Source organism: Schistocerca nitens, chromosome 6 (assembly GCF_023898315.1).
Source record: "Schistocerca nitens isolate TAMUIC-IGC-003100 chromosome 6, iqSchNite1.1, whole genome shotgun sequence".
Lineage (NCBI taxonomy): Eukaryota > Metazoa > Arthropoda > Insecta > Orthoptera > Acrididae > Schistocerca > Schistocerca nitens.
The window spans coordinates 505,186,857-505,258,945 of record NC_064619.1 but is presented as its reverse complement, the minus strand read 5'-3'; positions in this window follow the sequence as shown (position 1 = coordinate 505,258,945).

The window sequence follows — 72,089 nt, the reverse complement described above, 5'->3', positions numbered from 1 at the left end:
GGAGTACAATATCCACCAACAAAATCTTTGAGCATTTTCGGAATAACATGAAATGTCTGACATGTAGCAGAACAAGTTTTAAATCTAACTTAAAATCATTTCCCCTGGTCAGCTCCGATTATTCAATTGACGAATTTCTATTTAAAATATTGGTAGCGTGTAAAAACATTAGTTCTTAAATGTAGTTGCATGAGTGGAGCTAAAAAATAACGTGTTCAACGATGTTAACACCAATCATGAATACTTATCCAGTAAACTGACTGACTCTATGTTGTTGTCTTCAGTCCTGAGACTGGTTTGATGCAGCTCTCCATGCTACTCTATCCTGTGCAAGCTTCTTCATCTCCCAGTACCTACTGCAACCTACATCCTTATGAATCAACTTAGTGTATTCATCTCTTGGTCTCCCTCTACGATTTTTACCCTCCACGCTGCCCTCCTATGCTAAATTTGTGATTCCTTGATGCCTCAGAACATGTTCTACCAACCGGTCCCTTCTTCTTGTCAAGTTGTGCCATAAACTCCTCTTCTCCCCAATTCTATTCAATACCTCCTCATTAGTTATGTGATCTGCCCATCTAATCTTCAGCATTCTTCTGTAACACCACACTTCGAAATCTTCTATTCTCTTCTTGTCCAAACTATTTATCGCCCATGTTTCACTTCCATACACGAGTACACTCCATACAAATACTTTCAGAAACGACTTCCTAACACTTAAATCTATACTCGATGTTGACAAATTTCTCTTCTTCAGAAACGCTTTCCTTGCCATTGCCAGTCTACATTTTATATCCTCTCTACTTCGACCATCATCAGTTATGTTGCTCACCAAGTAGCAAAACTCTTTTACTACTTTCAGTGTCTCATTTACTAATCTAATTCCCTCAGCATCACCCGACTTAATTCGACTACATTCCATTATCCTCGTTTGCTTTTGTTGATGTTCATCTTATACTCTCCTTTCAAGACACTGTCCATTCCGTTAAACTGCTCTTCCAAGTCCTTTGCTGTCTCTGACAGAATTACAATGTCATCGGCGAACCTCAACTTTTTTATTTCTTCTCCATTGACTTTAATACCTGCTCCGAAATTTTCTTTTGTTTCCTTTACTGCTTGCTCAATATACAGATTGAATAACATCGGGGAGAGGCTACAACCCTGTCTCATTCCCTTCTCAACCGCTGCTTCCCTTTCATGCCCCTCGACTCTTATAACTGCCATCTGGTTTCTGTACAAATTGAAAATAGCCTTTCACTCCCTGTATTTTACCCCTGCCACCTTTAGAATTTGATAGAGAGTATTCCAGTCAACATTGTCAAAAGCTTTCTCTAAGTCTACAAATGCTAGAAATGTAGGTTTGCCTTTCCTTAATCTATTTTCTAAGATAAGTCGTAAGGACAGTATTGCCTCACGTGTCCAACATTTCTGCGAAATCCAAACTGATCTTCGCCGAGGTCGGCTTCTACCAGTTTTTCCATTCGTCTGTAAAGAATTCGCGTTAGTATTTTGCAGCAGTGACTTATTAAACTGATAGTTCGATAATTTTCATATCTGTCAACACCTGCTTTCTTTGGGATTGGAATTATTATATTGTTCTTGAAGTCTGAGGGTATTTCGCCTGTCTCATACATCTTGCTCACCAGATGGTAGAGTTTAGTCAGGACTGGCTCTCCCAAGGCCGTCAGTAGTTCCAATGGAATGTTGTCTACTCGCGGGGCCTTGTTTCGACTCAGGTCTTCAGTGCTTTGTCAAACTCTTCACGCAGTATCGTATCTCCCATTTCATCTTCATCTACATCCTCTTCCATTTCCATATTGTCTTCAAGTACATCGCCCTTCTATAGATCCTCTATATACTCCTTCCACCTTTCTGCTTTCCCTTCTTTGCTTAGAACTGGGTTTCCATCTGAGCTCTTGATATTCATACAAGTGGCTCTATTTTCTCCAAAGGTCTCTGTAATTTTCCTGTAGGCAGTATCTATCTTACCCTTAGTGAGATAAGGCTCTACATCCTTACATTTGTCGTCTAGCCGTCCCTGCTTAGCCATTTAGCACTTCCTGTCGATCTCATTTTTGAGACGTTTGTATTCCCTTTTGCCTGCTTCATTTACTGTGTTTTTATACTTTCTCCTTTCATCAATTAAATTCAATATTTCTTCTGTTACCCAAGGATTTCTACTAGCCCTCGTCTTTTTACCTACTTGATCCTCTGCTGCCTTCACTACTTCATCCCTCAGAGCTATCCATTCTTCTTCTACTGTATTTCTTTCCCCCATTCCTGTCGATTGTTCCCTTATGCTCTCCCTGAAACTCTGTACAACCTCTGGTTTAGTCAGTTTATCCAGGTCCGATCTCCTTAAATTCCCACCTTTTTGCAAAAAAATTGCTCTGAGCACTATGGGACTCAACTTCTGAGGTCATCAGTCCCCTAGAACTTAGAACTACTTAAACCTAACTAACCTAAGGACATCACACACATCCATGCCCGAGGCAGGATTCGAACCTGCGACCGCAGCGATCGCACGGTTCCAGACTGTAGCGCCTAGAACTGCTCGGCCACTTCGGCCGGCTCACCTTTTTGCAGTTTCTTCAGTTTTAATTTACAGTTCATAACCAATAGATTGTGGTCAGAGTCCACATCTGCCCCTGGAAATGTGTTACAATTTAAAACCTGGCTCCTAAATCTCTGTCCTACCATTATATGGTCTATCTGAAACCTTCTAGTATCTCCAGGATTATTCCATGTATACAACCTTCTTTCATGATTCTTGAACCAAGTGTTAGCTATGATTAAGTTATGCTCTGTGCAAAATTCTACCAGGCGGCTTCCTCTTTTATTTCTGTCCCCCAATCCATATTCACCCACTATGTTTCCTTCTCTCCCTTTTCCTACTCTCGAATTCCAGTCACCCATGACTATTAAATTTTCGTCTCCAATCTCTATATCATTTCTATAAAGTAATCCTTCAACTGATCAATTGGATATGTAACTAACTAACTGTTATTTAAACTGTTGGAGAAAAATTTGTGAATCATTCCAAGCAGCTGCCGTCTTTTCGTTTCTACTATATTACCAGACGGCTATTGTGGACGAACAGGTGTAGCACCTGGAAGCCGCAACACCATCGTATCTTGAAGATACACATTGTAACTGCAGTACCTCAAGTAAATACCTAGTAATTCCCGAGACTTTACTATAAATTTTTCCAAATAACCCCTAATTTTGGAAGGAGATTTAAACAGTGAAGAGTAAATTTATGAAATGACAATCATTCACTCACACTCACCTCACTCATGTACGCAAACACAATCGCTCTACCTCACACATCTCAAGACTGGAGAAAAGTGACATGTGCCATAACTGAGATGAAAACAGAAGATCTAAAACAAGGGCAGAGGAAAATGTGACTGGCTAACACTTTACAATAAATGTGGGTGGTCCCGTTATCCCATTAACCTCATAATATCACTAAAAAATATCAAGAAACAGGTTGGACAAATCACTAAACCTTGAAACTCTCATCTCCTTTGTTTCAACATAACTTAAAATAGAGGACACGTCTGACAGCAAACCTGCCCTCTAGTATTAAAATAAAACACAGTGTAATAAAATGTGGTGAATAGTGATCTGTACGCCAGAAAGCACCACGCATTGGAGGGTCCTGCCGCCAGATCAAGAAGGCTTACATCAACACAGCTGCTTTGTGCGCTTTACTATATGGAGCTTATTGTCTCTGAATTCAAGCCTCTCATCTTCCCATTGATGCATGACCAACAGCAAAAGAGAGCATGCAGGGCCAATGAACTAACCAAGGAACACGACACACCTCCTCGGCTACAACATCTGTCTTTTGTTCCTGGCTGTATCTATGTTCCGTGGCACCCAACAGAAGTACATCTCCTTCCCCAGGTTTTCTAGTATGAGGAGGGACTCCTGGTTATTTTGGACTACTTTAAGAGTTGGACGAAAGCTTTGGAGAGACTGAAGGGCATTCAGGGAGTCGGAAAAGACGAAGAATTTAGCAGGCATGGCGTATCACATCTGTTGTTACGCCCTCAAATATCGCGTGTAATTGGTCGGCGAATAGAATGAAATCTGGAGGGAACGAAATATTGAGCACACGATCTGGGAAAACCACACAGCAACCAAAGGAGTCCCTTTAATTAGACCCATCCATGAATGCAGGAACATAGTTGCGGTGCTAATTTAAAATGTCCGATAATATCGTATGAAAATAGATGGATGAGGAAATATCTCTTGTTTTTTTTTTATCATTTGTCTTCTGAATAGTTTATGCGGCCCTCCACGAATTCCTCTCTTGCGCAAGCCTCTTCATCTCAGAGTAGCACTTCCAATCTACGTCGTCTATTATTTGCTGGATGTATTCCAGTCTCTGTCTTCCTCTACAGTTTTTGCCTTCCACACCTCCGTCTAGTGGCATGGACGTCATTCCCTCATGTCTAAACAGATGTCCTATCATCCTGTCCCTTCTCATTATCAATGTTTTTCAGATGCTTCAATTCTCTTCTGTTCCGGTTATCGCACAATCCATGTTTCACTACCATAAAATGTTGTAATCCAGACGTACATTCTCAGAAATTACTTCCTCAAATTAAGGCCGATATTTGATATTAGAAGACTTCTCTTGGCCAGGAATGCCCTTGTTGCCATTGCTAGTCTGATTTAATGGCCTCCTTGGTCCGTCCGTCACTCGCTATTTTACTGCCTAGGTAGCAGAATTCCTTAACTTTAGCTACTTCTTGAACATTGATCCTGATATCAAGATCCTCGCTGTTCTCATTTCTACTAATTCTCATTACAATCGTCCTTATCCGGTTTACTCTTAATCCATACTCTGTACTCATTAGACTGTTCATTCCATTCAGCAGATCATGTAATTCTTCTTCACTTTCAGTTAAAACAGTAATGTCATCAGCGAATCTTATCATTAATATCCTTTCACCTTGAATTTTAATTCCAGTCCTGAAACTTTCTTTTATATCCGTCTTTGCTTCTTCGGAGTACAGAATGAACAGTAGGGAGGAAAGAAATGGTTCAAATGGGTCTGAGCACTATGGGACTTAACTTCTAATGTCACCAGTCCCCTAGAACTCAGAATTACTTGAACCTAACTAACCTAAGGATATCACACACATCCATGCCCGAGGCAGGATTCGAACCTGAGACCGTAGCGGTCGCGCGGTTCCAGACTGTATCGCCTAGAACCTCTCGGCCACCCTAGCGGGCTAGGGAGGAAAGACTACATCCCTTTTTAATCCGAGCTCTTGATTGTTGGTCGTCCACTCTTATTATTCCCTCTTGGCTGTCGTACATATTGTATTTGTACCTTCTCTCCTAATAGCTTGCCCCTATTTTTCTCAGAATTTCGAACATCTTCCACCATTTTACATTGCCGAACGCTTTTTCCAGGTCCACAAATCCTATGGACGCCTTGATTTTTCTTTAGTCTTATTTCCATTACCAACCGCAACGTAAGAATTGCCTCTCTCGTGCCTTTATCTTTTCTAAAACAAAATTGATCGTCATCTAGCTCATCCTCAATTTTCTTTTCGATTCTCCTGTATATTATTCTTGTAAGCAGCTAGGATGCATGAGCTGTTAAGCCGATTGTGCGATAATTCTCTCACGTTTGTTCGTGAACTCTTCAGAATTTTGTGCATGATATTTTACCGAAAGTCAGATGTTATGTCGCCAGACATACATTCTACACACCAACGTGAACAGTCGTTTTGTTGCCTCTTCCCCCAACTATTTTAGAAATTCTGATGGAATTTTGTCTATCCCTTCCGCCTTATTTGACCTTAAGTCCTCCGAAGTTCTTTTAAACTCTGCTTCTAATACCGGGTCCCCTATCTCTTCCACATCGACTCCTGTATCCTCTTGTATCACATCTGACAAATCTTTCCCCTCATAGAGGCTTTCAATGTATTCTTTCCACCTATTCGCTATCTCCTCTGCATCTGGCAGTGCAGTTGCCGTTACACTCTGATTGATGTCACCCCTGCTTCTAATGTCAGCGAAGGTTGTTGTGACTTTCCTGTATGCTGAGTCAGTTCTTTTTCGATTTCTTCACATTTTTCGTGCAACCATTTCGTCTTAGCTTCCCTGCACTTCCTATTTATTTAACTCCTCAGCGACTTGTATTTCTGTGTTCCTGAATCACCCGGGACATTTTTGTACTTCCTCCTTTCATCGATCAATTGAAGTATTTCTTCTGTTACCCATGGTTTCTTCGCAGTTACCTTCTTTGTAGCTGTTTTCCCTCCAAACTTCTGTGATGGCCTTTTTTAGAGATGTCCATTCCTCTTCAACTGTACTGCCTACTGACCTATTTCTTATTGCTGTATCAATAGCGTTAGAGAACTTCAAGCGTATCTCGTCATTACTTAGTACTTGCGTATCACACTTATTTGTGTACTGCTGCTTCCTAACTAACGTCTTTAACCAGTATGCTGTGATCTGAGTCTATTATTGTTCCTGGGTACGCCTTACAATCCAGTATCTGATTTCGGAATCTCTGTATGACCATGGTGTAATCTAACTGAAATCTTCCCATATCACCGGGCCTTTTCCAAGTATACCTCCTCCTTTCGTGATTCTTGTACAGAGAATTCTTTATTACTAGGTGAAGCTTATTACAGAACTCGATTAATCTTTCTCCTCTCTCATTTCTGTTCCCGAGCCCATATTCTCCTGTAACCTTTTCTTCTATTCCTTCCCCTATAACTGCATTCCAGTCTCAGTTTACACACTGTATTACCGTTTCAATATCCTCATACACTTCCCCTAACTCTTCATCTTCAGCCTGCGACGTCGGGATGTATACCTGAACTATCGTTGTCGGTGTTGGTTTGCCGCCGGATCTGATACGAATAACCCAACCACTGAATTGTTCACAGCAACACTCACTCTGCCCTGTCTTCCTATTCATGGCGAATCCTACTCCCGTTATACCATTCTCTTCTACAGTTGGTATTATCCCACACTCATCTGACCAGAAACCATTGTCTTGTTTCCACTTCAATTCAGTGATCCCTGCTGTATCTAAACTGAGCCTTCGCATTTCACTTTTCAGATTTTCTAGTTTCCCTACCACGTTTAAGCTTGTGACATTCCACGCCCCGACTGGTAGAATGTTATTATTTCGTTGGTTATTCTTTACTGCCCTAAATTTGAAATTATTCTGGGTCCGTGCAGTAAGGCGGCAGCCACTTAAGACACCAGATTTGAGCTCCTACGTGCCCCCCCTTTAGGAACCCCAGCACACGCTTCACACGGATCCCAAATAGCCTCATTTTCCGAAGACGATTCGTAAAGAGGCGAGCATTTGTTTGGTATGGTGGGTAAGTTGGAGTAGCGAGGAAATGAGACGCCTGACCACAACGAGTATCTGCAGCTGGATAGTGACTGGCGGTTCACCAGCCTCAGCACAAACTCTGAGTGTGGCGCTGGTGCTGGAAGTGTCCACGAGCAGTCTCATTCTCTCATGGTGTACAGCGTGAATGGTTTTTAGGTATGAAGGCCTCGATGAACCGTACACCGTGCACCCATTTCCACCCATGGCTGAACGAAAGCCATATAAAACTGGAGCAGGTGTGCCCTGTTCGCTATCCAAGAGCTGTCGTTAAGACACTTCAAAACGTTCAGTACCTTCGGGTCCCTTGCCTTGATGTCCTTCAGGTGTGGTAACCACGACAGTTTGAAGATAAAAATTAGGCCTAAAAATCGCAAATCCCTTAAAAGAGAGAACAGAATGTGGAATTCAAGTAAGTTAAAAGTATGACGAGAACGATTTTAATGAAAGCACACACATTCCTCTCCAGGAAACTGAAGACCTGTCTTTGCAGCTCACTCCCGCAGCCTCTTCACTGTAATTTGCTACTGACGAATACCTGTTGCTATACTGGAGGAGGAAGAGGAAGCCGCAAAATCGTTCAAAAACAAGGAACATTGGGTAGGACTCCTTAGCGTTTATGGGTATGATAAAGAAGGTAACGCTTAAATCACTGTCCTGAGGAACACCATTTTCCTGCTAGAAACTATTTTACAAGACCTAAACAACACGGTACCAGAAAATGCGATTTGATGTTAGGGACCAAACGAAGGTTAATAGATGGGCACAGAAGACTCGTTCGTGGAGCAACCCTAGAATACTGTGTCTCCAAGGAATGTTTTACACCTTACAGATATCACAGAATACTATTATACAATACTATTTACGTAGGAAAGCCTACTGGATAGCCGCTGCCAGCAGAGACAGGTTGTCAACAGTGGATGGATCGAGACTGACTGCCTGGTCTCTAACATTCAGACCAGATGATGGTTAATCGGTCACTCTAGGGCTAGCTACACAGCTCGTTAAGGCGACACTCCAGTAACTGATGCGACATGTATGGCCCTTCCCTAGTTTGAGTAGAGGTATCAAGACTGCCTCTCTCCATGATTTGGGAGAGTGACGTGTCTGCCATATGGAATTAAAGCAATTGATGACGATTTCCTTCGACACTACTGGGAAATGTTGAAGCATGCAGTGCCAGATTTGGTCATGAATGGGTGCAGAGTAAGGAACATCAGACAGACCAAATCCAGGTCCCAGATAAAGGATGGTCTCCAAAGTAGTGGTTTTTGAAGTCCAGCTCACATCTTTTCATTGTGGCACAGTAACGACAGAACGCTGGATTAAGGCTGGCAATAGCAACAGGCATTGTAAAATACTCTGCCGCTGTCTGCACAATGTCTCCATGTGTTGTTTGTAGACACACCTGATTCAACAACGCTGCTGCAGTTTACACATTGTCCTTATCAGAAGTTCTCTTCATGGCTTCCTGTATTGTAGCGGAGCATTTGATAAAGTCCTGTAATGCTTTCCATGACCTTTTCTCGCTCTCCTTTACGATGCGTCAAGCCTTTACCAATCCCAAACGATACGCTACGAGATTTTGCATCGTTGGGCGGCACTTAAACCTTTGCGGAGCTGTACAAAATTACTCAACCGCATTCGTCAGTTCATCAAGTGACAGGTGGCCTCCTAGGAAGACAATAGGATTTCAGGATGGAGACGTCAGGGAATGGCGAATCACTTTACGTAGACCTCCGAAAAGCAATCGTGTTCAAACACAGCCAGCTGACCAAACAGCGCCACTTGGACCAGCTGATGATCCTTCTTGGTTGCGTCCTTCCAGGGAGTGCACCATCCAGAAGGTGAGTCCCGAGCAGGAAGTGATCACTGGAATGAAGTTCGTCACCGACTTCCCACTAGGGCTGAAGTGAGAGCGCCTATATGGTAGGTGTGCAGCTTATAAGACGACTTGGGGCTTTCCAGATCCAACCTTGAGGGCAAGGAGAGGTCGAGTACTACAGTACGTAATGGGCATTGAAGTCTCCCAGTAAGAGACATTGATGGGGATTTGATCTATGAGACCAAAATCACACCTTGTGGATGTAGATATAGCGAGCAATTTGTGATCATCTGACACACATGAACTTCAACACTACGTGCATGCAGTTCAACAGCCAAGGGAACAGCAGACGACTGGTGTACGTTATTGACAAACCTCAGTTTGCCATTTCCCATCAGGTCGTCCTGGCGATGGAGAGTGTATTCCCATAGTACAGTGGTATCAGGTGCTTTAAATGTCTTTCCTGGAAACTCCAATACATGGACCGTTAAGGTGTTAAGAGTTTCAGATCCTCCACTTCAGTCCTGAACGCATTAAGTCTCCATTGTAGAACGGCAGCCATTAATCATAGGTTGGCACATTATCCTGACTTTCCGCTGGGGCTGGGAACTCGCAATGGCTGGAGGCTCAGTGTTGGGGCCAGATGATTGCACCAGTCCAACATCGAGGTCCATCTCCTGTGAAGGAGATTTGAGAGAGAAAGACGTCAGAAAGGATGACGCCAATACCTCGGATTTCTGCATCAGTAGGCGCTCATTCGGCTTTAACCTTAACTATTGGGCCTGAGGATGCTTCAGAGCCACAGCTGCAGAAGTGGTAGTTTCTGCGCTAAACAGTGGACCAAGGTGAATCTTTGGAAGTGCGAAGTGCAGGGAGTTCCGCAACGTCAGCGACCACGGTTCTTGTGAAGTACTTGGGCGGGTGTGTGTGTGTGTCGGGGATTGGGGGGGGGGGGGGGAGGGAGAGACGGTGTACGGACAAGCTTCGAAATAATTGTAGCAGCACGAGTGCGTTGACAGATGAAGGTACTAGTGCTGACAATGAAAACCTCCATTTGTATATTATCTGTTTTCTGGACTAGCTGTTTGAGAACGGAAGCAAAGGGGGCAACGAACATGGATTACAGCATGACCTTCTATATTTTTTTGGGTTCATCATACAGGATGCTCTTTGTCACTTTTATATCCTGGATCTCCTGTTCTTCAAGGCAGACACTGCAGTCCGTTCCACAGACAGTGTGATGCCAAGAGCAGTTGACACACTTCGAAAGAGAGGAACAACCAACTCCGTCATGGGAGGTTTTACCGCATTTGCCAGACGTGACTTCTCCCTTAAAAAGTGCTGTCATTTAAAACAGTGAATTGGTCTGAGAAAATAAGGCTACACTCTTAGATGAAGGAAATCTCCCTTGACAATTTTTTGGAAAATTGTTGTTGTTAAATCTAAGTGAAAAACCGTCTGATTTGATAAGATCATCATCCATCCTTTTCACGGTGGTTCGCACATCAACAATGCCTATTTTGAACCAGACTGATTTTAGTTCGTCTTTGGGAATATCGACCACATGTTTACAAGTCACGACATGTTTTCTGTGTTCGAATGTGTCATGTAGTTAAGTTTCGATTGCATACTCCGCAAACATTGAGCTTTCTGCAAATTCTTCACCTATTGAGAACTAGACGTTTCAACCAAAAGGTTCCCATTACGCAAGTTCTTGACAGATTTTAAGGTTCCAGCAATGCTCTCTAAACCTTTTAGGATGTAGAACGATGAAATCTTACCGAAGTTGCACTCTTTTTATTTAACTATTAGACGGCCTTGGGAGAGCCAGTCCTGACAAAACTCTACCATCTGGTAAGCAAGATGTATGAGACAGACGAAATACCCTCAGACTTCAAGAACAATATAATAATTCCAATCCCAAAGAAAGCAGGTGTTGACAGATGCGAAAATTACCGAAGTATCAGTTCAATAAGTCACTGCTGCAAAATACTAATACGAATTCTTTACAGACGAATGGAAAAACTGGTAGAAGCCGACCTCGGCGAAGATCAGTTTGGATTCCGCAGAAATGTTGGAACACGTGAGAAAATACTGACCTTACGACTTATCTTAGAAGAAAGATTGAGGAAAGGCAAACCTACGTTTCTAGCATTTGTAGACTAACACGTATGTTGGAATACTCTCTTTCAAATTCTAAAGGTGGCAGGGGTAAAATACAGGGAGTGAAAGGCTATTTAAAATTTGTACAGAAACCAGATGGTAGTTATAAGAGTCGAGGGGCACGAAAGGGAAGCAGTGGTTGGGAAAGGAGTGAGACAGGGTTGTAGCCTCTCCCCGATGCTATTCAATCTGTATATTGAGCAAGCAGTAAAGGAAACAAAAGAAAAGTTCGGAGTAGGCATTAAAATCCATGGAGAAGAAATAAAAACTTTGAGGTTCGCCGATGACATTGTAATTCTGTCAGAGACAGCAAAGGACTTAGAAGAGCAGTTGAATGGAATGGACAGTGTCTTGAAAGGAGGGTACAAGATGAACATCAACAAAAGCAAAACGAGGATAATGGAATGTAGTCGAATTAAGTCGGGTGATGCTGAGGGAATTAGATTAGTAAATGAGACCCTTAAAGTAGTAAAGGAGTTTTGCTATTTGGGGAGCAAAATAACTGATGATGGTGTCGAAGTAGAGAGGATATAAAATGTATACTGGCAATGGCAAGGAAAGCGTTTCTGAAGAAGAGTAATTTGTTAACATCGAGTATAGATTTAAATGTCAGGAATTCGTTTCTGATAGTGTTTGTATGGAGTGTAGCCATGTAGGGAAGTGAAACATGGACGATAAATAGTTTAGACAAGAAGAGAATAGAAGCTTTCGAAATGTGGTGTTACAGAAGAATGCTGAAGATTAGATGGGTAGATCACATAACTAATGAGGAGGTATTGAATAGAATTGGGGAGAAGAGGAGTTTGTGGCACAACTTGACAAGAAGAAGGGATCGGTTGGTAGGACATGTTCTGAGGCATCAGTGGATCACAAATTTAACATTGGATGGCAGTGTGGAGGGTAAAAATCGTAGAGGGAGACCAATAGATATAAACACTAAGCAGATTCAGAAGGATGTAGTTTGCAGTAAGTACTGGGAGATGTAGAAGCTTGCACAGGATAGAGAAGCATGGAGAGCTGCATCAAACCAGTCTCAGCACTGAAGACCACAACAAGAACAACATTAGAAATGCAGCATGAGTTCTGTTACTATTAACTGAGTCTGGATGACTGGTTACCCGAGCCCTCTTGTTAGTCTGCGTGTTGATACGCATCAGCGGTCCACTCATTCCGCCGAGAGAAGGAAGAGAAACTTGTAAGGGTTGCATCTCGGCCCACGATCCACTGGGGAAAGAAAAGTCTACCTAGAGAGAGCCCTGCGTGCACGGGTAAGCCTTATACAGATGAGCTTCGACAAATACCTTAGAGGTTGCCCGCTAACGACTGTTCCACCTCAACAGCCATGCATCTCATCAGCGGGCAGCACGTGTTATGACTGAGGGTTTTTAATAGAGGTTTTTACCAACCTCGAGATATGGGTGATCAGGCCATGATCCCTCTTCCCTGTGACACACAACGTTCCACCGCATGGTAGTCGATGAAGCATGCCCACAACTTGTGGTGAAAGAAGACAGGCGGTGGTTACTGCTCCCTAGCTCAGCAACCCATAGGTCGCCAAAACAGTACACAGCATACGAATGCTGAGCCACTGGGGGCTGCCCTACTGAAGATAGATTCAGTTGTAAGAGAGCTAGCATTTTAACTAGTTCTGTTTCGTTAATACCTCATTTTATCTGCGCTACTGGTATTTTTTTCTAGGTTTACATATCTATAACATCGATCATTGTCATTCAACTTTACATATGCGGCTCAAATAGTCTCAATTAACATCGCTGGGTTTCCTCAGTCAGGACTGAAAGGCATACGGGTAAGTTTAATTTCGTTATGTAACTTTTACTCTAGTAATGTGAAGTACTTACGGTTCAAATGGACTGAGTGTCTGCCCTGATTTTTTCCATCATGGCTGGAGGCCAGAGTGTTTTTGCCATTAAATTATTATGTAAATCTTCTGTATGCTCTATGAGTGTGTCTTAGAATCTGTACTGAATCGAGTAATCGTTTATAGCATGGGCCGAAATAAGCAAGCATTTTGATATTTGTGAACTTCCTCCTTTACAAAAAGTAATCAAGCAATTTCCTGCAGTCAATGGCCAGATGTTCCCTAGGATGGGCGAGATTCGCGTCAGTTTAGGGATTCGTGGCCTATCATTGCCGCTAAGCCTTAGTGTTGTGAAGGATCTGAAAGATTCATGGTTCCGCTGCAATTTTTTTAAAAGAAGAGGGTAAGAATTTCAGATTACACAAGAGAAGCGTTTCTTTTAAGTTTCAGCCTTACCAAAGGTATTTGCTGTGTAACCACAACTATATTCAATGGATGTGCAATGTTAAAGGCAAAGTTTTCCCTTTTAATGTAGCTCATCTGAGTGAAATTGAGGCTCTGCAATTGCTTGAAGTACAGTGGGAATTTCCCGATATTCTTACTGATAAACTAGAGTACAAAATTCACCTCACTGATCAAATCGCTATCCGCCAATCCCCCAATCACTAGTCTCATCTTAAAATGAAGGAGCTACTTAAGATTATATATTTGTATCATCAACCTTTGGCAGACAGCGTGATTACGCCATGTGCCTCAGTTATTTTTTTTAGCTCCTAAGCACATTGGCGACAGTTATCTTAAAACTTCGTATTGGAACAGAATCTGCCAGGCAATCACTTGAAGCTTCAACACCTTTCAGAAGATTTTCTCGAAGTTTCCATTACCCCTCCAAAATTCCTAGCAATCTGCCAATCACAAACACGTCTCTGCTTTTCGGCGGAAGTGTGGCTCGATGCTTTCTGTGAAAAGATTCCTCAGAGGTCGGCTCGCGAACATCGTCTGTGACCCCACGCTTTCCTCCACACTAAAAGAATGTCTTCTCGCCTTGTTCTGCCCCCCTGCAGCCCCAAGCATTGTAAACCATCGCCTCTGCTCTCTCTCTCTCTCTCTCTCTCTCTCTCTCTCTCTCTCTGTTTCTCAGGGCAGTAAATGTCCATCGCTGCAGAGCACAGTAAGTCTCTTCCGACCTCCTCTTTAGCCAATAGAGGATCCTGAGGAAACTGTGGCTCACTTCATCGCTTTTGCTCTGCTCAGCTCAAAGTAACTTCTGGACATGCATTACTAGAGAAATTGTTAGTACAATCGTACATGGTGCTAGCCAAAATCAGTCATTGAAATGATTAATGATCAGATTGTTCACTGTAAACAGTGGTGTAATACATATCTAAAACAACATTAAATATATGGTGGCATGATGTTGCCACCTTAAGAACCTGTCAATGGAGTTAAAGACCCAACCAGAAATCACAGATTTAGAAAATTATATACGAGCTCCAGTTCCCTCGCCTAAGTACGTAGGAACTAAAGTGAGCTAGAAGTGTGAATTCAGTTAAGCGGAATCATTCTCGAAATGACCAAGTTCGCGGTCACCTCTAGACTATGCATGCAACTGCTTCATACTCTTACCAATCTGCGGTAGTGAGTGACGGTAATTGTGGCTGCAGACTAAGTGTGGCGACAGCATCTGCATTCGTTTTGAGACAGAGGCGAATTTGGTTTCTGGGTTCCCACAGTCGATGAAGTGATCTCTACTCGCTATAATAGAAACTGTGCTGGCTCTCCCATCGTCAGAAACTGCCTAGACATTTTCGGTAAAGACTGTGGGTACCATCCAATGATAAATTCCCGCAAATGTTACAGAAATCCCTTACCTTAGGTGCTCTGACTTGCTTAACCAGTGATGTTAGTTGTCTCTGAAAGTGGGGATTCAAATTTCTGAGTTCTCTTGCCCCAAAAGCGTGATTTTCCATCCTGACAAATTAGAGGGAAAGTACCTACACACATCCAAACCTTTCCTCTGGTTACCAGTCAGAGAGCGTTTTACAAGTTTGGTTAAAAACACCTGGATGCCTCTTTTCTCACTACGGTATCTTCCTTCGCTTTCAAAGAAACTCGTTTCTTTCCCACGCAGATCCATATCTGTCCAAAAAGCATTCTTGAGGCTCTTCACGGTCCAGAAGTTTTACAGTCTCTTAGTTTCGCCAGGCCGCCTCCTTGGCCCCCAGCCACTAAAGCCTTAACATGTCCTTTGGTTCAAATGGCTCTGAGCACTATGGGACTTAACATCTTAGGTCATCAGTCCCCTAGAACTTAGAACTACTTAAACCTAACTAACCTAAGGACATCACACATTTAGAACTACTTAAACCTAACTAACCTAAGGACTTCACACACATCCATGCCCGAGGCAGGATTCGTACTTGCGACCGTAGCAGCCCCGCGGTTCCGGACTGCAGCGCCTAGAACCGCACGGCCACCTCGGCCGGCAACATGTCCTTTAGTGAATCTCATTGAATCACTGAGCCTTCTATACTGACTCTAAATTCAATAATTAAATCCATGTTCATTAGCGAACCATTACTTTACTTTTTTAAATAAATTTAACAATTTAACTTGACCTTTAGTACCCTCCACCCCCCCCCCCTAAACCCTACTTCCCTTTAACAGCGGCCGGCGGGTGGGGGGGGGGGGGTCGTGAGAACTGGGCATTGTGCGTGCACTACTGTCGATTCCTTCGGACCTGGAACTTCCTTAGATTCAGTTACCTAGTTATGGCTTCTCTCTCGTCTCAGTAAGTGGCGTCCATGAGGTGCCTCAGCCGGGACTCAAGCGTACATGCAGGTCATCGTAGAGGTCTGAATCTCAGCCTGAGCCTGCTAGCCTTGCAGATGTTTATTTTGGGCAGTGTGCATACGACTGCTGAAGAGTCACCACTTACCTTTGCCTTTTCGGTAGCGATCACACTTTTCGGTTCTACTTGGCCCGTTTCTTACTGCCTTGGTTGGTGGACTTGACAACATACAACGTCCTAATTCTCACCTTTGTAGTACAGAAATAAACTGTCAACAGCATATGTTGTGTGGGTTAAAGAATTCACCGTGGTTTATAAAAGGTCAGGTGCCGTTGTCACTAACTTTTGCTGGGTTATATTGGCCACTGCTGTTAGTGTTGATCAGCGTCCCAGTAGTAAGAACGTGCCTGAGAGTTAAACATGTTTCCGGTCGGTCTAGTCAAAGGGATCCTGTTTCACGAAAACGGTTTCCAAATACACTCCTGGAAATGGAAAAAAGAACACATTGACACCGGTGTGTCAGACCCACCATACTTGCTCCGGACACTGCGAGAGGGCTGTACAAGCAATGATCACACGCACGGCACAGCGGACACACCAGGAACCGCGGTGTTGGCCGTCGAATGGCGCTAGCTGCGCAGCATTTGTGCACCGCCGCCGTCAGTGTCAGCCAGTTTGCTGTGGCATACGGAGCTCCATCACAGTCTTTAACACTGGTAGCATGCCGCGACAGCGCGGACGTGAACCGTATGTGCAGTTGACGGACTTTGAGCGAGGGCGTATAGTGGGCATGCGGGAGGCCGGGTGGACGTACCGCCGAATTGCTCAACACGTGGGGCGTGAGGTCTCCACAGTACATCGATGTTGTCGCCAGTGGTCGGCGGAAGGTGCACGTGCCCGTCGACCTGGGATCGGACCGCAGCGACGCACGGATGCACGCCAAGACCGTAGGATCCTACGCAGTGCCGTAGGGGACCGCACCGCCACTTCCCAGCAAATTAGGGACACTGTTGCTCCTGGGGTATCGGCGAGGACCATTCGCAACCGTCTCCATGAAGCTGGGCTACGGTCCCGCACACCGTTAGGCCGTCTTCCGCTCACGCCCCAACATCGTGCAGCCCGCCTCCAGTGGTGTCGCGACAGGCGTGAATGGAGGGACGAATGGAGACGTGTCGTCTTCAGCGATGAGAGTCGCTTCTGCCTTGGTGCCAATGATGGTCGTATGCGTGTTTGGCGCCGTGCAGGTGAGCGCCACAATCAGGACTGCATACGACCGAGGCACACAGGGCCAACACCCGGCATCATGGTGTGGGGAGCGATCTCCTACACTGGCCGTACACCACTGGTGATCGTCGAGGGGACACTGAATAGTGCACGGTACATCCAAACCGTCATTGAACCCATCGTTCTACCATTCCGAGACCGGCAAGGGAACTTGCTGTTCCAACAGGACAATGCACGTCCGCATGTATCCCGTGCCACCCAACGTGCTCTAGAAGGTGTAAGTCAACTACCCTGGCCAGCAAGATCTCCGGATCTCTCCCCCATTGAGCATATTTGGGACTGGATGAAGCGTCGTCTCACGCGGTCTGCACATCCAGCACGAACGCTGGTCCAACTGAGGCGCCAGGTGGAAATGGCATGGCAAGCCGTTCCACAGGACTACATCCAGCATCTCTACGATCGTCTCCATGGGAGAATAGCAGCCTGCATTGCTGCGAAAGGTGGATATACACTGTACTAGTGCCGACATTGTGCATGCTCTGTTGCCTGTGTCTATGTGCCTGTGGTTCTGTCAGTGTGATCATGTGATGTATCTGACCCCAGGAATGTGTCAATAAAGTTTCCCCTTCCTGGGACAATGAATTCACGGTGTTCTTATTTCAATTTCCAGGAGTGTATTTCAGATGTGACAGCTAGTGTTAAGTTTGTCGAGTGCATTGGGAATTTGGCAAAATTTTTAAGATATTGATTACCAATGTAAGTAGGCTGTTTAGGTTTTTTTATTGGTAACGCCACCTCTGTATGAAAATCACTGGCTGTGCTGTGTGCAGTCTGTGGCTGCTTTTCATTGTTGTAATACTCGCCATTGTAGTGTTGGGCAGCTGGCTGTGAACAGCGCATAGCGTTGGGCAGTTGGAGGTGAGCCGCCAGGAGTGGTGGATGTGGGGAGAGAGATGGCGGAGTTTTGAAATTTGTCATGAACTGATATATATATATATATATATATATATATATATATATATATATATATATATATATATATATATATATGATGACTATTAAGGTAAATACAACGTTTGTTCTCTATTAATATCTTTCATTTGCTAACTATCCCTATCAGTAGTTAGTGCCTTCCATAGTTTGAATCTTTTATTTAGCTGGCAGTAGTGGCGCTTGCTCTATTGCAGTAGTGGGAGTAACCAAGATTTTTGTGAGGTAAGTGATTCGTGAAAAGTACAGGTTAATGTTAGTCAGGGCCATTCTCTTGCAGAGATTATTTAAAGTCAGACTGCGTTGCGCTAAAAAAAAAAAATATTGTGTGTCAGTTTAAGGACAGTCGTGAATAATTGTTCAAAAAGGGGACGTTTCATATGGCGACCCTTAGCCGAGGATACCTCACTGGAATCTTCTGATTTTTTTTCTTGTAGTTTGTGTAATTAGTGTAGCTTTTGTTTATTGCTAGCGCGTAATTGTAGAGAAAATCTCCTTTGCAGTTGCAGTCTTTCATTGTTGTACAGTAAAACAGTTGTGGCATGCATGTAGATTAGCACCAAGTATTTCGCAGCTGCAATTAACTACATATTATTTTCAGTGCTATGTTAATGTGTTGTCTTATTTTTGCTCTTCAAATTGTGCTTTTCTGTGTTATCGTGTGAAATATTGTGACAATAATGGCGTGTGAAAAACGTAACACTAGGCTCCAAAGTAAACTGAGAAATGACAGCGAAGACGAAAGCAGTGTGTTAGCGCCACCGAGTAATGAATTAACTGATGTTCAAAGTAATAATTTGGTAATTGTGCATAGGGAAATGGAGCGGGCGGCAAACAATGGCGTAGACAGTGAAACAATTAGTGAGCAGGGAAGCATTATCGATCGGTCGGTCGGCAACAGCTCACCTCAGGAATCCGAAATGACAGGACACAATTTCGTAAATACTGTAGATTCAGGTTCTGGGTCATCACCGTTTTCTCAAATGAGTCAAGACACATTTTCTGCTTGTCAAAATGTGAATGTTGCCGGTGAAAATGCACTGCCAAAAAGCATAGAGAAACAGATTCCAGACACTAATACATTATTATTGCAATTAATGCAACAAATGGAACAAAATCAGAGACAAATGGGACAAAATCTCAAAAATTTAGACACAGTGGAGCAAAAGCTTCAAAAGTTAGACTCATTGGAACAAACTCTTGAACAAACACGTCAAGATTTAACTACTGAGTTACATAACATTGAATCGAAATGTCAAAAAGTCTGTAATGACGTAAAAACACAAATTTGGGAGCATTTCCAACCTATTTTTTCGCGGCATGAAAATGCACTACAGAATCACGAAGCAGCCATAAAAGAACTACAAACTACTGTTCACGAAAATCATGAGACCTTGCAAGCTAAATTTGACTCAGTTGCATCTACCGATTCGGTTACGCAACTTGCAAAAACTCAGGAAAACTTAAAGGACACAGTAGATTCGATTTCAACACAAATGGACAATCTGAAACTTGGTTCAGAAAAACACACTGAGGAAATGTGTTCACTATCGGAGAAAGTAGCCGAACTTTCGGATCAGTTCACTAACTTATCTACGAAGGTAGATGATAATCTGAATGACACAAAACCGGTAGTCTTTAATGACACAGAAGAGAGCGAACAAATTAGGAAACTGAAACAAAATCTGAATCAAATTAATACGCAACACAAAAGAGAAATCCGCGAAGTACAAGATCAGCTGACACAGGTAATACAAGAATTACGTATTTCAGAGGACACTCGCGCCCCAACACGGGAAGAGGGACTTAGAAATACGGAAAAGACGCAAAATAATAACACAGGGCATTTCGGAAGGTATGAAAGAAACTGGCAATGTGCACCGAATTTTGAGATGGAACGGCCGACACGACGTAACAGTGACCGATATGCGACTCGCCGACATGATGATTTTGACTATAAGCTGTTCATTAATACACGTAAATTCAAAACGTTTAAGAATTCTGCCAACGACATTCATCCACAAGCGTGGCTCCATCAATTCTCTCATTGTTTTCCTCCCAACTGGTCATTAGAACACAGATTAGAATTTATGTGTGGCTACTTAGAGAATGAACCAGCTGTAAGAATGCGATCGGTCATTCACGATTGCCACAGTGAAGGAGAATTTTACCATGCCTTCCTCTCAGCATATTGGTCTCAAGCCACACAAGACCGAGTAAAACATAACATCATAATGATGAAACGTTTCGAACAATCTGAATTTTCCAGTATTATGAAATATTTTGAAGACATGTTGCATAAGAATCAGTATCTTTCAAACCCATACAGCCCCTCAGAACTCATCCGAATTTGCTTAATCAAACTGCCTGAACATTTACGACATATTATTTTGGCAGGACGTTGCAAAGACGACATTGAAGCTTTTCAGGGACTGTTACAAGAACTGGAAATTGACACTGACAATCGCGGAACGCGAGAACAGGAACACAACAATTATAGGTCACATCTGTCACAATTCCGCGATGACAGAAATAATACACGACAAGGCTATTCTTATAACGTAAATCGTGACCAAAACAGACACCACCCGTATGACAACCGTTGGCAGAGTAGTAATAATTACAGGGAAAGATCACCTCTCCACGGTAATGACTATTACAGAGACAATCAGAGAAACAGACAATATGGGAACCAAAATAATTATTATTACGGGAGACAGAATAACTTTAGACGCAACGGTCCAGCGCGCAGTTACGATTCAGGGAGAAATTCTCCACCACTTAACCGACGAGAAAGAAACTACAGGAACTACCAACATGACGACAGACGATGTGATCGTAACGACAGACCTGAATTGCATCAGAACTGGCGGGATTTAAACAGGGCAGGGCCCTCTCGTCACGGTGAATTTGTAGAAGTTAGGTCTCCAAATCCCAATAACGGCACGCGCCAACAAAGAGACAGACAATGACTCGCACAGCAGGCAGCCGCGTGCGCCCGCTGGCTCCGAGAAAAATAACATAGACGCTAACCTTGAGGAAAATTCCAGTATTCTTTACCGACGTATACCACATGATAATTGTGTTGAAGTTGAAACTCTGCCTACTAGGAAGAGTAAAGGTTTACACCACATTTCACATGTAAAACCGTTTATTGAGAGATGATCTGCTTTTTAACTAAGTCTTTGCCATAAAATTTTTCACTTTACATTACTAGTATGCTTGTCAGATTTAGAATCTGTTAACATGCAACAATGTTTGAAGTTAAATATCCAGTCAAGAACCAAGAGAACTTATTGAAACAGAAATTACGAATGCATTGTTATAGTGAACAGACGACACAGTGTTATTGTGTGTGTACATTCTTGCTTGTCAGTTGCATGATTACGTAACGACTATAAGGCTTACATACTTAGAACATTTACCAGTACTGCTAATGAGATTCTAATGCAACATTTTGGTTTGCTTGAAAATACATTCTGGAGTTTGTGTGACAGCTACACGATTTTATCACGACCCTAATAATGAGTGACAATATACAATGTTGCTTTTGCGGTGTATCTGTTTTATATATGCACAGTTTTTCTGAATTCTTCTGGAAAGTAAAACATGTTTTAGTAGTAACTTTTGTGGTATAGCAACAATGAGACAGCCTTTTTCGTAGCACAACAATACGTTACTGTACAGTACTTTCTTCATCACGCCAATAAGCGTAATAACTACGATATCTATACCCAAAGCATTTCACTTTTGTGTATCATGAGGTAAGTACATTGACTTCTGCAGAACTTAGCTTTCGGAGGACGATAACTACGACACTTCCACAGAGATTATGTTGCAACAAGACGCACATTTAGCGCTACAGGACACATATTTGAGTGATTGATTTTGTACTTAAAATATTTATTTTTAAAGATATTTGGAGTACAGTGATACAAAGGTTTTCCGTGATACATTTCATTCCATTGCTGTAATCTGTAACACCTGAGGGTATAATTACATTAATCCTCAGGGGGGTACATGCTTACTTTGTGTACGATGTGTTTGGCGAGCACAAGGAGCCCTAGCTAATATGGTATTTGCTTATACAACTTTACACATCGGTACCTTATTTCTCTAACACAGAATTACACAGCTATCTGATTATTTACCTGAGAGAGACAAACATTTATTTTACTACATCAGTGACAGACGTTTACGTAATTACACCGTTGGATAACTTCACACTTACGAAATTGTATGTTGTTTGTACTTTGTGAACTGTTCATATTTTTTCGGAGCCATTGTGATACTATGAGAGCTTTGAATGATGTATTTGGTATGAGATCATGATTTTAAAGTATGTTTGAGGCAGATGACACTTTTGACATGAGCAGAGAATTTTTTAGGTTTTGAAATTATTGGAGGAAGCTACGACGATTTTGAGAGTTGACTGAGGTGTTATGATGTTATTATTACGATGACTATGTGTATTATGCTGTTGCGGTATGTTTATGATCAGTAAGCTGATGCTATATATTGAAGAAGTGTCGACGAATATGTATATGTGTAATAAGGTAAGGAATAATGAGTAGTGTTTAGGGACTCTGATTTATGGAAATGGATGTTGGAAACCAAGAATCGTACTTTAAGAGTTATGAAATGTGTGTATATGCGTGAATGTATCACAATGCCGACGAAAACTTTTTGAACACTGTTATATTCACAGGATTTTTGTTTCTACACATTTGCAACGTAAATTCTTGGCCTGTGAAATTTTTTATATGAGACTGTCACTGTAGCGGAAACTGGTGTCGTAAATATTTCGGTAAGAAAGTTCAGTGACCACCTGCACGTAATGTGTCGTGGGCACCCAGCTGAGCGGCCAGGTGTGCCAGACGCCTGGAGAAAAAGCCATTATTGCGAGCCCTTTTCAGCTGCACAGGTAGAAAAAAAAAGGGAGGCCATTATCCTCGCTATTGATGTTCCTTTGTAGAAAGCATCGCTAAAACGACACGGTCGAACTTGAAAACATATGATTACACTGTGGAGCTCTTAATTTATGATATTTCCTGAAATGAAATGATGAGAAACATTTCACGGCTATTGTCGTGCTAGTTGAGAGAAATGCCATATGGCTTGCTTTATGTATTTATTAACTCATTTTGTTTAATATCTAGTTTCTAGCTGTACTGCAGCATTGGTTAAAATAAAATTTGATAGATGTACTAATATAAATATTTTATGTCTACAGATCCAGTAAATAATTTTATGAACTATTCAAAAAAAAACGAAGGAGCATAAAACGATATTTCCCTTCACAGGAATTGCATACGGAATTTTCTTTTCGACTACTGGGTAATTTTTTTTGGTAGAATAACTTCTTGTGGTGCACCACTTTAATGACATAGATATTAAGATGTGAATATACATTTCCCTTATCTGCATTGTTATCTTTAGTGTATTATTTTTTCTGCTTTAGCTATGTCATGTTTAGGTAGAAGTTATTTAATTTTCTGCTGCTGTTTGCCAGGCATAATGATACTGAATTTGACTTTGTGTTACTCTGCTAAGCCAGTTTACTAGTGATTTATTTTTCTTGTTTGCTGCTCATTGCCTTATATTAGTTGTAATTTATGCTGCTTGCTTCGCCATTTGTCTTTTTGATCATTGCTGTTTGTGTTAATTGTTTTGTGCTGCTGCATTGCCTCGTCCCTTAGTTTAAAATCTGAGCTCAGTAGATTTAAGTTAGCTTAAGAGGGGGTAGACTATATAAGAACCTAACTATGGAGAATAGGGAAAGAATGCTTTGAAAGTTATATGAAAACGATGTGGGCCTAAATGAGTATTGTACAATGAGCCATATTTAATTTGAAAGAAATATGGTTAGAATACAGAAAAGAGGTACAGATAGGACTTTTTGGGAATAATGATGAACGAAGGGAGATCTCCAAGAACAAAAAAGGTTTTGTTCGCAAAATACTGCAGTACCAAAAGTTACACTGAAAACGAACCCTGTCCTTTCCATTGTGTTATCCCCCTATGTGTTTGTGTACCCTTGTGTATTTGTTTTCTTCCTGTCTCTGTGTAGTTTCATAGAATTTTTTCTTTTCTAATACTATTCACTATGATGAGGAATACTGTTATCCTCAAATATAATTGGTATTAATAATATGTTATTTAACTTGTAAATATGCTTAGACATTATTTATTCTGTTTTGTTTTAATGCTCATGTGTGAAGCTGATGTTTCGAAAGTTATTCTGAACTTTTATGTATCTACTTATCTCATAATTCCTGTAACATTGATGTATATGTTTATTTTTATTCTTTTGTAAAGCCTGTACTACAAATGTTATCTGTATTGTTATGTTCTTGAGTGATGTATTTTGTACCTTGTTATTGTATTCTTATGTTATAAAATTGTATTTGTTGTAAAATTGTATTCTTATGTTATAAAATTGACAGCAGTTCATCAAATTAAGTAACTTGTAAGTTCCATTTCACTGCACATGTTTCTGTTGGTCATACTATATGGACAATATGTGACACGTAGGGACTGTTTGTGTTTGCACATGTGTTAATAATTCAGCAAGGGACTGGATAACAGCATTGCTGGTTCTAAGGACAATTCCAAAAACTTTGTGAGTGCACAAGTGGTGGTTATGGACTTGCTATATTATCCGCAAGACTCTTCGATGGTGATTGTGCACCTGCACATTTGCAACAGATGGCTGCTGGCCGTCTCTACAAGGACTACAGTGGGTCTGCGTCTTTGCTGACTCACCAGTACCATTATTTCTGCAAGGACTGCAGTGGGTCTGCGCCTCTGGTGGCCCACCAATACCGTAATCTCTACCAGGACTACAGTTGGTCTGCTCTGTGATGACCTACCAAACAATATTCTTCAAAACTTCGATTGACTACGCTGTGGGTTTGCTCTGTTGTGGCCCATGACCTGTCAGCATGTCAAGAGTCAGCGCTGTCTTTCCGTTGGAAGGACAACGCTACTTCTTCAAGACTGCATGGAAATCCACTACTGCCGGCCGCGGTGGTCTAGCGGTTCTAGGCGCTCAGTCCGGAACCGCGCGACTGCTACGGTCGCAGGTTCGAATCCTGCCTCGGGCATGGATGTGTGTGATGTCCTTAGGTTAGTTAGGTTTAAGTAGTTCTAAGTTCTAGGGGACTGATGACCACAGATGTTAAGTCCCATAGTGCTCAGAGCCATTTGAAATCCACTACTTCTGTGTGCATTTTCTTTTACTGCTCAGACTTTGAGAAAAACACTGCAATGTGATGAATGATCAGGACTATCTTTATGGACTGTGAGAAAATTTTAGCTTTTGACCAACATTGTATCAATAAGTGTGTGCATTTGATTTCTTTGTTATTGTAATTATGAAAAATATTTTCAAATCTGTATTGGCCACTGCCCAAACCAATTTGTAAAATTTTTTGTGGGGAGCATGGGGGCTATGTAAGTAGGCTGTTTAGGTTTTTTTATTGGTAACGCCACCTCTGTATGAAAATCACTGGCTGTGCTGTGTGCAGTCTGTGGCTGCTTTTCATTGTTGTAATACTCGCCATTGTAGTGTTAGGCAGATGGCTGTGAACAGCGCATAGCGTTGGGCAGTTGGAGGTGAGCCGCCAGCAGTGGTGGATGTGGGGAGAGAGATGGCGGAGTTTTGAAATTTGTCATGAACTGATATATATATATATATATATATATATATATATATATATATATATATATATATATATATATATAATGACTATTAAGGTAAATACAACGTTTGTTCTCTATTAATATCTTTCATTTGCTAACTATACCTATCAGTAGTTAGTGCCTTCCATAGTTTGAATCTTTTATTTAGCTGGCAGTAGTGGCGCTTGCTCTATTGCAGTAGTGGGAGTAACCAAGATTTTTGTGAGGTAAGTGATTCGTGAAAAGTACAGGTTAATGTTAGTCAGGGCCATTCTCTTGTAGTGATTATTTAAAGTCAGATTGCGTTGCGCTAAAAAAAAAAAAATATTGTGTGTCAGTTTAAGGACAGTCGTGAATAATTGTTCAAAAAGGTGACGTTTCACCAACACTGCGTATTGGTTCTTGTAAAGGGCCTCTGAGGCGATGACCAGTCTTAGGAGAACTAACTATCATAATCTTCCACGAAGAAAAAGTAATTTGAAGAAATTCTGCACTAGCTACAGAAAATAGAAATTTGAAAAATCGAAAAGGTACTCTGCTAACGAAACATTTTGATGTCTAATATTTGAATGATGCAATATGTCTTCGACAATGATGATGCTAACTTGATTAATTTACCCTCTGCTGAACGATAAAGAATCTTTAAAACTGGCAGTTAAAACATCAAATGAATCCTGAAAACGAGGAAATACAAATGTTTGGTCCTCGTCATACTGATTTAAACAATTATTACGCATACTTTTAAATAAATGAAGTGTTAAAAGCAAAAAATATTTTCTACGTCGAATTAAATGGATTAAAAATGAAATTTTTTATAGCGTCACCACAAAGAAGTTGAAATAAATTACGGTTAATTCGGCTGTCACTTATCAGTAACAAACTGTGTATGCCACAACTGATTGTGTTTTAATGACCTTAACAGTAACGTCTTCGAGCTTATCTGCGTGAAGTACCATTGAATGAAAAATACCAATCACATTCTCACTATCGTAAAATGTATAAATCACCATATATGCTTGGATTTTGGTAGCATTTATAGTGTTACCGAGATTCTCATTAAACGCTCACCTCTATACGTCAAATTTTGCAACGTATGTACTTCATCGGAAAGGAAATTTGCAGCTTCTCATGCGGAAGTAACTGATTACATTTCTCTGGCAACAGTCTATGAAGAGTATTGCGGTCGATTACATAAACTATTTATAATTTGATTCTTCACAAATTGTAGGTTGCTAGTAAATCTCATCGGTGTCACTATCATCTTTTAAGTCACTAGTGAACTGAGCCCCTGTAGAGCAAATAATTTGCAATTTGACGTTAATATCCACATAGTTACAGGTCTGAGAGCTACTCATATATCGAAGTTCTCTAAAGTAAAGCACCTTTTGCAAAGTAGAGTATCACTTAATATCAACCTTTAGTTTCTGGAAGACTTCTTACAGCTATTCAGACATATTTCTGAAATCTATTACTCGTTTCATAGAACACAAACTAACTTGGACGTCTTTGACACAAAGTCTGTAAAATAAAACGAAATCAGTGGTTATCTTATAGGAAAATCACATAAACGTAGTTATTTTACTCCAGTCATGAAATCATCACAGGTGTGATCTCGTCCTGCTCACAACTTAAACTATAATTTCGTTCCTCTCAACACAACATCAGATTTACTCGGTCCTTTCAGCAGAAAAACGAAGAGACATTTAGAACTGCTAGCGCAGAATCATCTGCTATCCTCATTTTATCTTCAGTAACTACACTACTGGCCATTAACATTGCTACACCAAGAAGAAATGCAGATGATAAACTGGTATTCATTGGACAAATATATTATACTAGAACTGACATGTCATTACATTTTCACGCAATTTGGGTCCATAGATCCTGAGAAATCAGTACCCAGGACAACCACCTCTGGTCGTAATAACGGCCTTTATTCGCCTGGGCATTGAGTTAAACAGTGCTTGGATGGCGTGTACAGGTACAGCTGCCCATGCAGCTTCAACACGATTCCACAGTTCATCAAGTGTAGTGACTGGCGTATTGTGACGATCCAGTCGCTCGGTCACCATTGACCAGACGTTTTCAATTGGTGAGAGATGTGGAGATTGTGCTGGCCACGGCAGCAGTAAAACATTTTCTGTATCCAGAAAGGCCCGTACAGGACCTGCAACATGCGGTCGTGCATTATCCTGCTCAAATTTGGGTTTCGCAGGGATCGAATGAAGGGTAGAGCCACGGGTCGTAACTCATCTGAAATGTAACGTCCACTGTTCAAAGTGCCGTCAATGCGAACAAGAGGTGACCGAGACGTGTAACCAATGGCACCCCATACCATCACGCCGGGTGATACGCCAGTATGGCGATGACGAATACACGCTTCCAATTTACGTTCACCGCAATGTCGCCAAACACGGATGCCACCATCATGATGCCGTAAACAGAACCTGGATTCATCCAAAAAAATTACGTTTAGCCATTCGTGCACCCAGGTTCGTCGTTGAGTACACCATCGCAGGCGCTCCTGTCTGTTATGCAGAGGCAAGGGTAACCGCAGCCATGGTCTCCGAGCTGATTGTCCATGTTGCTGCAAACGTCGTTGAACTGTTCGTGCCGATCGTGGTTGTCTTGCAAACGTCCCCATCTGTTGACTCAGAGATCGAGACGTGGCTACAAGATCCGTTACAGCCATGCGGATAAGATGCCTGTCATCTCGACTGCTAGTGATACGAGGCCATTGGGATCCAGCACGGCGTTCCCTATTACCCTCCTGAACCGACCGATTCCATATGCTGCTGACAGCCATTGGATCTCGACCAACGCGAGCGGCAATGTCGCGATACGATAAACCGCAATCGCGATAGGCTACCATCCGGCCTATATCAAAGTCGGAAACCAGATGGTACGCATTTCTCCTCCTTTCGCGAGGCATCACAACAACGTTTCACCAGGCAACGGCGGTCAACTGCTGTTTGTGTATGAGGAAATCAGTTGGAACCTTTCCTCATGTTAGCACGTTGTAGGTGTCGCAACCGGCGCCAACCTTTTGTGAATGCTCTCAGAAGCAAATCATTTGCGTATCACAGCATCTTCTTCCTGTCGGTTAAATTTCTCGTCTGTAGCACGTCATCTTCTTGGTGTAGCAATTTTAATAGCCAGTAGTGTATGTGTTTCTCGACGAAAGGCTTAGAACAAACTTCAAAATTCCTGCCACATGTGAAATTTGTGGGATGAATTGCCTGCCAACCACTTAACCTGATTGTTGTCATAAATATTACTTTCCTTCTTCGTCCTGTAATTTACTGTACAACCTGGTGCAAAGAAGACATTGTAGAGTAGATGTAGTGAGTTACTGTCTAGATGCTAGGGGTTTGTTTACGACCAATATGTGTTCAACTGTCTCCTTCATGTAATGTTGAGTTACAAGACATGCAGCTAGAGACATTGTACTCACCATCACAACACGATTTAATTGGTGTAGACAGGTCAAATTGTCTAATGATTAAAACAAAAGATATTTTCTCCCGTGTTGATTATGAAAATGTTTAGTGTACTAGCAAAAAGTGTTTGTTAAATAGCCATGGAATATTGTTGAGTGACGTAAAACAGAGTCTTCAGTATTCTGCAGCTGAATTTTTTTTTTTTGTAGTGATAGAACAATGACTGCCTCACTAGTAGCTCGGTACTAAGCAGCCAACTACAACGTTATTACTGTACTTTAAATGTCTTCATAACGTCCATTTTCACGTTGGATTTGTGTTGTTGTTTAATAGAATAGTGAAGTAGTCCGTTCTGTGCTGAACGATCAGTGATGTAGCATTGGTAATAACGATAATAATAATATACGATGTTGCAGTGTGTGTCTTGTTACGAAGTACGATGCAGAGCTTCTTGGGACATGCATCCAATCACTGTGGCGACTACATCCGTCATGAGACACATGAAACTGATTCGTAGTTGCGAATATGAACAACTACTGACGACAGTTAAATTCGGTGGTGCACCGGAAGTCGAATCCGGAGTTCCCGCTTCTCGCGAGCGGTCGCCTTACCATTAGGCTATCCAAGTACGACTCACGGGAAAACCTCCATATGTCGTCAGTCGTGTGTCTACTGTGTGCCATAGTACATCCCTTATGTATACTCCGCTACAGGGGAGACATTTTAACTAGAAGTCACTTGCACATTGTTGGTGCATAAATGCGACGTATGAGTCGGGATCGGACAGCCTAATGGTTAGGTGATAGCATGAAGCGGGAGGACACACTTAAATAACACAGAATCACGACACGTCTCATTGGCTACTACATTAACCATTTCATTACAAATGGTTCAAGTGGCTCTAAGCACTATGAAACTTCACATGTGAGGTCATCAGTCCCCTAGACTTAGAACTACTTAAACCTAACTAACCTAAGGACATCACTCAGTTCCATGCCCGAAGCAGGATTCGGACCTGTGACCATAGCAGCAACGCGGTTCCGGACTGAAGCGCCTAGACCCGCTCGGCCACAGCAGCCGGCCCTTTGATTACCCGCAAGACCCATGTGCCCTGGTACCCAGCAGAAAACCGCCTGGTTCCCCAGTCGTTGTCGCTGGAGGTGGGAGGGCGTCCTAGATATTGTGGAATACTTTATCCGCTGCGTAAAAGCGTTGGAGAGAGTGAAGGGTAGTCACAGAATCGGAAGGAATTTCTCACTTTAAGAACATCTCATCTGCTCTAGTACCACCAAGATCGCATGTAATTGTGCATCAGAGACAGGAGAGTGTAGAGGGTGGCGAACCTTGAGGACATGATGGGGAAAAACAGCAGAGTATCCAACAGGATCTCCCTGTTTCGATCCATCCGTAAAGACAGTTGTGGAGTTGCGCTGGGAATAGGAACAGACATGGAATTTAGCACTCGAAACACGTCGCATCGGCTGCAGTGCCAGCAAAAACGTGTATGATTCTGTGTCGAAGATACTCAAGTCTTAAGGCAGTCGGAGCTTGAGGACACCATCAGGGAAAACAACAGAGGAAACATTGTATTCAGTGTAGAACCATCCGTAAATACAGCTAAAGAGTTGTATTCTTCGCCTAAAACGTCACAAAATAATGTATTAAAACATATGCAAGAGTGAACTCTCTCTCCTGTACTTCATTACATCTAAAATTACTCTGGACCTCTGCAGCAACCAGGGTGGCAGACGGTTAACCCTCCGTTGCTCGCGCCGATGACACTCGTCATTTACATGACTCCTGCTCAATTTTGTCTGACAGAGATGGATTGAGTTCGCTCCATTCTCAGTACCTTTCTGTTAACTCACCGACTGTTAACTAGAATTATTTTTGCCTTTCAGTTACGAAAGATGCATTGCTTATGAAACATTATCATACTCTGGAGGACACTTGTCATCCTCGCGAGCTCTTCTGCCACAATCTGAAACAAAGTAAATCTCTATTACTTTATTGCTTTCCTAGATTCAGTCGATCTTTCATGTGCGTAAATTTAGACGTACTGAAACGTGGAAGAAATGTCAAAGGCAATAATCCTCGGACGGAGTTCAGTAGAGATCCCAATGTATGGCTGGAAAGGTTCAATGAGCTCAGTGATGAAGATGCTCACAGTGATAGCGCTGACTCAGAGACGAAGGATTCTGTTCATGAAAGCGGCCATGATTCAGGAACAGAACAAGAAGTGTTAGAAAATGATGTATATGAATCACAGGAAGAAGTAACTCAAGAGGATGCATTTTTTAAGGGAAAGATGGAATAACTAAACGGAGGGAAAATAAATATTCAGTGTTAGAAACAGATCTTCCAATTTTATTACGCATTTTCCTGGACCAATAAACAACCTCGTAAAAAAAGAAATAGAAATTCTGAATTAGTTCTTGGATAAAAACATAATAAGTATTATTGCAACATGCACTAATATTGTAAGTAGGCTGTTTATGTTTTCTTATTGGCAACGTTACTTAGCGCTCTGTATGAAAATCACTGGCTGTGCTGTGTGCAGTCTGTGGCTAGTTTGCATTGTTGTCTGCCATTGTAGTGTTGGGCAGTTGGCTGTGAACAGCGTGTAGCGTTGCGCAGTTGGAGGTGAGCCGCCAGTAGTGGTGGATGTGGGGAGAGAGATGGCGGAGTTTTGAAATTTGTACGACTGGATGTCATGAACTGGTATATACATTATGACTTTTGAACACTATGGAGGTAAATACATTGTTTGTTCTCTGTCAAAATCTTTCGTTTGCTAACTATGCCTATCAGTAGTTAGTGCCTTCCGTAGTTTGAATCCTTTATTTAGCTGGCAGTAGTGGCGCTCGCTGTATTGCAGTAGTTCGAGTAACGAAGATTTTGGTGACGTAAGTGATTTGTGAAAGGTATAGGTTAATGTTAGTCAGGGCCATTCTTTTGTAGAGATTTTTGAAAGTCAGATTGCGTTGCGCTAAAAAATATTGTGTGTCAGTTTAAGCACAGTCATGTATAATTTTTCTAAGGGGAAGTTTCATAATATATACATCAATTAAGTTCGTGGTAACTTCTCTAGGGAAAGGGACGCTAACGAAACAGTCGCGATAGAGATCAGTGCTTTCATTGGTTTGTTACATCTTTGTGGAGCTTTGAGATGTTATAGGAAGAGTATATCGGAATTGTGGGATAACTCAAATGGAAACGGACTTCAATCATGTTATTTATGCATAAGTGAAAACCGATTTAGGTTTCTGTTGAGATGTCGGAGGTTTGATAATACTCGTGATAGAAGTGTTCGCAGAGAGATTGACAAGTTGGCTGCTACCATAGCTATCGGAGAGGTACTTGAACTATTCACTAACCATTCCGAAAAATGTTTTGCACCTAGTGAATATCTTTCTGTTGACGAACATCTTTTGGCATTTAGAGGAAACTCCCCGTTCAGGCAATATATTCCTAGCAAAGCAGCAAAGTATGGGTTAAAAGTGTTTGGTTTAGTTGATGTAAAACAGCTTACACTTTAAATTTAGAACCGTACGTCGGTAAGCAACAAGAGGGAATATGGAATGTCAGTAATTCAGCTGAAGATATTGTTCTTCGAATGTTCAAACTGTTTCCAACGTTAGAATATATTACACTGTGTACAAATATTAAGTGTATTGTATTTAGATTTAATGAAAAATCATAAAACCAGTTATAAAGACCGTTCAAAGTGTACAAATAGACCGCTTGTTTTGTGAATGACACCAGGCATCCGCGCGAGTGACGCTGACATGAATTTTCGCGCGAGTAACGGAGAGTTAAACCCTGGATTTGGTGCTCTACTTGCTCCACACCAAGTGCCTTCCGCAGAGCCCAAACGCCTCGTTGCTCGTGGGGGATTGGAGAAAAGGCGTTCAGACGTGGATGAGCAACAGAGTGGGATGCAAGCTTGATGCACTGCGAATAGCTGTTGTCAGAATGTAAGCGATAGTTCCCTAGCCTCAGCAAAGAGTCTGGGTATGCAGCTGCTCCTATAAGCACTTATGGTCAGCAAAACATCTTATGGTGGACAGTGTCAGCGACTTTCCTCGCCGCTCTATACACTGTGGACCAATTGTCTAGCTGCGAATGTACAGAATCCCTATAAAACTGGAGTAAACGCGCTCTGTCTGCTCCCCAACATATGTTGCTAAGATTGTTGTTGATATTGTGTCTCTAGGGTTCTATCTTTCAGGTCCAACAGGTGAGGTAACCACACAGTCTGCAAACAAAAATATGGCCCAGAAACATTATCAAGTCTATCGGGTGGAATGGTATCCATCATACGTAAGTCAACGATTAAAATGAACATATACACATCTGCAGAACACTGAAAAAACCATGTTGGCAGCCCAAGCCACTAATCTCCACACCGTAAGCTGCAACTGATGAGTCAAAGTTGCAACACTGGAGGACGAGTATAAAACAGCAAAATCGTCCATTAATAAGGAGCAGTGTACAGGACTCCATGCAGTAAATGTGATACTGTTGATGGCTATGGCAAAGAGGTTAACACTTACAACACTGCCCTGAGGGACACCATTCTCCTGCTGAAATCTATTTGACAGCGTGTCATCAACTCAGGACCTAAAAGACAGCTTAGACAGGAAACACAGTATGGAGACATCGAGGTGACCACGAAAGCTCGATTTATGCAGATACGTGAGAATATTGTGTCTTCATGTAGTATTATACACCTTACTGACATCAACGAATATGGTGATACAGTGACATACACATTGGAAAACCATCTGAATAGTCACCCTTAGAAAGGTCAGGTTGTCAACAGAGGACCGAAATCTCCGTACTCCACACTGAGAGTGGCTAAGAACTTGCCTGGTTTCTAACAACCAGACCAGACAACAGTTAACGATTCACTCCGTGGTCTAAATTACATGGCTCAATGATGTGATACTCTGGTAACCACTGGGACATGTACTGTCATGTACTGGTTTGAGGAGAGGTATCAAAATTGTCTCTCTCCACTATCTGGGGAGGTGACGTATCTCTTACATTAAATTACAACATTAGAGGGGGGGATTTCCTTTGTCATTGCCAGCTAATGTCGAAGCATGCAGTATTAGACTTGGTCGTGGCCAGGTGCAGTATCACAAGTCTCAGACAGAGCTATTACCAATTCTCACTTGGAGAAGGGGTAGTTGTAAGAGTCTCAGTTGTTGTACTTTTAATCCAACTTGCTCATCTCTACAGTCGCATGTTAGCGGCGAAGTGCCAGATATTGGCTGGCTTCGGCGCTAGGTTTTGGAAAAAATAATTGCCAGCATCTGGGTGATGTCTCTGGGCAATGTTTGGAGAGACTGTTTTTTCAGCATTGCTGCTATTGGTAAACGACTGTATTTACCAGAAATCCTCGAGCCTTGGTCCTTGCGAACTGAAATTTGTCAGTCTGTATGCCGTTTGCGGTACTTAAACCATCGAAGAGCCGCACTCCTATCCCAGATTGTTGAGTGGCACCCATCGGTCCACCAAGATACAAGTTGTTTCCGAAGATCACTGGAAAACTTTGGGATGGATGTCAGTGGCATGGAGAATCACTCATGTATTGTTGTCCACCAATTCCTGGACACTGGTTGATCATCCATTCTGGTGGCTTCTCTTCAGGTAGGTGAGTGGGGATCAGGATGCGGTCAGCAGAATGAAGGTCGTCAGTGACTGTACAACGGCTGAAGAGCAGAGAGGACGATGGGAGAGAATAGCCCTTTAGCAGTACAGAAATAGGTGGGAATATCTACGATGAGGATGGATAGCTTGTGAGACATCATGAGGCTCTCCAAAACACGACCCTGAGGGCAACTAGAGGGTGAGCCTCTCCTCCGAGACACATGAATTCAGTGGAAACTGCTTGGAGATCAGTAACCATTGGGAAAGTAGAGGAGAGGTGTGCGTTATTGACAAACTGACCCCTCACTTGGCCACCTTCCCAGTCAGGCCATCCTTATGACAAAGCTTATAGGCCCATAGTACATGTGTCAGATGCTTTAAGATGTTCTTGCAAACACAAGCACAGGGAGTGCTAGGAATTTCATTTCCTCTACATGAACCCATTAATGTTTCATTGTGCAAAGGGAGCCATCTATGGGGGGGTAACATTTCCATCCTGACTTTCTGCTGGGAGGTGAACCTGCAATGGGTGGAGGCTCAGTCTTTGTGCGAGATGATCGATCCAATCCGACATCGAATTCCATCGCTTTTGAAGAAGATTGAAGAGAGATGTCAGAGGTGATGACGTCGACATTGTGTGACTGTGTATTTCCCGTTCCGTCAGTGGACTATTCTTCGCTTTCGATTTTTTCTCTGAGGGGAGTTCGGAGTCACGACAGCAGAAGTGGTAATGGTTGCACTGGACGATGGACAAAACTTGATCTTCGAAGGGGTATCGAGTTCCACAATGTCAGCAACCACAGCCGTTTTGACGTTCTGAGGAGAGGAACAAGCTTCGAAATGACTGCATCAGCACAAGTGGATTAACAAATGCAGGTTCTAGTGATGATACTAGCAATCTCCGTTTCCGTAGCAGCATAAGCTAAGCTTCCTACACTGGCTGTTTAAGTGCTTAAGCAACGGACGTGATGAACGTTGGTGGCACCATGTCTTCATACATGTTTCTAGCCTCATTAAATGGGACGCACTTTGTAGTCTTCCACTCTTGCATCTTTCGTTCTTCAAGAGATACGTTCCAAATGGCTCTGAGCACTATGGGACTTAACGTCTGTGGTCATCAGTCCTCTAGAACTTAGAACTACTTAAATCTAACTAACCTAAGGACATCACACACATCCATGCCCGAGGCAGGATTCGAACCTGCGACCGTAGCAGCCGCGCGGTTCCGGACTGAGCGCCTAGAACCGCTAGACCACCGCGGCTGGCGATACGTTACAATCCCGACACCAGACAGGATGAGCCCAAGAGAAATTTACAAATTTCGATGGAGACAAACTTCATCATGGGCAACATTACCAAATCTGTGACAAGTGGCTTCTTCCTTACATTCAAGATAAGAATGTCCAAAGCTCTGGCATTTGAAACAGCGTATTCGGTTGAGGACATAAGGCTATATGCTGATGGGAAGGAAAGCTGACTTAATGCGCTCTGGAAGTTTCATGCTACTGATAGCATAAAGGAACCGGATTTGACAAGGTCGCATCCACCCTCTTTATGATATTCAGCACATCAACTATTCTTTCTTAAGCCCACTCAATTTTCAACTCTTCTTTCTCTTCATTCTTTGGGAATGTTTATCATATCTTGGCATGTTACAACACCTTTTCTGTAATTCAATAGGGTGTGAAGCTCAGTTTCAATGGCACACTCCCCAAGGCATTTCGCTTACTGCAGGTTCGTTGTTTGCTGGGAAAGTATCCCATTTCGTAGTCACTTGACATAAATACACTGAAGAGCCGAAGATACTGGTACACCTGCCTAATATCTGCCTAATATCGTGTAGGGTCCCCGCAAGCACGCAGAAGTGCCACAACACGACGTGACATGTTTTCGAATAATGTATGAAGTAGTGCTGGAGGGAACTGATACCATGAATCCTGCAGGGATATCCATAAATCCGTAAGAGTACGACGGGGTGCAGATATCTCCCACGCACCACGTTGCAAGGGATCGCAGATACTCTCAATAACATTCATGTCTGGGGTGTTTGGTGGCCAGCGGAAGTGTTTAAACACAGAAGAGTGTTCCTGCAGTCGCATTGTCCCGCTGGAATTGCTGAAGTCCGTGGGAATGCACAACGGACAAGAATGGATCTGACAGGGTGCTTACTTACGTGTCACCCGTTACAGTCGTATCTAGACGTATCAGGTGACCTATATCACTGCAACTGCACACTCCCCACACCATTAAAGAGCCTCCACCAGCTTGAACAGTCCCCTGGTGACATGCAGGGTCCATAGCTTCATGAGGTTGTCTCCATACCTCTACATGTCCACCCGCTCGATATAATTTGAAACGAGACTCGTACGACCGGGTAAAATGTTTCCAGTCATCAACAGTCTAATGCCGGTGTTGACAAGCACAGGCGAGGCTTTGTGTCGTGCAGTCATAAAGGGTACACGAGTGGGCCTTAGGATACGAAAGCCCATATCGGTGATATTTCGTTGGATGGTTCGCACGCTGGCACTTGTTGATGGTCAAGCATTTAAATATGCAATAATTTGCGGAAGGGTTGCTCTTCTGTCATGCTGAACGAGTCTCTTCAGTCGTCGTTCGTCCAGTTCGTGCAGGATCTTTTTCCGGCCACAGCGATATTGCAGATTTGATGTTTTACCTTACTGCCGATTTTCACGGTACGCTTGTGAAATGATCGAACTGGAAAGTTCAGACTTCATAGGTATCTCGGAGATCGTGTGTCGCATTGCTTGTGCGCCGACTATAGCACGACTTTCGAACTCACTTAAAATCTTGATAGCCTGCCGTTGTAGAAGCAGTGCCCGTTGTAACAACTGCGCCACACGCTTGTTGTCTTATATAAGTTTTGCCGATTGCAGCGCCGTATTCTTCCTGTTTACATATCTCTGTATTTGAGTACGCTTGCCTGTACGAGTTTCTGTGCCGCTTTAGTGTAATATCCCTGTGATGCCCTGTAAACCCTTTTTGATGTAAAAATGGGGCTTTTTCAAGGTTCCCTCTCGTATCTTAGCTGTCAAAAATATATTTTGTGCTGCAGCACGCATTCTGGCACTAAACCAAAAACTGCTTTTAACATCTACAGAATCTGGAGGACTTGTCGGCCCACACATTCCTCTGGAGGAGGGAAAAGAAGATTTCGAGAGGCCCATCTCGGACCCACAGGAAAAACAAGTCCACCTAGACAGCTTCACCAACGGTTGCCCGCTAACGCTTGTTCCACCTCAACAGCCATGCATCTCATTGAGATAGGGGTTCCTTTTTATAGAGGTTTTTACCATACTATGCCTTCAAACAAATATCGCTGTTGTCTGTGACACACAGGGTTCTGCCGCCGCGCGATACAGTGGTCGCAGAAGCACGTCCAGAGCTTCCTGTGACAGGGGTCTGGCTGCGCTTACCAGCCCTCAGCTCAGGAAACATGGGGTCGCAAAGCCCATACTCAGCAAACGAATGCTGTGCCCCTGAGGGCTACTTTCTCAGACAACCATAAATTATTTATAAATTTTATGCACATTGAGGCTTTCTATCATCATCAATTACCTTTTCAAACAAACTATTCTTTTCTGCATACTTAATTTTATTAATTTTGGTCCGCTGTACAGGGTGTTACAAAAAGGTACGGCCAAATTTTCAGGAAACATTCCTCACATACAAATAAAGAAAAGACATTATGTGGACATGTGTCCGGAAACGCTTAATTTCCATGTTAGAGCTCATTTTAGTTTCGTCATTCCAACGTGATCAAACTGTAAATTTTTACAATCAACATGTGTGGGCTGACGAGAATCCGCACGCAATTGTGCAGTCACGTCATCAACACACATTTTCTGTGAACGTTTGGGCAGGCATTGTTGGTGATGTCTTGATTGGGCCCCATGTTCTTCCACCTACGCTCAATGGAGCACGTTATCATGATTTCATACGGGATACTCTACCTGTGCTGCTAGAACATGTGCCTTTACAAGTACGACACAACATGTGGTTCATGCAAGATGGAGCTCCTGCACATTTCAGTCGAAGTGTTCGTACGCTTCTCAACAAGAGATTCGATGACCGATGGATTGGTAGAGGCGGACCAATTCCATGGCCTCCACGCTCTCCTGACCTCAACCCTCTTGACTTTCATTTATGGGGGCATTTGAAAGCTCTTGTCTACGCAACCCCGGTACCAAATGTAGAGACTCTTCGTGCTCGTATTGTGGACGGCTGTGATACAATACGCCATTCTCCAGGGCTGCATCAGTGCATCAGGGATTCCATGCGACGCAGGTTGGATGCATGTATCCTCGCTAACGGAGGACATTTTGAACATTTCCTGTAACAAAGTGTTTGAAGTCACGCTGGTACGTTCTGTTGCTGTGTGTTTCCATTCCATGATTAATGTGATTTGAAGAGAAGTAATAAAATGAGCTCTAATATGGAAAGTAAGCGTTTCCGGACAAATGCCCACATAACATATTTTCTTCCTTTGTGTGTGAGGAATGTTTCCTGAAAGTTTGGCCGTACCTTTTTGTAACACCCTGTATAACGTAAATGTACCAATCTTTAGCCATCGAGTAATATTTGCGTGACAGTTGAAGTAAGATAGCATGTATGTTGTAAAATAGCACTGCTGGCGCTTATTACCTATTGTGAACCCTGTTATTATTGTAGAAAATGTACTCTGTGGAGAAAATGACACACGCCGCGTGGGATTAGCGGAGCTGCCTAAGGAGGTGCAGTCAAGGACTGTGCGGCTGGTTCCGGCGAAGGTTCGTGTCCTCCCTCGGGCATGGGTGTGTGTGTTTGTCCTTAGGATAATTTAGGTTAAGCATTGTGTAAGCTTAGGGACTGGTGACCTTAGCAGTTAAGTCCCATAAGATTTCACATACATTTCTTTGAAAATGATACAAACCCATTGGACACTTTTCTTTATCTTCAGCAGCAGTAAAACATATACCGTTGTCTTGGGTTCCAGGACACATGAAAATATAGGTACACGAGTAAGAGGATCAAGCAGCCAAGTAGACTTGCAGAGAAGACGTAGTAAGCAATTCCCATGCAGACTATTTTGCTGTTGGGTCAGAGAGCCATATACCTGTGAGAGGAATAGTGGCTGGCCGTGAGGGAAACAAGGCCTGTGAAGCTGGACTATCCGGTCATTGCGTACTTCATACTGGTCACTTGGTGGGATAGTGTGACGGAGCCGTGACATGATAGATAGTCAAGTCTCGTCTTCAAATTTTATCTTTGCCCAAGAAAGCGAAAGTGTAGTGGGACTGCCAAGACAGGTGGTGGCATTCAGGGTGTGGCTATTGGGGTTTCGAGGTAGAAGTGCAGGGGCAAGGCTTGTGTAGATGAGGCTGCTTGGTCTAAATGTGAGGCGCGTACAGATCCCATTAGTGATGTCGGACATGCGGGCGCACGTTCTTGTGTGTACGAGGAGATGTTACTCGACGGGGCTCAGATAACTCGCGTCTTGACAGTGGAGTTTGCAGCCGTTTCCTGCCGCAGTTCTCTTTCTGTCAACTGTGATTCTTCCTTGGCTCCGGCCTACACAGGTATTGTGTGCCCGAACATTGCCCCAGTACTTGTATGAGCCGTACCGTGTCGATAGGTTGCGGTACGCCTTCCACGTGCCATCTTTGCGTCTAGCGGAGGGCGAGCCGTTTTGACGTACACAAGTGGCACTGTGAGAACGGAGTCTGACGGCGGCGGGTGGTGGAGCAGGAAGCGCTCATCAGGCAAGGCGTGTTGTGATTTGAGCCGTGCGATTTTTGTACCGGACGACTGGGCTTCCTTGTTCCGCCAAGAATAAGCTTTCATCCTGTCGGCTCCAACGGACATGAGGCGACCGAGGTTATTCCTACTGCGAAAGTCCGTCTTCGCGGTGCCTTCATTAAGATGGAAGGGTAGCATCTTAGAACCATTAAGAGTTAGCTTACTCCTCTTGCGTGAATTTGGAGACACTGTAAGGTTCGTGAAATTTTCGTCTATTTTGCCTTCCGCAGTGCTTCGCCGTCTGCATATGTGCCTTACCATCCACCACGGCTCTTTGAACTCTAAAAATACCGCCTCAATCTTCCTGCTTGCTTAAGCCCTAGTCGTGCCTACGTTGAGTGCAGGAGATCTGCACAAGTTTGTACCAGCTTCTTATTGTACCATTAGTAAATTCGTGATTTTCTGTAATCAAGACAGACTGTGTTTTTACCTTCTTACACATGATAGCTTTGTGGGCTTTGTTTTAAGTTATATCATTTATTGCTGTGAGTGGCTTTGATGCTTGATCGTTAACTTTTACCTCGGGGAGAAAAGGATTCCTGGCAAATCCTTGGTATTTAAGGTACTGGTCTGCAAATGAAACTGTAGATCTTTTGCTAACCCTGTGCATCTGTTCAAATTTCGTTGATTTTCCGTCCGGCGTGGCGCCCCTTTGTTACCGCTACGCCATCGGGCGTCATTTTGAAACGGAATTGCTATAGCGTCGCGAATCTTCTTATCTCCTTGATATTTCGGCGTGTGTTCAGTAATTAGCCCCGATTGTTTTTTTTTTTTCTATTAATACTGGAGTGCTTGGTTTCTGTTCGTTTAGTGGTATGTGGGTGTGTAATGATGATCCTAACCATACTGTGTTCAGTTTCTTGATTGAGGGGTTTAAGATCACTTACGATTTAATTATTTGTTGAACTTCTTGGCAGGTAATACCAGCAGTTACTAGCGCCATATGCAGAATTGTCTCAATTATCCGGGATATGTCTGTATCTGATTTACACCGAGTAATTACCTGTGGGCGGTCGATTAGATGAATATGAGGTGGCGGGTGTCGCTGCCTCTGTATCAAGAGTACTCCCGTGAGGAAAAAAATGCTAACGCAATATTGTACCTGTCTTGGCATTTTTGTTTAACGTATGTAGTGGTCCACTGCTCGTGACCTGGCCAAATATCTCTCGAAATAAGCGCCAAACGAAAAAACTACAAAGAACGAAACTTCTAAACTTGCCTAGCTTGAAGGGGGAAACCAGATGGCGCTATGGTTGGCCCGCTAGATGGCGCTGCCATAGGTCAAACGGATATCAACTGCGTTTTTTAAAATAGGAATCCCCATTTTTATTACATATCCGTGTAGTACGTAAAGAAATATCAATGTTTTAGTTGGACCACTTTTTTCGCTTTGTGGTAGATGGCACTGTAATAGTCACAAACATATGGCTGACAATTTTAGACTAACAGTTGGTAACAGGTAGGTTTTTTAAAATTAAAATACAGAACGTAGGTACGTTTGAACATTTTATTTCCGTTATTCCAATGTGATACATGTACCTTTGTGAACTTATCATTTCTGAGAACGCATGCTGTTACAGCGTGATTATCTGTAAATACCACATGAAGCCAATAAATGCTCAAAATGATGTCCGTCAACCTCAGTGCATTGGCAAAGCGTGTCACGACATTACTCTCAACAGCGAGTAGTTCGCCTTTCATAATGTTCGCACATGCATTGAAAATGCGCTGACGCATGTTGTCAGGCGTTGTCGGTGGATCACGATAGCAAATATCCTTCAACTATCACTACAGAAAGAAATCCGGGGACGTCAGATCCGGTTGAACGTGCGGGCCATGGTATGGTGCTTCGACGACCAATCCACCTGTCATGAAATATGCAAATATGCAATTCAATTCCGCTTCAACCGCTCGCGAGCTATGTGCCGGACATCCATAATGTTGGAAGTACATCGCTGTACTGTCATGCAGTGAAACATCTTGTAGTAACATCGGTAGAGCATTACGTAGGAAATCAGCATACATTGCACCTTTCAAATTGCCATCGAAAAACTGGGGGGCCAATTACCTTCCTCCCATAATGCCCCACCATACATTAACACGGCAAGGTCACTGATGTTCCACTTATCGCAGCCATTGTGGATTTCCCGTTGCCCAATAGTGCATACTATGCCGGTTTACGTTACCGCTGTTGGTGAATGACGCTTCGTCGCTATATAGAATGCGTGCAAAAAATCTGTCATCGTCCCGTAATTTCTCTTGTGCCCAGTGGCAGATCTGTACACGACGTTAAAAGTCTTCGGCATGCAATTCCTGGTGCATAGAAATATGGTAGGGGTGCAATCGATGTTGATGTAGTATTCTCAAGACAAACGTTTCTTAGATTCCCGATTCTCGCGCAATTTGTCTGCTACTGATGTGCAGATTAGCCGCGGCAGCAGCTGAATCACCTACTAGGGCATCATCATTTTTTCACGTTTCACATGTGGCTTAGCGCTTCTTGTTCCCCTAAATGACGTACCTATCCGGCGAACGGTCCGGACACTTGAATGATGTCGTCCAGGATACGGAGCAGCATACATAGCACACGTCCGTTGGGCATTTTGATCCCAATAGCCATACATCAACACGATATCGACCTTATCCGCAATTAGTAAACGGTCCATTTTATCACGTGATACCACGTACTTACACGTTTGTGACTATTACAGCGCCATCTATCACAAAGCAAAAAAAGTGGTCCAACTAAAAATTTCCTATTTCTCTACTATACGAAGATGTAATAAAAAATCGGGGTTCCTATTTAAAACAAAACGCAGTTCATATCCGTCTGACCTACGGCAGCGCCATCTAGCAGGCCCACCATAGCGCCATCGGATTTCCCCCTTCAAGCTAGACTAGTTTCGTTCTTTGTAGTTTTTTCGTTTGACTCTTATTTCGTGAGATATTTGGCCCGGTCACTATCAATCGAATACCTTTTATATATATATATATATATATATATATATATATATATATATATATATATATATATATATATATATATAGGGTGTTTCAAAAATGACCGGTATATTTGAAACGGCAATAAAAACTAAACGAGCAGCGATAGAATTACACCGTTTGTTGCAATATGCTTGGGACAACAGTACATTTTCAGGCGGACAAACTTTCGAAATTACAGTAGTTACAATTTTCAACAACAGATGGCGCTGCAAGTGATGTGAAAGATATAGACGACAACGCAGTCTGTGGGTGCGCCATTCTGTACGTCGTCTTTCTGCTGTAAGCGTGTGCTGTTCACAACGTGCAAGTGTGCTGTAGACAACATGGTTTATTCCTTAGAACAGAGGATTTTTCTGGTGTTGGACTTCCACCGCCTAGAACACAGTGTTGTTGCAACAAGACGAAGTTTTCAACGGAGGTTTAATGTAACCAAAGGACCGAAAAGCGATACAATAAAGGATCTGTTTGAAAAATTTCAACGGACTGGGAACGTGACGGATGAACGTGCTGGAAAGGTAGGGCGACCGCGTACGGCAACCACAGAAGGCAACGCGCAGCTAGTGCAGCAGGTGATCCAACAGCGGCCTCGGGTTTCCGTTCGCCGTGTTGCAGCTGCGGTCCAAATGACGCCAACGTCCACGTATCGTCTCATTCGCCAGAGTTTACACCTCTATCCATACTAATTTCAAACGCGGCAACCCCTCAGCGCCGCTACCATTGCTGCACGAGATACATTCGCTAACGATATAGTGCACAGGATCGATGACGGCGATATGCATGTGGGCAGCATTTGGTTTACTGACGAAGCTTATTTTTACCTGGACGGCTTCGTCAATAAACAGAATTGGCGCATATGGGGAACCGAAAAGCCCCATGTTGCAGTCCCATCGTCCCTGCATCCTCAAAAAGTACTGGTCTGGGCCGCCATTTCTTCCAAAGGAATCATTGGCCCATTTTTCAGATCCGAAACGATTACTGCATCACGCTATCTGGACATTCTTCGTGAATTTGTGGCGGTACAAACTGCCTTAGACGACACTGCGAACACCTCGTGGTTTATGCAAGATGGTGCCCGGCCACATCGCACGGCCGACGTCTTTAATTTCCTGAATGAATATTTCGATGATCGTGTGATTGCTTTGGGCTATCCGAAACATACAGGAGGCGGCGTGGATTGGCCTCCCTATTCGCCAGACATGAACCCCTGTGACTTCTTTCTGTGGGGATACTTGAAAGACCAGGTGTACCGCCAGAATCCAGAAACAATTGAACAGCTGAAGCAGTATATCTCATCTCCATGTGAAGCCATTCCGCCAGACACGTTGTCAAAGGTTTCGGGTAATTTCATTCAAAGACTACGCCATATTATTGCTACGCATGTTGGATATGTGGAAAATATCGTACTATAGAGTTTCCCAGACCGCAGCGCCATCTGTTGTTGAAAATTGTAACTACTGTAATTTCGAAAGTTTGTCTGCCTGAAAATGTACTGTTGTCCCAAGCATATTGCAACAAACGGCGTATTTCTATCGCTGCTCGTTTAGTTTTTATTGCCGTTTCAAATATACCGGTCATTTTTGAAACACCCTATATATATATATATATATATATATATATATATATATATATATATATATATATATATATATATATATATATATATATATACAATGTGTGTGTGTCCTTTTAGGAAACTTATAAAAGTTTTAAGGTCAAGGTCAAATCAGCATACTGATTGTCAGAAAATACGATAAGGTGAGTTGTTCAATTGTTTGTTACACAAATTCTTGTTGTTGCAGCTGTTGTGCTGAAGCATTGATATTGTGTAGAATGTTTGCTTTGTTCTTCTGTCAAATAAGCTTGCACAATGTTTTTTTTTTTTTTTGTGTGTCCTAATAATGGTATCTCATTATACGAAGTGAAACTTCCTCCTCAAGGAACTGCAACGAATTTCCTTGCCTATGTGAGGTGGGTTGTTGAAAGTATTTGCTTCCATAACTGTGACAGTTATGTGCATAGATTATTTCTTGTCTTTGAACATAGATATTTTTATAATTATGTGCAACGTTTTTGGGTTTCCTCTGTTTTTTACTTTATATTGTGGATCTGCGTGACAGTATATTAAAGTCTTACTTGAATGCAAAGTAAACACTGCAGCATATGTTCGGAGATGTACATATTTATGAAATTCTCATGGCAATTGTTGTTGTTCTTAACTTAGTTTTTAATTAATTTTTGAAAGCTTACAAGTAAATTTTTCTTAATTGGTTTGATTGATTGTTAAGCACCAAATGTTCAATAATTTTTTTTCACAAATGGTGTTCAGCTCTTACTTGAGCCTAGTCCTCTCCTCCTAGACAACCTCACTCACTAGCTGTATATAAATATCGTAAGCGGGTTTTTAAGTACTGTTTGGTGTTTTGTAGGCTGCTTGACATTGTCCATATTGTTTGGCGTTACGGCCAGTCCGTTACTGCTTGGTGTGAAATTGGCGCTAGTTTGTTTTGGTCCCTCTTCTAGGAGGATTTTTTCCACGAGAATGACTGTTAAACGTGATGCTCTGCTCTGCCTCTCATTTAAGTGCCTGCACAGTTCAGCCTGTACCTCGCCCTTGTAAGATTTTTTTATTAAAAATTGTTATGTGCTATGCTTTAATTGTAGTAGTCGAGAATTTATGAATGTAACCAATGATCGACCCCTTATGACCCAATCCTTCCTTCCAGAGCAACCAAAAGGCAAGAAGTGCTTTACCTACCTCCGACGACAGCACTGTCCCTCAACACATGGCATCATACTCCGGCGAGAGACATCCTTAGTGCTGGATGGATGTGGCGTGTAAAATTCTCTACACCAAAGTTTAACTGAGTTCATTGTAGAGTACGATGGGACAGGGACAGGAAATGTAAGTGGGATATTAACTGATGACAGGTGAGTGTGGTAAGGCTCTTACAATAAGTCATGTCTGAACTCCACGAAGCCAATGAGAAAGACAGGCCGAAGCGCGTACGTCATGGAGGTAGGCCTGCGCCCGCTCGTTCGCTAAAGTCAGCAGACAAACTACGTTTCTACACCTGTTAACTCGTAACAAGGTGTGTACCTAAAATCAAGAATTGCACCTTCCACTGGAATCGGCTATTACGGAGTCTTACGGTCATTAGTCATACAATGATCGGAAGTCCATAGGCCTACTTGTAATGTGTATCGGCTGTACTGGGGTACTATAAAATTAAAATCGTTCCAAAACGTTTATGAGTTGCATAAGGCACCACTTGCTGTATGAAATGAGGACTGTTAAGCAGAATAGACTAAATCTTATAAGCAAGCCGTTATACCATTTATCTCTAGTTGTTTTTTTTTCTCATCAGTCTACTGACTGGTTTGATGCGGCCCGCCACGAATTCCTTTCCTGTGCTAACCTCTTCATCTCAGAGTAGCACTTGCAACCTACGTCCTCAATTATTTGCTTGACGTATTCCAATCTCTGTCTTCCTCTACAGTTTTTGCCCTCTACAGCTCCCTCTAGTACCATGGAAGTCATTCCCTCATGTCTTAGCGGATGTACTATCATCCTGTCCCTTCTCCTTATCAGTGTTTTCCACATATTCCTTTCCTCTCCGATTCTGTGTAGAACCTCCTCATTCCTTACCTTATCAGTCCACCTAATTTTCAACATTCGTCTATAGCACCACATCTCAAATGCTTCGATTCTCTTCTGTTCCGGTTTTCCCACAGTCTCTCTAGTATTGATCTTGAATTAAATTTTGTTTCAGTACTATTACTGTTAATCAGTAAGACTCCAACATAGCAGATTCCAGTGGCAGAGGCAATTGTCGTTAGTAAGTACACGGCCAGCTGCAAGTCAACAGGTCTAGAAACGCATTTTGTCTGCTGAGCTGAGCAAGCGAGTTCAGGCCTACCTTCGCAAGCTTAAGACATTAGGCTGGATATTTTAACGTAGTACAGAATAGCTGGCTCATCCTTCTTACAGAAGCGATTAGCCAGCCACAGCTATCTTAAGTGTAATATTAATTTGAAACTAATCTGTGTTAGTAACGGTTTGAGCTCCGAAATAAAAAGCTGCGTGAGTTACCTACTCGTCACCACAATAAAATTATTTGCGTATCATGCAAGATTCCATTAAAATTTTGGCCACTGCACGCATTGTAAACAGCATCACACTGTCACAACACCTTCGTGTACTCCTGATTAATTTTCTTAAATAACTGTCCCCTAATTGTAGGCGAATTTCTAGAAAGTGAGCTTCATAAATGGAAGTAAATTTAACGAATTACTGAACCTTTGTTCAAATTTAAAAACAACATGAAATTTTATTACAGTGTCATTCATTAAAAACAGAAAGACATAGAGAAGAAACATGGAATACTGACGTTAATCATGTGAGACTTTGAGCGATATCGTTAGCAAGACTGAAAGAAGAACAAAATCTGTGTTCCTGATGTATACAACTCGCCTTTTTGAATTAACAAGAGAAATAACCCAGTGACCTCTGCATTCAAAATGCACAAACAACTAGCTAAATGCGAGATGCTCAAAGTATGGACTCTGAAATCAGTTATTAGCGGAGCTGAGCGGAGCTGTAGCGGAGGCTGTGTGGCGTGGACTGGGCGGTTTTTTTAGGTTAGAAGGCCTCGGGAAAGTACGGAGTGGGCTGCAATCTCAAAGGGTGCATGGCAAATACAGGACGTGCTTGGATCAAGGAACAGTCGGAATTGTAGTTGTAAATTGCTGTAGTTGTGCTGGGAAAGTTCTTGAGCTTCAAGCGCTAATAGAAAGCACAGAAGCTGAAATCGTTATAGGTACAGAAAGCTGGCTAAAGCCTGAAATAAGTTCTGCAGAAATTTTTACGAAGTCTCAGACGGTGTTCAGGAAAGATAGATTAGGCGGAATTGGTGGTGGAGTGTTTGTGTCTGTCAGTAGTGGTTTATCTTGTAGTGAAGTCGAAGTAGATACTCCGTGCGAATTGGTATGGGTGGAGGTTATACTTAACAGCCGAAATAAGTTAATAATTGGCTCCTTCTACCGACACCCAGACTCCGATGATATAGTTGCTGAACAGTTCAGAGAAAATTTGAGTCTCGTAACAAATAAGTACTCCACTCATACAGTTATAGTTGGTGGGGGCTTCAACCTTCCCTCGATACGTTGGCAAAAATACTTGTTCAAAACCGGTGGTAGGCAGAAAACATGTTCCGAGATTGTCCTAAATGCTTTCTCCGAAAATTTTTCGAGCAGTTAGTCCACGAACCCACGCGAATTGTAAATGCTTGCGAACACACGCTTGACCTCTTAGCCACAAACAATCCAGAGCTAATAGAGAGCATCATTACTGATACAAGGATTAGTGATCACAAGGTCGTTGTAGCTAGGCTGAATGCCGTTTCTTCCAATTCCACCAGAAACAAACGCAAAATAATTTTATTTAAAAAAGCGGATAAAGTGTCACTAGAAGCCTTCCTAAGAGACAATCTCCATTCCTTCCGAACTGACTATGCAAATGTAGACGAGATGTGGCTCAAATTCAAAGATATAGTAGCAACAGCAACTGAGAGATTCATACCTCATAAATTGGTAAGAGATGGAACTGATCCCCCATGGTACACAAAACAGGTCCGAACGCTATTGCTGAGGCAACGAAAAAAGCACGCGAAGTTCAGAAGAACGCGAAATCCCGAAGATTGGCTAAAATTTACAGACGCGCGAAATTTGGCACGGAATTCAATGCGAGATGCCTTCAATAGGTTCCACAACGAGACATTGTCTCGAAATTTGGTAGAAAATCCGAAGAAATTCTGGTCATATGTAAAGTACACAAGCGGCAAGACGCAGTCAATACCTTCGCTCCGCAGTGCCGATGGTACTGTCACCGACGACTGTGCCGCTAAAGCGGAGTTATTGAACGCAGTTTTCCGAAATTCCTTCACCAGGGAAGACGAATGGAATATTCCAGAATTTAAAACACGAACAGCTGATAGCATGAGTTTCTTAGAAGTACATACCTTAGGGGTGTCGCTTGATACGGGCAAGTCTTCAGGTCCATATTGTATACCGATTAGGTTCCTTTCAGATTACGCTGATACAATAGCTCCCTACTTAGCAATCGTATACAACCGCTCGCTCACCGATAGATCTGTACCTACAGATTGGAAAATTGCGCAGGTAGCACCAGTGTTTAAGAAGGGTAGTAGGAGTAATCCATCGAACTACAGACCTATTTCATTGACGTCGGTTTGCAGTATGGTTTTGGAGCATATACTGTATTCAAACATTATGAATCACCTCGAAGGGAACGATCTATTGATACGTAACCAGCATGGTCTCAGAAAACATCGTTCTTGTGCAACGCAGCTAGCTCTTTGGCTGTAAAAGATCAGCAGCTCTGAGGTGTAGATCTCTAAACTGGGTCACAAGTCTGGAACATCTGGCTTGGCTCATTATGGACTGAACTAAGCTACAGAAAAAATTACATACAAATCCTCTACCATTAATAGAGATGATTAATATATTCGTATACAGCTTCCTCTGACAGTTTCTGATGTTACAGATCATAGCCGTGAAATCTTCTCGGGTGATCAGCCGAGTAAAGGCGTCGTCTTCTCGCAACGTTTCGAAGGGTTTCGTACCCATCATCTTCAAGCGAAGTGTCGAGATGCTGCTGCTGCTTACATCTATTGCTTTCCCCTCTTTGGGGAAGTGTGAGGGGGAGTTTGTAGCCTTTCGGCTTTTACTCCCCTGTGAACGTGTGTGTGTGATTTTTCTATAGTTTTTTGGTGTCTGTGACTTGTGATGTTTGTTGTGAGTGAGTCTGGTACTTGCCTGAGGTAGGCGAAAAGATTGTTGTTATATGGGAAGGAACTGGATTAGGGATTGGGTATTGGGATTTTCTCTTCGACTTAATCGTCGTAGATCGTCATAGGGCGCTTATGCTTATCGCGGGACATGTCATACCGACCTAGGGAGTGGATGAGCGCGTTACCGGATCTGGAAGAACCCTCATAGAAGGCCCTTGCCAGATCCTGGAAACGCTCTCTCAGGAGTGGGATTTCGGCTGCGGCGTGCAAGTCGTCCGTGGGGAATCCATAAGGTAGGCGCAGCGCCCTCCTGAGGGCGCGGTTCTGCAGCCTCTGGAGTTTGTCCAGGTGCTGCTTTGCCGCGTACCCCCAGACAGGGCACGCATACTCCATTACCGGCCTGATCAGGGCCTGGTATACATTTACTGCTACTGGGCAAGGAAGGGAGCTGGTTGTGTTCAGGATAGGGTATAGGATGGACATTCTGGCGCAGGCCTTCCTGTGTACCTCGTCTATGTGGGGTTTCCACGTAAGACGAGAGTCCAAGGTTACGCCAAGATACTTGGCGGTTCTGCGCCAGGGGAGTTGGGTTCCGTTTAGGTGAAGGTGGAGGGGGGGGGGGGGGGGCGTTGAGGAGGTTCGCGCCTTCCGAGCCTACGGGTAATCAGCATTGCCTGCGTCTTTTCAGAATTGATGGTGATTCGCCAGCGACGGGCCCAAGTTTCTGTGTCATCTAAAACCCTTTGTAGCCTACGAATGACCAGGTCCTTGTTCGCGTTTCTCGTGTAGAAGGCTGTATCGTCAGCGTACTGTGCAGTGTGCACCAGGGGGGCCGTTGGTGTGTCCGCAGTGTACAAACTGTACAATACGGGCCCCAGGACCGATCCCTGTGGCACCCCAGCACGAATACGCCTTCTGGTGGAGGTGGCAGTTTCTACTTTGACGGAGAAAGTCCTATTCGTGAGATAGCTCTTGATCAGCTGAACTATGCTCCCGGGAAACCCTTGTGTATACAACTTGTAGAGTAGCCCTCTATGCCATACTGAATAAAAGGCTTTGGCTACATCTAGTAGCACTATCCCGCAGTAGCCTCTGTGGTTGAAGCCCTCTGTGGCTGCTTCAACCATTCTCATGACCTGTTGTGGGGCAGAGTGGTTCTGCCGGAACCCAAATTGGAAATCCGGCAGAATTTGCTCTCTGGTAATATGTTCTTGTATGGGTCTTAGTAGGAGGCGCTCATAGATCTTGCTGAGAGTTGGCAAGAGGCTAATCGGCCTGTAGTGCTGCGGGAATAGAGGGTCTTTCCCTGGTTTGTGTATCGCGACCACTTCCGCATGTTTCCAGCAAGCTGGGAAAACACGGGATCGAGTAATCTCGTTGAGGACGTTCGCGATGTGTGTGATTGCTGTAGGTGGGAGATTTTTGACTAACTGATTAGTGACACTGTCGTGCCCTGGTGCCCTTTTTGTAGGGAGGGACCTAATTACTCTTGCCACGTCCTCGGGGGCAAAAAGTATGGGTTCGTCCTCTGGGTCCTTCTCGGCATTGAGGAAGACAGTCAGTTGACGACTGACTACCTCTTCATGCTCTTCATCCTGGGGTTCTGCCGCTTGGAACTGCTTCTCGAGGGAGTCGGCGAGGGCGTTGGCCTTTCCAGCATGGCTGTAGACCAGTCCCCGCTCGCCATGCAGTGGCGGCATCCTAGCGCGTCGTTTTGTAAACTGTTTGGTCGCTTGCCATAGTGTATGATCGTCTACTTTGAGAGCTGTGAGGCGGGTTTGCCATTGGTGGTTTCTGTGCTCATTGAGCGCAACCTTCAGTTCTCTCTGTAGACGATTGAGCAGCCTCCTGGTGGCCTGATTTCTGGTGATCTTCCACTCTTTTGCCACTCTGTTCTTATGTCGAATTTGAGCTAGCAAGTGTTCCGGGAGCTGTATTTGCGGCGGTGGGCCATCCCTTTGTGGAGGGGTGGCTTCTTCCGCTGCCTGCAAGATGGTGCCTGTTAGGTCTTGTAGCGCTTGTTCTACTGTTTCGGCAGTAGGTGGCGGAGCGCGAGCGATATCAGAGGCGACAGTTTCCTGGTATCGCTCCCAGTCTGTACGTTTGTACGACGTCTGGTACCGTGGGAGTGCTACCCATTCTCCCACATCGACCTCCAGAATCACTGGGTTGTGGTCGGAGGACATTCTGTTGATTGTCCTTGCGGCCACAAACCCTGCGATCCTCCTAGTGAGAGCTATGTCTAACACGTCGGGCCTGCCTCCATTTTTTGGAAAATGTGTGGGCTCGACTGGACCCCATGTTTCGAAGTGGTGGGTGCGCGCTAGTTGTTGCAGTTTGGCACCTGCTCTGGAGGTTACTCTAGAATTCCAATCAGGATGTTTGGCATTGAAGTCTCCCCCTATTATGAGTTTGCCTTCAATTTGCCAACTTGCGACACCCTGTTAGCACGACAAGATCCAGACGCATACTACAACGAGCCGGTGCGGCCCTGGTGCGCGAGCACATACGGGTCACCAGGCAGGAGTTAGATAAGAACGCAAGGATGCTGCTTACTCAACACCTTCGATTGGCATCCTATCTCCCACCACACACATGGGAGTGGATCGACGGAAACACATATGCAAGCAGTGAGATCCACAAGAGAAAAGCCACGGAAAAACAATGTGGCAAGTTCACCAGACTGTCTGGTTTCCAACTTAGTACAGCCTGGAATCCCGCAATAACTAAAATTAGAAGAGAACGCTCCGGCACGAAGACGGCAGCGGTCACAGACGTATTAGGAACCGGCAGGGACTCGACGCCCGGTCCGCGCCGCGAACCCCCCACCACTGGCGCGGCGGCGGATTTCGCAGGTACCTGATTGGTCGGCGCCGGGAATCAGTCACTGGTCCAGGAGCCTTTATAGGACCGCGCAACACAGCATCTCGACACTTCGCTTGAAGATGATGGGTACGAAACCCTTCGAAACGTTGCGACAAGACGACGCCTTTACTCGGCTGATCACCCGAGAAGATTTCACGAATGGAATACGCCGAGAAAGTCTCAAATCACATTTAGATCATAGCCATTAAACAGGAGTTAAATTCAGATAGTAATGATTATAAATCACATAATGATTGGGTCGATGACATGCGCCAATCTGTTAATCGACTGTCGCGTACCACTGTTATCAAATATAAATTGTTTCTCATTCCAGAGATGAATCTCAAATCTTTGGCGTCGATACATGAAGAAGTGCTTGACGGATTCATGTTTGTGGCGTTCGCTGTAGTGTTACTTAAGTCACCAGTAGATTACCCAACGCCCACTTGTTTATTTGCACTGACGAAACTGAAAAGTACTGCACACGAACACTTGGATCGAGCGATACCGGACTACAGCTGCAGTATTTTCGTCCCAGCGGCATGCGTTGTTTAAAATTTCATCATTATGCGAGCTTAGTTTCATTAAAGAAAAACGCTATTATTATAGCTGAGAGTGGTGTGAAACCATGACTGCCGCTGGGTGTGTTTAACGCTACTGGAACTTTTCAGATAGTGGTCACAGCACTGTCTGAGAAAGTACATGTTTATCTTATTGAATTTTGAGAAAAGTCGAATCATTGACTTCAGAGACATGGGAGCATCGTGCCGACAGACTTCACAAACAGTTGGCTATTCTATAATAACGTTAGAACGACTAATGACGAGATAGAGTCAGGACAATACGGAAGGAAGAGTAGGCAGTGGTATTTCCAGAAGAACTTGAACGTGAGAATATCTTTGGACTTGAAAGTTCTCTAAATAAATGAAAATATGTGGAAGCTCTGTTTATGATCGTAAGATCTGAGCTGTAATAATAAATCAACTTTCGTAATCAAACTTGTCCTGTCGTAATGTGAATGCAAAACTCCATTGTAATAATAATTAATTGTCGTAATGCAAAGGAAAGTCTTTCGTACTGTACAAGTTAACAATCCGACTGCAAAAATTTTGAACAGTTTAAAATGCCTGAATAATGAACTTCGACATAAAACCTAAGATGATTAGTTTTGCAAAACTGATCCCAGATCCCAAAACTAAAAGTGAAACACAACAACGGAAATCTGACTGTCTGTGAATGACATAAATTGGCCCTGTGTGAATAAAAAAAATATTTAGTTGTTACCTCTATTCTGCGCCAGTCTGGATAACGCGTTAAAGTACTGCTCTACCTTGCGCGCCGCTATGCTACAGGTTCAGATTACTACATCTGCACAGAGACAATCGTGAGGTGCAATGAATTCTCTGTTAGTTGTAAATCGAAGTATACTTTTGGAAAAATCACAATCAATTAAAAATTATAATGAAAAATGAAATATGGGCATAAATGACAACACTAATGTTTATTTATTTTGTTTGCATACTGTGAAAAACTGCTCAAGGCTGATGTTAAATTTAATGAACGTCTTAACATTCAAACAATACACTTATCTGTCCTTCCAATCTAGCAACTCGCAGTACAAGAACCAAGCTAGTCCAATGGCCCTGTAATAATGAAAAAAGTAACATCAACATAATATATACCTCTCACATTCCACTTCTGGTATACACATAGTTCCATTAAGGTTTCTCCTTCACAAATCAGTTTACGTTACAATCTTGATATAATCATGTTCATTAAACGCATTGATAAACTGAGACTTTACATTTGAAACATAACATTACCACTGCTTCCTCACTCTAACACAGCTTAACATTATGTGGTCACTGCGCCCTCACGCATACCAAAGATAATACCCTAACTTCTGCGATACAGCTTTACAGCATCGCTGCTCGATCACAGTCGATTCAGATACCGAAAGTATACATGAGACACATCGGACAGTTCGACAGTCTAGTGAATAAACGGATGGCGACATCTGGGATCCGAGCAGAGAGGCAGTATCACAACATGCCTTCTGCAACAGACACGGGAACTGCCATGCGTCGTTTGCCAAAGCGACCATACGTTAAACCAGTTGTCATAACCCTAAAGAGCAGGGTACATAGTGACACAGGAACTCCTCAGCATGACATTCGGAGTCATAACGCTGCAAGGAACACAAAAATGTATTCATACACGTTGTGCACATTACTCAAACTGCTGTTGATGATGTACATCATTTCTTAAGAGAACTAATGTTCACTTTGTAACTCTTACATTTTTGTGAGGATAATACACTACTGGCCATAAAAATTGTTACACCATGAGGATGACGTGCTACAGACGCGAAATTTAACCGACAGGATGAAGAAGCCGTAATACGCAAATGATTAGCTTTTCAGAGCATTCAGACAAGATCGGCACCGGTGGCGACACCAGAAACGTGGTGACATGAGGAAAGTTTCCAACCGATTTCTCATATACAAAAAGCAGTTGACCGGCGTTGCCTGGTGAAACGTTATTGTGATGCCTCGTGTTAGGAGGAGAAATGCGTACCATGACGTTTCCGACTTTCATAAAGGTCGGATTGTAGCCTATCGCGATCGCGGTTTATCTTATAGCGTCATTGCTGCTCGTGTTGGTCGAGATTCAATGATTGTTAGCAGAATATGGAATCGGTGGGTTCAGGAGGGTAATACGGGAACGCCGTGCTGGATCCAAACGGCCTCGTATCGCTAGCAGTCGTGATTACAGGCATCTTATCCGCATGGCTGTAACGGATTGTGCAGCCACGTCTCGAACCGTGAGTCAACAGATGGGGACGTTTGAAAGACAACAACCATCTGCATGAATAGTTCGACGACGTTTGGAGCAGCATGGACTATCAGCTCGGAGACCATGGCTGCGGTTACCCTTGACGCTGCATCACAGACAGGAGCGCCTGCGATGGTGTACTCAACGAAGAACCTGTGTGCACGAACGGCAGAACGTCATTTTTTCGGATGAATCCAGGTTCTGTTTACAGCATCATGATGGTCGCATCCGTGTTTGACGACATCGCAGTGAACGCACATTGGAAGCGTGTATTCGTCATTCGCCATACTGGCGCATCAGCCGGCGCAATGGCAAGGGTTGTCATTGGTTACACGTCTCGGTCACCTCTTGTTCGCATTGACGGCACTTTGAACAGTGGACGTTACATTTCAGATGAGTTACGACCCGTGGCTCTACCCTTCACTCGAACCCTGAGAAAACCTACATTTCCGCAGGATAATGCACGACCGCATGTTGCAGGTCCTGTACGGGCCTTTCTGGATACAGAAAATGTTCGAGTGCTGCCCTGGCCTGGTAATTCTCCAGATCTCTCACTAATTGGAAACGTCTGGCCGAGCAACTGGCTCGTCACAATACGCCAGTCACTACTCTTGATGAACTGTGGTATCGTGTTGAAGCTGCATGTGCAGCTGTACCCATACACGCCATCCAAACTCTGAAGTCCGTTATTATGGCCAGAGGTGGTTGTTCTGGGTACTGATTTCTCAGGGGTTGGATTGGGTCGGGTTGTTTGGGGGAAGAGACCAAACAGCGAGGTCATCGGTCTCATCGGTTTAGGGAAGGAAGGGGAAGGAAGTAGGTCGTGCCCTTTCAAAAGAACCATCCCGGCATTTGCCTGGAGCGATTTAGGGAAATCATGGAAATCCTAAATGACGCGGGATTGAGCCGTCGCCCTCCCGAATGCGAGTCCAGTGTGCTGACCACTGCGGATTTCTCAGGATCTATGCACCCAAATTGCCTGAAAATGTAATCACATGTTAGTTCTAGTTGACCGGCGTTGCCTGGTGAAACGTTATTGTGATGCCTCGTGTTAGGAGGAGAAATGCGTACCATTTGTCTAATGAATACCCGTTTATCATCTGCATTTCTTCTTGGTGTAGCAATTTTAATGGGCAGTGGTGTATGTAAACTGACACACCGCCGCATGTGGGGCATCCAAAGATAGCATCGTAATGACCGTTCATGTGGCAGCTGAGGAAGTGACTCTGTCGTGTGTGTGTGTGTGTGTGTCTGTGTGTGAGTTGCGCTTGCGTGAGTGTGTATGTGTTTGTTTGTCGTCTAATTTTGACGAACGCCTTACCGACCGAAAGCTAGATTTGTGACAGTCTTTTCGTTGTGCCTATCTGCGTCTCAGCACCTCCGCTATATGATGAGTAGCAACTCTCGGTTTTACAATATTGTTACTTTTCATAAATTACGACATAGTGTAAAGTTTTGTAATTTGTTGTAGTAGTAATAATTAGTAAGGCCCCATAACAGTGCATTCCAGTAGAAGACGCAATTCTCGTTACCACGTAAACACCCAGTTGCAAATTAAGAGATTTAGAAACGCATTTCGTCTACTGAGTTGAGCGAGCGACAGGAATCAGACTTGCCGTCGTCATGTACGCGTTGCGGCCTCTCGGTCCCGCGGGCCTCGTTGGTGTTTGTTTCATAATTTATTTCTCTGTGGGGTCGTTCATTTTCATGTTTCCACTAGCTACGGAACTATAGTTTTTATATGTCTTTTGTTTATTACAAAAAAGTATTATACGACCTCTTTGGACTTAATTCCAAGATTTTGGAGAGCTATCCGTAACTGTGGAGAGAGACCAAGCCTTAACAATAGTAAGTAAATGTAATTTTCAGTACTTACTCAGAGGTGAAGAGGTTGCCCGGTATAGACGCATCAAACGAGTCTTCAGACTAACGAGCTCAACAATGACAATCGCGAAGTGCTAAAAACTCAGATCGGGTGCCGTATCCGCGGAAACTCACAACAATGAAGAGCACGTTATAAATAGCGGTTTCCGCGGAAACTGGGTGTTATTTCTGAAACTCTGACTATCTGTGCACAAAGACGCTATGTTTGAGTATTTCAGAAATTTCATTAGTGGAGAGGTTTACGAGGAGGCCCTGCGGCCGCTGGGGAGCCATGTGAGTGGGCTGGCTGAGGGGATGGGTTGGAACGTGTTTTTGCTCTGGAAAGACTCTGATGAGCCTAAGGTGCGGCGGTACGGGCAGCGCGCTGCCCAGATGGCCTTAGAGGGATTCGGGGGGAAGGGAGTGCCGCGCCAGCGGGGGCTGGCCGTCCCCGATGACGCGCCACTCGTGGTGCGAGCAGCTGCCGCGGGTTACCGCGGGGCTACTGACACCGGCCCTTACGGACTCCCTTATAGGTCTCTCGCCAGCACCGCCAGGGCCGCGTACCAGCAGACGCAGTTTCGGAAGCAGCTGTGAGTGACGTCTTCAGCCGCATTCCGGCGCTGCGACACCGAAACCGGACGCCAAGCACCGCGCAGATCGCTCACCAGCACCGCACGGCTATCGGGGCCCACTCCACCTATTGCCCGTGCAACCTAAGTTGACAGCGGAGCTGTGGCGGGTGAGAGCGACCGTAAATGGGAAAAGCCTTGACTATCGCTCCTATCAGCCATAAAAAAAAACGCACCGGGTCTCGACTTAGTTTGCACGGACAATGGCCCTTTTAAACTCTGATGGGTTCATTTTTTTGTGTTGACTGCTATGGGAGTGAGCACCGACAGAAACAAGGGCCGGCCGAAGTGGCCGTGCGGTTAAAGGCGCTGCAGTCTGGACCCGCAAGACCGCTACGGTCGCAGGTTCGAATCCTGCCTCGGGCATGGCTGTTTGTGATGTCCTTAGGTTAGATAGGTTTAACTAGTTCTAAGTTCTAGGGGACTAATAACCTCAGCAGTTGAGTCCCATAGTGCTCAGAGCCATTTGAACCATTTTGAACAGAAACAAGGAAGGAGAGAAGTTTCAATGGCTGGTGGCAGGAATCCAAAATGCACACTGGCAAACAGCGGGCAGAGCAGCAGTGACAGAAGAGCCAATGACCGTGAAGTCAGCACGTTCCGGTGAAGCCATCGCCCTCCCAACATAAGCGGAAGCTGTCGATTCAGCAGTCAGGGCATCGCCGGACCGACTCACGTGTTTCTCAATTGTCACATGTGATCACAGGCCCTCGCCTACATTCCAAGAGCGAATGACCGACGTTAAGAAGATTCTTCGAGAAGCTTTACAACGTGACAGAAGAGTCAATGACCGTGAAGTCGTTCACCTCCAGCGAACTGAAATGAAGAAATATGCGAGACGCAGTGGGCCCGACTAAAGAAGAGTAGTTTTCAGATCAGTTTCGGAGCTGAAGACCGTCATGCAAGAAGAGACTACATCATACACAGACGCACCAAGTCAGCCGCTGCAATGGAATAGCAAGCAGCAGCCTCGGCGCCAGAAGACAGAAGTTAAAAGGTATTTGAAGACTGATTTTTACGTACCCGGGTGACTCTTGAGGACGGGAAGGAGACGGCCTCACATCAGCAGTCACCTGTGAGCTGGGATGAAGATCTGACAGCCGAAGACTGGCAAGCTGGAGTCCGTTGTTCGAGTCCGGGACACTGGTCTTCCCCCGCCGCGCCGCTCCGCTGGCCGACGCACAACCGTCACACGCGGCCGCTTAGAGAAGAGAAACACTGGGACGCCACATCCAAGGTAACACCATCCGATGCACGACTTCGTTCTCAATAATTAAACGGGCCACCGCACGAAGCGCGTCTCCAGTCAACTGGGCAATACAGCGACACGAGATACACACCGCCAGGCGTAATCAGACGCCGCCGCTGCTGCAGCAGAAGGCTTCGCAAACGACACAGCTGCCGCTCTACCAGCCAGGACAATCCAGTAAGAAAACAGTTGTACAAATTTTCAATAAAAGTTGTCTTATGTAAAAATGCTGTTTCATTCTCTCATACCCGAGCCAAGGAAGAACCCACCCTGTCCACATGTTAAGAGAGTAATGCTCATCCTGACAATTAACTAGCATCAAAAAGAGAAAACCCAGTTACATTTAGTAGCAGAAGTGTTAAACTGTATATAACACTTCCAAATTAATAGAATTCTTTATTTCTAAGAAGGGAAGAAACGTAACTTAAATCCTCGTTATGAAGTGGCTTCCTGTGCTTCGTGTGCCTCCTACGTCACTATTCCAACTCGCAGAACGCAGGCTAAGTATCGGCTTCCTATTACTCAGTATTGATGCTCCCTAAGTCTGCTTACCGACCTGGGCCGACCACCGATGGGCGGCTGGTTAAATAAACTCTTCATTAATATACCATTGATTTATGTGTGTTCCGTAATTTATGATAATAAGATATCAGCGTTATTGTTTCCGACAGGTCGTTTAGGGGGTCCTGTAAGTGTGTTGCTGCTCGCTGCTTCCACTTGTGCGCGAGTCAGCGTCGTGTTGATGCCGTTTCTCGGCGCTGCGCTGGTCGATGTGCAGTCGATGCTTCACGACTCACGTTTATTATAGGCCAGAGGCACCAAAAGACTCTAAACTGAATCGTTAATGTGATCAAGTACACAGCGTTTGCGTTGCTACACTTTTGTTGCTTTCTGGGTGACCATAATTTCTTTAAATAAGGCGACCAGGTTCAATAAAAAAAAATGGTTCAAATGGCTCTGAGCACTATGGGACTCAACTTCTGAGGTCATTAGTATCCTAGAACTTAGAACTAGTTAAACCTAACTAACCTAAGGACATCACAAACATCCATGCCCGAGGCAGGAGTCGAACCTGCGACCGTAGCGGTCTTGCGGTTCGAGACTGCAGCGCCTTTAACCGCACGGCCACTTCGGCCGGCCCAGGTTCAATCGCACGTAGCTCTAACTTTCAGGTTACATAAACATTACTGCTATCAGTATAGCGGAGTTTCATTCAAGGAGCAATATGAACAGATCTACTTCTTTTAGAGTACAGAAAAAGAATAACTCAGTTTATTTCTCCCTCGAAGGTACACTCAGAATAAAACTCTCTGAAATAGCTATTCACTGAAATACTGAGTTTGAGGCAAATCAGTTTTTATCATAGCCGTCAGCCTGTGCACTCAAAAAATGTCTTCAGGAATTGACTTTTAGACGTAACCCTAGATTCCCCTTGACGCATACAAACCTACAGTTGCCCCATCTCCCGACCTACAAAACCTACTGCACAACCTGAAAGAAACGTTTATTTACATTAAATTCCAAACGATAAATTGTTAACAGTTATTATTTTTAATCGATAATGCAGTTGACCTTGTGATAAGCAATCTTTTGTCACCCTGTGTGCAAATGGCCATTGCCGTATTAATAAAAATCAGTTGGTTTTTGAGCAACGTACCTGGAGATGGAGTTTTGAACATCATCCACTTGGGGGGCGTCTCTGTGGCATTCCTCTGGATCCCAGGACACGTTGGTACGAGGCAGCCGATATAGCGGCCAAGGCTGCAGCCTCCCTTCTTCAGCCTGCTGTTCGCATGGTTCCCTTCGCCGATCTGCGGATTGTTTTATGTCGTCGTGTTTCTCTTTTATGGCACACATATTGGTCTACACTTCCCAATAACAAATTGCGGGCCGTATAAGCTCTTCCCTGTGCTTGGACCTCTTCCTACCGAACTCGTCGTCGGGAGGAGGTAATTTTAACGAGACTCCGAATAGGGCACTGTCTTTTTACCCATCAACATCTTTTAAGTGGCGATCCTCCCCCGCTTTGTCCCCACTGCTTGCAACTGTGGACGGTGAGACACATTTTACTTGAGTGCCCCTATTTTACTCCGCTACGCGCCCGTCTACAGCTGTCGCCTGGCATATCTTCCATTTTAGCAGATGACACGCGCTCAGCCGATCGCGACCTCGAGTTTATTAGAATCAGTAAGATGACGTGGGTCATTTGAAGCTCTTTTTGTGGAAAACAAGCCCCCTTCTGTAGCGGTTTTCTAAACTTTCCTTCAGTTTTTCAATTTCCCCACATTTTGAGTTTCGCTCCCATTGCTGCTGATTTCCAATTTGGTTTTTTTTACCTATCCCTAAGCCACAGACCGGGCGCTAATGACCGTGGCAGTTTTGAACCCTAAACCCGTAACAAAAAAAAATCCAGATTTTCTTTCTGCTACTTAGAAAATGATGTAGTGATCTGAATAAATGGTAATCCGATGGCTCGATATTAGGCGAGAATGGTGGATGAGGCAGTATCCCCATCCCAGTTCATTAATTTTTTGTCCAGGGTTAGTCTCGTGCGGTGCGATCTTGCATTATCGTGTTACAGAATAACGCATTTTCTGTTGAATATCGGTGGAAACTTATCAAGTAAAGATTGGTCCACTTGATCAAGCTGTTCACAGTAAAAGTCTGCATCCACTTTTTGTGCAGATTGCATCATTTCAAAATGAACGAGCCTGCGAATACTCCAACAAACACCCAAAAGCGCCTTGTTGTGAGGTACGAACCTGGCTTAGCTGTGCTTCGTGACGATTCATTCTGAGAGAGACTCTCTTTAACGTTCTGAATTCTCATAGAGGAACCATTTCTTATATTCTATGATCAAGCTATCGGAAAACGGATCTGTATCCTGTCGCTGAAGCAATAAGTTGCATGTGGAGAATCAGTTACCTATGTTTCTCTTTACAAAGATGCGGCAAATGTTCTTCGATGGTCGATGTGTGGCATTACGTATCGATACCTTCCCACTGGCGTTCTACAGTGGGTAACGGAAATGCAAGTTTCTGTAACATACCGATAGTGTTCGCGCGGGAACAGGCGGACTCAGTGGAGAATGTCCGCTGGACAACGCCTCCAGCGGTCTGGACTTGGAGCGCCCTCTGCCATCGCAGTACAGGATGGTCAGGGGCAGCGGCAGCTTCTCGTCATCGCACTCGGAGCCATTCTGCTACAGGATGCTTCGCAGACGCCACCTAGTCGCAGTTCCGACTCCATCGTTCGTGCTATGGTACAGAGAACCTTTTCCTTGTTGTCACTGACAGCTGGACTTTATTTCCTTTCTATATTATTTGTAATGAGTCTTGATACGCTTGGAGAAATACAAGTAAACCAGTTTATTGTGATAGTTTGTTCACTATTCATTTGTACTCCTGTTTAGCTTTCCTAAGACGACAGTTGCCCAACCACGCCGTAGCCCGTGTCCTCTTACGAAGTCATACACAACTAAACTAGTTACGAGTACTGAAACCTCTATGCTATTGTTGCTTCGGGTATGGATGTGTGTGATGCCCTTAGGTTGGTTAGGTTTAAGTAATTCTAAGTCTTAGGGGACTGATGACCTCAGAAGTTAAGTCCCATTGTGTTTCGAGCCATTTGAACCATTTTTTTTCCGTACGACAAGCGATTAACCTACGATCGTTGGGTGACTGAACTGCGATATCTTACTAGAGAGTGTTGATTCAAATGTGACTGTGGTAAATAGTATATATAGTGAAGCAGTGATTCGTGAGACCATCACACACGGTGTAGCTGAGACTCGAATTCAGGAACAGATTCTAAAATACCCAGATCCTTCCGTGCCACAGCTTCTTCAAACTCTAGGCTATCAAGATTCCTACGAAAGCCCACCAGACTCTTCTGAGTCAGCGCCTCTTCATTGTATAGGTAACAGTACCAAACAAGCCTCGCCGCCAGCTCACAAACAGATGCTCGTCCCGCCACAGCCACAGCGCTGACGTAAACACGTGGCGAGTCTGGCACAAGATGTCAAGTCGTACCTTGGTCGTAACACAACACATGATTGTTGATCTTGCCCCTCACATGACACAACTTGCTTCTTTTCCGGCAAACGGGGACATCTATAGTCCACGTGCTTATAGAAACGTAAAGCACCCCTTCTGCTACTCAACCGGCAGCTGTGGCCGAGCATTTCTAGGCGCTTCTCTCCGCAACCACGCTGATGCGACGGTGGCAGGTTCGAATCCTGCCTCGTATATCAGTGTGTGTGATGTCCTTAGGTTAGTTGGGTTCAAGTAGTTCTAAGTCTAGGGGACTGACGACGTCAGATATTAAGTGCCATACTGCTTAGAGCCATTTGAACCATTTGAACCATCTCCTACTCCTTCACTCAAATTTAAGTCACAAACAGTGTATAGTGTGTTTTCCAAACACCACAGGGTCGTCAGTACAAAACAATAGCCTAATAGTCGTTCTGGAAAGGCTCGAAACTCATCTGCAGTGCTACTTGAAAACAACTTATGTGTCTGTATTGCTGGACATTCCGTCCGTCTGCATTTTGACACTGGAGCTTCAATGACTTTGCTCAGCTGTAGCGCTTACGAATGCTAGGCAAAGCTAAGTTGAGCACATCGCGCCATACGCTGACACCATATTACGCTCAAGACTTTCCAGTCTTAGGCACTTTTAGCCTTCCTGCAACTTTCAGTCACGAACATGGGATAAAGTCCTCACTCGTCTTCGCGTAGACCACAGCCCTCTGACACACGGCTTCTCGCTCTGGCGAGAGGACCCTTCAATGTGTGGTGCTTGTGGCGTACGAATCACTGCAGGCCGCTTTTTACAAGACTGTGTTTTATTTTCGGACGAGAGGACAGCGATAGATTTGCCAACGGATCTGCCCTGTATTTTATGTGACCTTCAAATGTATGTTGTGTGGCTTTCAAGGTTTTGTGATGTTCCCAATTTGTTTTCGAAAATTTTAGGGAGATGTTTTTAACCCGTTTTTATACCGGTCAGCCAGTCATATTTCCCTGTGCCTTTCTTTTAGCTCTTCTGTAGTTTTGTCAGTCGTCTTCTGGTGTGTAACACAGATTTATTGTGTGGCGCAATGCTACAGAGGTGGGAGTGAGTGAGAGAGTGTCGTTTTACAGTGTTCCTGCTCACTATGTGCAACACATTTAGCGATTTTATCCACTTTCGTGTATTTTAATTGGTATAATGGCGCTACAGTCTCGCTGTTGAGCGTCCATAAGCTTCAAAAACACACACACACGCATATTTGAGTACTTTAAACATATCATTAACAGCCAGGGTATCCACCCACTGCAATAACATTTGCTTGCTCTCTGTGACTTCTCACCCCCACGCAATGTGAGAGAATTGCTGTCTGATTAATTCCTTCGCCGCTCAAATCATGGCACCCTTGCATCACTTGCTCAGGAAGAATGTTCCATTTGTTTACTCTTAAGCGTTCCAGAAGTTGAAAGATCAGTTGCTTGGGGATCGATACCTTGTTCATTTTGATCCAGCCAAACCTGAGGTCTCGGCTGTTGATGCTTCCTATTACGCGTCAGTGCAGTTTTTTAGAGTAAATTTGTAGGTTTTGACAGACCGATTGCCTTTGCTTCGAAGCTGTGAAGAAAGCTCAACGCAATTTTTGATTGAAAATTGTGTAACTATGTATCACTAGTATCTTTATGGCAGAAAATTTTACTTGATTACTGACCATAAACCTCAACAACCTTCAAGTCACCAGTGCAAAAGCTGTAACAGTGGACTCCTCTTTTTTCAAATTACCAATATGAGATTGTGTATCGGCCCATTCCTAGTGTACCAACGTAGATGCTCTTTGTCGTCTCCATGTTGGTCCAGATTCAACGTTCAATGAGTCCTTTGCTTCTAGCTGCTGCGTTGATGCACAAGACATAGATGCTATGCATAGCTATCTGCTATATCACCAGAAAATTGCCCAGGCCACAGAAGCGGCTTGTTGTACTACACCTGCATCGCTTGACCCCATTCACCCTGACAGATTCATAGCTCTGTGCCTCGCCGATATATTCCCTGTCAGCACGAGCTTGGAGTTCACCAGTGTGTCATTTTGCTTCACACCTTAATGACCACTCACGTGCTGTGGTACCCTGGGCTCATCAGCCTCGTTTGCTACACGAAGGTCACTGGGACAACGTCCATACGAAGCAGTTGGAACAACGTCAGTGCACTTGGCACAGTATGTATGTGCAAACTGAAGAGTTGACTTCTCAGTGACAAGCTGGTGCTGAACATAAGTGAGCACCACCTATGTGGTTCCTGGAATGGCTCAAACTTTGAGCACCTCGTCAGTGTTTGCACTTGGATTTCACAGGACTTCCTGAAATACACGGCGACTCACTGTCCTTGACGCTTTCAGCAAATTTCCATTCTTGATTCCTATGGCCACTGCTATGGCTCGTTCCACAATCCAGGCCTTAACGTCCATCTTTTGCTTCAAATGCAGCCTTGCGAAAGACCATCACTGATGGAGTTGTTACATGGATTGCACTACCGCATCTTGCTTCAGTTGCAGCACTCGCCAAAATGGACGACGCCCACTCTGTTCAGACTGGCATGGCATCATACTAAAGATCCAGTCTTTTATGGATAGTATAGTGGATGAAGGCTCTGGGATCAAGGTACCAGTGTATGTTTTCTTGGACAATCTATGTTTCTCCTGCAGGGAGCGATAGGATTGATGAAAAACTACCAATATCAAATTAGTTCATGTAAACTGCACGATTCCGCCCTAGGCCTTGTGTTTGCCTACACTTAGCATCCCTCGCTGCGCCTAGCTTCTGAGCTCCACACCATCGGTGTCAGTCCCAGAGCCAGTAGAAATCTCGACAGTCACTGTCGTCTGGGGATGGGCCCTTCTTCCTAGTTACTGTCCCGTGTACAGCCTCGGGTCCCTCTACATTCATCGAATTGCTCCCATCTTCATTTGATGCCCCACCTCCCTATGTAGGTGCGTGCCTTCTGCCCCATTTTTTGGCTGTTGTCCCAGGTCGGCTCAGGGTATATGTCGGGGTGCAGGCAGGATCTCAGCACCAGCCTAAATGTCAGCTCCCACCGCCTCATTGCCACCTATATCCAACCCTAACCGCCCCATTGTACTCCTCCCCACTGAACTAATCTATTCTACAGGACGATGGTGAGGAGGTTTGGTGGGATAGGAATGTGGTATCATGTACTGATACCACCCCACTGGCGTTCTACGGTTGGTAATGGAATTTAAGTGCCCGTTAGACGCTGATAGCAGTCACGCGGAATTTGGCGGACCGAAGGGTTTACGCCTTTATGCCTTGCATCTAGTGACACTGGACTATGAGCGCTCCCTGCGATAGCAAATCGCCACTCTCCCGTCCAGTTAGAAGTGTGTGCTGCCTTTCAATAACTTCATGCTGAGATGTCCCGCCTGATTTAATGCAGCCCACATAATGTAACTGTAATTTGTGATACCACAGTTTGGTAATGGTGCAGAATCTTTGAAGCAAGAAATTAATGATACAGGCTGTCAGAAAAAAAGCGTGTATCCCTGAGTACAGCATCCGTTTGCTGGATATAGTCCTGCCGACGCCACGTTTTCTGAGCAGGGGACTGGTAAGTGCCACTATTTTTGTAAGCCCTGAGCACGCTTCAACAACCAATGTGGGGTGTGGCTGTGGAAACTTGTCACGTGTAAGGGGACCTTGGCTTGGCCACCGAGATAGTGGGGCTGGTATAAACATCTATAAAAAAAGATCTCCGTCTTAAGGTGTGCACTGTGCTGATGAGATGCATGGCTGTTGAGGTTGAACAGTCCTTAGCAGGAAACCTATGGGAAACCTGCCGCACCTCAGCTGTACAAGACTTACCTAGGCGAGTGGGGTTCTATGTAGGTGGATTTTTACTTCCCTAGCTGCTAGTAAGGCAGACGAGGAACCCTCTAAATTTCCTCCTCTTACTCCTGGTGGAATGGGTGGGTCTCTGTCAGGTACCAATAAGCAAACTAACCTCATTCCTTTGTGTCATTATCCATGGGAGCATCTTAAGCTTTGCATACATCAGGCCACCCAGATGCGGGAACTCTACATTGAAGTATAATGGAAGTCTGCGAAAAATTTCGAAACTTTATTTCGTAAGGGCGCGACAATCCATGATTCGACGAATGCGTGCGTATTTAGGAGCAAGAGGACATTTCGGGGATTTATGAGTTGGTGAGCTGCCGTCATCTAAATTGTAAACTTTCATTCATAGGTCGAAGATGAAGGATTTTTTTTATACATGGTTAGATGAAACAACCTGTGTAATGGCTCTTGTTTCAGCCACACATCGCCGTTACTTTCAGGCCGTACATTCGCCTGCCAGTTTACTGCTTACAGTTCGGCAAGTTGTGATTTAGTGAACTTCCTAGTTAGTCTATTCCTTTGTGTTTTGAATGTCAGTCGACGTGCAACCCAAAGAGCACAAACATTTCGTATTTTGAAGATTCGTGGACATTTGGGAAAGTTACTAAGGTGGCCGGACTCATAATGCACATGAATTTACACTTTTCAGATTAATTTTCTTCTCTCGTGGATGTGGACAAATCATCATCCACAATAAAATATTCTGAAATCACTACAAACAGAGCTATTCTCCGATAAAACACATCTAATGCACAAGAAAAGAGTGAGGTAATGCATCATTTTCTTGAGTCACTGCTGTGAATCTGTGGACACAACGAGTTCCTTCGCCGTTTGACATATAGATGTAGATGTAGACTTGTATTCTTGTATACCGACCCCCAGCTGTCGGAGCTCCAGGCCCCAAAATCTACTCGACGTTAAAATAATTTTTGCATTTCCATTCTTCTCATTTTGAAAATAGAATCTTGAGAACAGGTACTAACATACTAATAAAAAATTTTCTTCTCTTTATGCTAGATGCCGATACTCGCTGTAGTGTTGCGCTAAATGGGGCATCACATCTTCGCCATCAAGCAAGACTGAGGTGAAGACACAAGTCTGGATGCTTCTTTGGACACTGAACTACTGCCTAAGATGTAAGTACCTTACAGCGTCCAGCTGTGATTTACCATGCCTATAGTAGAGTTACTCTAAATTGGACTGGAGGCAGAGATTCTATTGCAGGAAGAATCAGTACACTTACGAGCAGCTAAATTATGTCTCCGACTCTGGTATAAAGAGAGCACTGCTGTAACCACATGGAATAGGATACAAGTTTAGTTTACTTTCTTTTTTGTTAAGAATCATATGATAGTTATCCTTACTGAATATATTCAGAGATACGTCATTATCTTATATAATAATTGACAGATCTCGATATAATTCAGCGTATCTGAGGTAGTAAAATGGTACCGTTAATATTCTTAACATAAGTAATAGAATCGTCAGATAGCATCGGCAACACAGTAAGATCAGTCGCTGACCCTACTTTTGTCTATAGGAAAATACCATGGCAGGACGATCGTAAGGAAGTCCATAAATCCTTGGACAATATTTGTTGCTCATATAATGAATGTCGTCTCTCTTCAAATGTGGATACATGCAAGATAAATGCTACAGCAAGACAAAGAACTCGGTGGATAAATGCAAGATGAAAGCTACGACGAAGATAAAGAATCCGATTGTATCAGATGACAAGACTACTAGTGAACACCTTGAGCCATTCACAGTGAATGTTTAACGGTAATACTGAGAAGCGTTATGGTTTGCCAACGAATTGCCTTGCGCGTTAGTACGCTGTTTCGGAATTCGGGGCGACACGCCTGCCCCGAAAGGAATACGCACAGCGGAATAACGACGAGAGCCGATGTGCCGGCCACTTTAGATGTTGTTTTTAGGCGGTTTCCCACATCCGGTTAAGTAAATACCAGCCTCGTACCCATATCGTGCATCACTTACACAATTCACATACATTTAGAAAACGTTGTCACGTTTTCACATGAATAAAGGCCACGAAAACAGGAAGACTAAGATGCGCTCCAAGCTGGACAATCACGCAAAATCAATATTAGGAAATGCGAATGATGCACTTGCATCTCCTGAACGGGGGCCGGGAAAGTGCAGCTCATCTATTAACCGTATTGCCACAATCGCTTGTGCGGGTGGTACGAGGGGGTCACTGTTGTGTTTCAAGGTCTTATCAAATAGGAATCACAATGGGCTTCGAATGAATTCTATTATACCGATGCCTCTTGTTTGGTCTTCTTCTTGTTTCTTGTTTATCCCGGCTTCCTGAGATCTCTTGTGGAGAGACGCGATAAACACGTTCAGTAGTGGCATGGGACAATCAATGAAGTTACACAACAGTTAGTCATTTAACATTTGAAACCGCCGGTTTATTGGCATTTCTGCAAATAAAAGCACTCTCATACTCGCACGCGGTCAGCAGATAAATAATGGTCTGCAGTTAATAATTAACATTTTTCATTCTGAATAAACTTCAAGAACTTGTATTTCGTAATCAATAAAATTTTATCGCCTGAAAGAAAGTATTAGTTTGCTAAAACGGATTCAGATTACAGTCAACTCGTGCTTAGGCGATGACGTCACGAATCGATACTTGCTTGTAATGATCGAAATACCTGTACTGAAAAATACTGTCCGTTGAGTAATTTACTGACTTTTACAACGAATTTGGTACCCCCTGCATCGGTACACTGTGACACATTGATACGATCTTAATGACGGTTTACCCCTTCTGAAATTATAGTTGAAAGGTTCTGGAAACTTTAATGACTTTTCTTGGAAGAAATCCAATATAGTTGCCGTGAAATTCTGCTTGGTAGATTTAAAGCAGCTGCATTTGAGCCAAACACTGTTGTGCTTGTCGTGCAGACACCTTGAGATTTGGTCGTGTAAAGACCCATACAGCTATTTTCCCCTGGATTAATACGGGACTAGAATAATCGATAATATTGGTACAAGGAACACTGCTCCATGCTCTACGCAATGGCAAACGAAATATACAGGATGTTCCAAAGTCTTTGCGACATAATGATAGGGGAAATGGTTCACGGCATGTGCAACAACGTTTGTTAGCACCAAAATGTATGCTTAGACATCTCTGTGACTCGAGGCACCTTTTATACGAGTACCTGATTATGCTTAAGACAGAAGTAACCGTGCCAGAAGCACATGGTAGGTGAAACACTGTGGAAGTAAGAGCGTGTATGCCGGAGATACAGGGCGTGACAGTTCCCAATCCCTAGGGATATTGCCAATGCGGTAACTGGAAATGGTCGTGGCGTTTTTCTTCCTTTTTTTTTTTTTAATACATTGCAAATAATGTCTTTGAGACAGTTTTCTAAAATTACGATTGTGACACCGATCGAAAGATCTGAGACAACTCCCTGGAGAGCACTCAAACTTGAACGAACCACTCGGAACCAGTGACATGCGCCTGTCAGTGCAGGCATTAAAAAGTTCGAGGGAATGGTCACCCTCATACGGATCAGTGGGCGACACAGTAAGTTTAATCTGTGAGATGTACGGACATAGCCTTCATCTTCTTATCATGTCTTCCTCTTGGACAAAATTTACAGAAAGAGGTAAAGGTGCAGATGAACACATCACATTGTTTCCACTTCCACACGGCAGGCGATCCTATGTTACTGCAGGTTCTTCACTTCCAGTGAGGATCATATTGTGAAATGGCTTACTGATTCCCGTAAATGCTACAGTAAATATTTCCTAGCAACTGTGTTCGCTGCCTGTTCATACTCTAGGAAAAAATATGCCACAAAAATATCTACTTTTATTGCAATACAGAATGTTAATACAAGACTTCTATTCTGCCTGACACATCACACTGTAGTATCACGTTTATATAATGCGTACATCGTGCAGGACTGGCGCAGAGAGACTTATACGCGTATTACGACAACTGCCTACAGTGAGGTCGTAAGCCACTTAACTCGGAAAGGTAAGCAGAGCAGAGGAATAGATAATAATTCAACTTTCACACGACTTCTCAGAAGATGGGCTGGTGTTAGCCTGTCCTGTGAAGCAGGATAGGTGGCGATATGTAGAAGATAAAAACGCTGACACAGAC